Genomic DNA, 72,089 nt, shown 5'->3' with positions numbered 1-72,089 from the left:
TAAACTTGTTTTCAAAGAGATTGAAAGTTAATAGACAAAAACCAAAATAAAACCAACTCATAACTAAACTTCATTTCATCAAATATCACTTGAGATTGTTTCAAGGTCCAACGCCTTAAGGATTCTCTTCACTTTTCAAAATTTAAAACATTGTTTCAAGGTTCAGTGCCTTAAATGACTCTTTGTTCACAATTAAAATAAATCTTTCAAAAGCATAAAACCAATTTAATACACAAACATTCAGACTTAAAGACCTACGTAGGTCTGAATTCCTCATCACACCTGAGGATGTGTAGGAGCAAGGGCAGTCCCTTTGTCGACCCCAAAAAGAATAAAAAAATATAAAAAAGAAAAAAATAAATAATTTTGAAGTCACATTGTGCACACTCGACTAAAGATTGTCGTCCCTTGTGACGAGCGCGTGAGGTGCTAATACCTTCCCTATGCGTAAACAACTACCAAACCCTTATTTTCAAAATTCGCAAACCTTTTTTGGTTTTTCTAACGTTTTCCCTTAAATAAATGTTGGTGCCGACTCCACTCGTTTTCTCCCTAGGAGACGAACGTGTGTTCTATTTATTATGCTTTCACCATCCCTTCATGAGGTAGGTTGCAACAAGAACCCTAGGGCCTTCTCTTGCATCTCTAGCCCAATTTTCTTGGAGTCTTCTATCCAATTCCCTTGGGGGTAGGATTGCATCAAGAATGCTAGTAAATATTTGTTTTATAATTTAAAATTTATGAAAATATATTACTTATATTAATTTTGTTTTTATTAAATAAAATATTTTTTGTAGAATATGTTATGTAAAACTAGAATTTGTTACGTTTGTTTGTTTGTTTGTTTTATGCACGTTGGTTTCCAACGCTCACTAGGTGTGGTAGTTTTACTTTGAGTTTGTTATGTTGTTGCATAAGGGGGTCTATGCCGATATATATGTCTCCTCCTTCTTTAGCCAATAGACACAAGTAGAAAAACAATTTTGTGTTTTCCTCCAAATTTATTCTCTTCCTGTTCTTATAAAAAAAATACTTTTTTTGAGAGAAAGAGCATTGGTGTTTAGAAGGTTCGGGGATCCTTTTGCTACACATGATCAAAACCAACAAGTTTTCATATCTTAAGAGAGGAGCGCAATCAAATTCTCCTACCAGTGCAATTGGGGTGTTTTCTCTGTAAGGATAGTGTTTGTGCGCTTCAACTCAGGCTATTTAAAATTTCTCCTTTAAAATTATTTTCCTTTATGCTTATTGTATGTTATATTACATTGTTAACCCATGTTTTGTCATATTCTGAAGTTGTATTGCTATTGTTGTTCTTTTATTTAGTTCGAGGCTTTGCATCTTCTTCTCATTTATTTTATTTTATTTTCTAACATATATGTCTTTGCTCATTAGTCTTATCCTATAGACCAACACAAAATCCAAAAACTCAACTTATTATGCATGGTTGCTCGAACTATGAAAGAAGAATCCTAAAATGATAAGACTACACATAAAATTTAAAGTCAAAATTTTAACTGGTACCTTCTCTCTTATCTGAAAAAGAACCTGCAATATATGAATATATAATCTTTTTACATGATATTTTAAAATAAAAAGGAATATATTCCTCAAATTTCTAGCTTATGCATGTAAGAAGAATAATTTAAGTGTATTGTTATAGACAAGTTAGAAAAAGATATTTTGTGTCCACATGAACTTCATGTTTATCTAAAACATATAATAGTCAGAATTAGAAAAATAAAAATTTGAATAAAAAAGAAGCAAAACAAAGAATGGAGGATGAAGGGTAGAATTGGACAAACACTGTTAACTGAACAGGGAAAAAAGTCTTGAAAGAAACCTGGGAAGTGTATTTTTATCGATATAGATACTTACTCTGTTATATGTGGCGAGACGTATCTCACTCCCCTATCTTTTTGTGTTGTTTGTGTTTGGGATTATTGGCATTTGCAGGTAAAACTTAGTACCATGCTACGGATGATTCTCGAGGGACTTAAATATAATTTAGAATCATTTTGTTTTATGTTTTTTTATGAGTTGTAATACTCTGATAGGTAGTAAAATCGGGGATAGCCTTATGCATAAATTCTCTTTGGACTTATGTTTTAAATTACAATAAATTAGTTATAAATTTTTAAATGGCCTTTGGAGAGCCAATATGTTTAAATTATTAATATCTATATTTGTGTTGTCTATCTAAAGATTAAAAGTTTTGTGATACCTTTTATCTTATAAGAAAGATTTTTTTTAATCTTAAATATTATATTCTGCTTGCTTTATTTCTACAAATAAATTTATATTATTGGATCGAGTGGCCTCAGAATAATTAAAAGGGGGGTTGAATTAATTATTCCTAAACCTTTACTAATTAAAAAATTACTGTTCTAAGGCTTTTACTAAATTGTTAAGAGAATGAGGAGTAGAAGAGAAACTTAACAGAAAGTAAAAGCAGAAATTAAATGCACAACGGAAAGTAAAAGAGTAGGGAAGAAGGAAACAAACACACAAGAGTTTTTATATTGGTTCGGCAACAACCCGTGCCTACATCTAGTCCCCAAGCGACCTGCAGACCTTGAGATTTCTTTCAACCTTGTAAAAATCCTTTTACAAGCAAAGATCCACAAGGGATGTACCCTCCCTTGTTCTCTTTGAAACCCTAGTGGATGTACCCTCCACTAGAACTGATCCACAAGAGATGTACCCTTTCTTGTTCTCAGTCAAACCCAAGTAGATGTACCCTCTACTTGTACCACAAAGGATGTATCCTCCAATGTGTTAAGACAAAGATCTCAGGCGGTTAAACCTTTGATACTTTGTGAATGGGGATACAAAATAATTCTCAGGCGGTTAGTCCTTTGAACACTTTTGTATTAGGGAAAGGGAAGAATCAAAAGAATTCTCAGACTGTGTCGTTTTGAATTCTTTGACAAGGGAGAAGGGAGACACAAAAGAATTCAGGCGGTTAGTCCTTTGTTCTTTTGAAAAAGGGAGAAGAGAGACACAAAAAGAATTCAGGTGGTTAGTCCTTGGCGAATTCTTTTTGGCAAAGGGAGAAGAGATTGAAAAGATGAATAGCACAAGTTTTCAAGGTTTGGAAAACCAGAAAACTTCATAAAGCTTTTGGTACAAAGAAGAAGAAGAAGTTCAAAGAGATTCAAGGCTTGTAAAGGATTGTATGAAATAAGTGTTAAAGATTGAATGAATGAATAAAAATACAAAAGAAAGCCTTGCTTTTATAGACTCTTCATGTCTGATCAAGAAGACCTTTTAGAAGAGTTATAACTTTTAGAAAAACTTAAAACCAATTTGAAAAAGTCAAAAACCTTTTGAAGAGTTACATGTTTTGATTTTATTCAGAAACAATCATTGGTAATCGATTACCAAACCAGTGTAATCGATTACACAAAGCTTTTACGTGAAAGGATGTGACTCTTCACATTTGAATTTGAATTTCAACGTTCAAGGGCACTGGTAATCGATTACCAAAACATTGTAATCGATTACAGCTTTTTGAAATTAATTGGAACATTGTAAATTCAATTTGAAAACTTTTTCAAAACAATTTTGCTACTGGTAATCGATTACAGCAATCTGGTAATCGATTACCAGAGAGTAAAAACTCTTTGGTAAACATGTTTTTGAGAAAAATCATGTGCTACTAAGTTTTTGAGAAAAACTTTTCATACTTATCTTGATTAAGCCTTCTCTTGATTCTTGAATCTTAAGTCTTGAATCTTGATCTTGATTCTTGAGATCTTGAACCTTGAATCTTGATTCTTGACTCTAAACTTTCTTCTTGAGTCTTGAATTCTTCTTGATTCTTATCTTGAACTCTTGAATTGTTCTTGATTCACTTGAGTTGTTCTTTGATTGATCTTTGAGCTTTTTGTCATCACCTTTGTCATCATCTTTTGTTATCATCATTGTTATCATCAAAACACCTTTGAATCACCTTTGATTCACCATGAAGCTTTGCTTCTACATATATGGGGTAAAGGGTGTCACATTTACTAGTATCAGAGCAAGTCAGTTTATTCGTCCAATGTGTTGTGTTTTTGCAATGTTTTTGTGTGTACTCTATGACATTGTTTGCAATTGTTAAATTGTTTCCCTTATTTTGTCACACTTTAACCTGTGTATTCTTGCTTTCTTCTTGGTTATACAAGAAGTGGATGGCAGAGAGGAACGATCGTGCCATTGCTTATGCTCTTCGGGCTCTAACTCAGGTTATGGAGAATCATAATGGAGGAGGTGGAGTTGTTAGGTTTAACAAGCTAAATAGGTTCCAATGAAACAATTCACCTACACTTAGAAGGGATCATGATCCTTATCATGCATATAACTGGTTGCAAGAGATCGAGAAGATCTTTAGGGCTATGGCTTGCCCTGATTATCAGAAGGTGACTCTTGGTACATACATGCTCACTGAAGATGCTTAGTATTGGTAGGAGAATGCCCATCAATGCTGAGAATGAAAGACTCGATGCCAACACTGAAGATCAGATGAAAAAGCTATAACTAGCCCTAAGGAGGTGGTGGAATCTATTCGAGAAGAAGAAGGATCTACTGAGGATGTCTCAAGAGTTTTAAAGTGGGTTTGAGGGTTGGGTTTTCATTGAGTCACAGCTTTGAGTCCCAGTCTTTTCTTGTGTAAAAGAGGGTAGGTTTTAAATCTTATGATGTCATCATCTAGACTGATGGCAAAATCAGATAAAAAGGAAGACATTGTGGTGGACGGAAGTACCTTTGGAAGTTGGAGGAAGAAGCAAGGGAAATCGAAAGCCAAAAAACACAAGAACAAGTGAAAAAGTAAGGAAGCAAGAAGACAGTGAACAGTAATCCAAAATCAAACGTCCACTCCATTTAAAAGGGAGACAGACTATTCGGTAACTAGCGAGAGCTAAAGAGGTGCCCTAAAATTTTGCACCATAACGCTCCCCCACTCACGCACGAACCGCCACTCCAGTACATGCCCACTCCATGAATGACATGTATGTAAGAGTGTAGCGCATGCGCTGCACATGCTTGCTGCAGCAGACAGACGTAATGTTTATCTTCAATGCACTCTCCAACGGTCAGAAAAGGGCAGAGTTGTCAAATCTGACGACTTACCTTACTTGACACACCAAAGACATGTTCATCACAGATAACTTGACAGAAGCAGCCCGGACAACACTTGCCCAGGCTCTGGGGCTTGACAAGTCGTATCGACCTGCAATCCTTTTACACTCATCAAGGTTGCCACACCTGACACAGGACAACACTCATCCATACTTGGGGGCTTGACAAACTCGTCATCCTCTGCTTGTTAGGACTACTACCCCGGACATCAGACAAACTCCCTCAACACGGGACAAATTCCCTCGACACAAGAAACCTCTTTCAGCACTGGACAACCTCTTTCACCCGCAAGCTGATTCAAAGCTTGGGGGGCTTATATAATGTCCAGGACCCACAAAATCTATATGGCATTCTACTTGGCACTCATAGACACGTGTCAACCCTCCATGTCAGTCCTATTATAGGAGCGTGGACGCCTGGCCCTTAACAGCTGGACTCCCCAACAAACAGGTTATCTCCAACCTAACTAATATTCAAATGTATTTGAATATCTTATCTATTGGCAGGTATTTAATTATCTATAACGCCACATTATCTACAAGGTACGATTATTTTCTACCTTTTATCTATAAACAAATGTTTATCTCTAGCATTATCTATAAGCTCCCGACTATTATCTACAAGTCAGAAATTATCTACAAGACTACAACAGTCCCTACAAACAAGGACCAGTACCCTCACTCAAGTAATATAAATATAGGTTCCATCGAACCCTTCTACACGACTTGCCCACACACCCAGCACACGGCAACAAGCCTATGCCCCCCCTTCTCTCTTTTGCTCATACGAGCCTTATCAAGCATATGCTTGCTTTACTTTCCTTACATGTATTCTTACTTGAGTGTCAGATTCTTTTGTTTTGTAGGTCTCCCTCTTGTCAAAGGCACCTCTCCAAGCCAACATGTGAAGTTTGAGACCCCACTCAGGCACGTTCACCATGACGTGTCACGGTTCCGAATTTTGGTAAGAACAATAAGATTGCTAAATGAAAATTAATTTCAAGAAGGGAGAACTAATTATAACTTTGGCATGATGCGAATCAATATTGCAACATGCAAAATTGCATTTCCCCAAGAAGACATTGAATGTTTTGATATCATGAATAATGGTCTTGCCATAGATTTTTTTTATGTTTACGAGTTATTATGTAAGTCTATTATGTATATGAACATGTTTTGCAGGATGTTGAATATAAATTTCAATGGTTATAAAATACTCATTAAAATTATGAGTTGTAAACAAACCAACACTATCAAGATGGATTTTCTTAAGTTAAAAATTCCACAAACTCTTGGTTGCAAATTGACAACAAGCAAACATGTGACCATCTGTTTGATGCATCAATTTAACCATAAAATATCTAATTGGTCCACAAATATTATCTTGTACCCGTTCTAAAAATGTAAGGAATTCATCCTCAATTTTTCTGGTGATGGTCTTATTATTAACTTCTCTTGGAAATAAGTAGTACATGATAAATCATTGAACAAAAGATTCTCCTATATCTTTAATAGGTGATCACATGAATTTGTAACTAGTTTTTGCACCATAATAAACTCGGAATGACCCCACCGGTCATGCCAAACAAAAAAAATATTTTGTTTTGTAAACTTTTGGTTTACAATTGTATGTTTTTCAATTGTATTAATAAACTATTAAACATGTAGTACAAATTTAACATTCATGTCTTGTATTGTGTGAGTCATTTTCTTGATATTACTCACCATAAAAGGCACACCACATACCATATATACATATACATGTTTATAAACCAATGAAATCATTTAAGGAAAAACACTACAACTTTAATACATGTGAAAACTATAATAATTAGTCTCTATAATTCAATCATGCTCATTACATAACTTTAAAGAAATTTCCATAGTAAATGCAATGATAACCCAATGAATGCACTTATAAAGATGAAAATATACATGTATCACATTCAAAATAATTTAAATCTCATTTCCCGTTAAAAGCGTTTCATTTCATATATTAGTCTATAAACTAATTTAATAAAACCTTTAAGAAATGTGCATATTAAATCCATACACAAATACCTTATTGGTTTCTTGGATTTACAAATATTTTAAGTCAAATAATATGTCTTCCGACAACAATGTGTGTGTGTGTGTATGTATGTATATGAGGAATGCTAGCAACACTCTCTCTAAGACTCTATCGGATACTCTATTTGTTATTGGTTAAAATTTATTGAAAATCACTAATTTTGATAGATTTTATTTCGCAATTAATGTTTCTCTTTCCTGATTTATATTAAATGAGAAGCGAAACCTACCAAAATTGGTGATTTTCAAAAAATTCTAACCCATCACCTAGAGTATTCAAAAGAGAGTGCTAGAGAGAATGTCGCTACACACCCACACCTCTCCCCCCCCCCCCCCCCCACACACACTCACAATATATAACATGAATATATTTACCCACAATGATAATACTAATCAATATAAATATGACAAAAAAATCATAAACAATTGTCATGAAGAATTACAAATATGATATCTTTTGGTTCCTATTTTAAAATTATTAATTAACACACTAAGATACCATGTACAAACTAAGATAAATTAATATTCACAAATGAAAATTTTAAAAAACAATAAAATGTCACATTCTTCGAGAATAATAAAAATAAAAAAAATCTTTTGCCCCTTTTTTTTGACTATTTTCCCACTTATGGTGAGAAATAACCAATCATTTTCTATTCTCACTCTTCAAGAATGATAAATTCTTTCTTTTTCAATTTTGTATTACTATTTTTTTCACCTTTTGATTGTGAGAATAAGTCACTTTTAAAATTCATTATGTACTAAAAAACACACACTATGTACATGTATATGAAATCCCAATGAGGTTCCGATATCAATAATTATCTCTCAAAGTATCTTGACCAAATGTCAAATAATACAATTAAACTTCAGGAGGTACAACTTCTAGAGACAAATAATAAGAAAAATCAAGAAGAAAAATTCTATCCTTTTCACTTTTACATCACTTATGGTAAGAAAATTATTCTTAACATTTCTTTCTTTAATTAGATGTTCGGGACCTTTTATACAAGTATACTTTTAGATTTTCTTAATTTGATAGTGTCTTCAAGACATCTAAATAAATCTCATATTTACGTGAATAATATAACTATACATATCTATTGTTAGTAATAAAAGAACAACCAGCCGAGACACCTGTCACACTCTCGATTTTTTCACAATTTTATATTACTTCTACTTGCCAGGTCGGGCCTCCCTTCCTCTGTTTCTCTTTTCTGTGTTTTCTCAATTATTACTTCTGCTCTTTTATTTCCATTTTGAAATTCAAATTCAAATTTCAAAATTTTCAATTTCAGCTTCTCCTATACGTTTCTCTCTTTCTTTCCTTCTTTTTGTCTTCTCTCCACAGACAGCAAATCCAACTCATTCTCTCCATTTTTGTCTCTCCCTTTCATCATTTTCTCCTTCTTCTTCTTCTAAAAAAATCAAAATCCATTTTTCTCTTATCAAAATTTGTGAGTAAGTGCTGATTCTCATATTTATTTTGCCTTTGGTGTTCTATTTCATTTTTCTCTGTTAATAATTTTTACGAGGTGGTGTTTTGTTATGTGTGTTTGTAGTTTCACCAATACCAAGTGGTTGGGAGGGCTCTTCCCATGGAACCAGATCAGCACCCTAAGATCTACCGAATGAAGCTCTGGTCCATCAATAAGGTTCGCGCCAAGTCCAAGTTCTGGTAATGTTTTGTTCTTTTTTAACAGTTTTATTTTTCTGACATGTTTGATGTAATGTTTTGTGTTGTGTATTGTTTTCTTAGTTTCTAGCAATCAGATTTAATTGCCTCTATTTTTTAATTCTATGATTTAGGGATTGTTTGTATATAATTTTGAATTTGTTTTACTTTCAATTAGGTATTTTCTGAGGAAATTGAAAAAGGTGAAGAAGAGCAATGACCAAGTGTTTATTATCAACAAGGTACAATATCAATTTTTGAAGTATATTTCCTGTTTATTAATGTCGAGGTTGCTTTATGATTTCCTTACTTAGTGTTTTTTTTATGTTTGCCAAATGGCGATTATAATGCCTAGAAAGTTATTTTAGTTTTTTTGAGAAGTGAAGCTCATGACCTTTTAGAATTTTTCATTCGGTTATGGCTATCACGATGATGCATTTTTATTCTATTAATCCTTACAATAACTGGTTTCAATTTTCATTTTATTTAGGATTTTTGTAATAAGGTTGGAAATGTCTTGAGGCAAAGTGTTGCTTTCAGCACAAAAGCACTTGTTTCATCCATGCTTAATTACATTCGCTGCATGTTTTCAAGCAAGCTTTTCATTGGAGGTATTCGCTGTTGTTGGAAAAATAGTTGTGGATACAAACCACACACCTGATTGCCAATTTTCTTATGGTTTTATTGTTTTGGACTTTGTTATTTCAGGCCTTTCATATGGAGTTGATGATCAGTCTCTTAAGGATGTATTTTCTGACTTTGGAGATATGGTTGATAGTAAATTTGGCTCACTTTCATTGCTGTTACATGGTGTCCTATTTCAACCACCCGCCAGCCTCACTTTACCATATGTTCTTCAGTTTCCTTTGTTGTCATTATAATTTTTCCATGGCATTATAATCACAGCAAGCGTAGCATTTTATGTCATTCCTAAATAACTATAATTGTTTTTGTGCTGGTGTATTCAATGGAAAATTTCTTGGTTTTCTCATTTATATTGTTGCTTTTTTAAGTTCTTCATATTATGAACCAACCTCAATTTGACACTCTGTTTATTGTCGTCTATTTCATTGTTTTAATTGTATTAAGGCCTAACTTTAGCTTCTGCTTCACACGGTATGGCAAACATTCTGTGTTGTGTAATTGATTTCTTTGAGGTTAGTTCTATTTGGCAGAGTTCCAAGTCGTATTATGATATCTGAACTTTGAAGTTGTTTCCTATCCTTTTTAGCACGTGTAATTTTTAACATAGTATCAATGTTTTAATTTTCCATGTTAAGAGTTTTTACCGTCACTAGGTGCAATTTAGTTCTGTATTTAACTATTACATTTTGGTTAGGTTTGTTGATGAGATCTTCCATGATTTAAATGAAGAAGTAAGGGCTACGGCTGCAAGAGGCCATGGTCTTATGGCTCGTGTTAAACAGCTTGAGAGGTTGAAGTTCCTTCATTGGAGAAGGCTTTTTTTTCTCAAACTCATATTCCTCATTCTATACAAATGGATGTTAGATTTCTCTTTACAGAGTCCCATTGTAATCATTAGGTGTAATTGTCCCTTTTGCTAATTTAAACATACTTGCATATTGCATTTCAGGGATTGATTGGCATCCTAATCTACATTCTGAACAAAATCATGTGACTTGAGACTTACCTTGATTTATAATGGATTCATATGAAGAATTTCATGGTCCTCCTAGACTGTTCCTGCTGGATAAGTATGAGCTTATTCATGAGACATATGATTAGAAAATAATTATTATGTTATAGATTTTTCAAATTTCTTCTTTTTAGCTTTTGGCTTCTTTAAAGGTTTGATGTAGCTAGGGCTGGGGCATGTTTGAAGCATTATACTGATCCATCATTCTTTAAAATGGGACCAACTCCATCTGTACTTGCTACAATAGAAGTTCAAAGAGAAAAGTTAATAAATTTATTGTTTGGTGTTGTTCTAAGCATTATTATATATTTGTATATTTACTTATAAAAATGATTAGTGAAAGTCCAATTTAAATCAGTGTATAAATATGCTCTTGGACTACAAATTAGTTGGATTCATTTTATTTCAGCGGATTATAAATGGCTAATACTACTATTCAAAAGAAAACAAAATATAGAAACTTAGAATGCACTAAGATAACAATTAAAGATGATCCAATAGTAGTAATGAGATTCTGTGAGGATTTTAGAAAAAAATATATTCATTGTGTGTTCAAATTAGGAAAAGAATATATTTGAAGTATGCTGAAATATAGAAACTTAGAACAGCAATCACTCGAATGGGAAATATTGGCAAACTTTGCTTCTGCCATGTTAATCTCCCTTTTTTTTTTTCCTTTTTGATGCCTAACCAAAAGAACTTTATGTATACTAGATATGATCCACGTCTTCTGCTTCATGGACAACAAAACATAGAATTATACAAACCACATCGTTCAGTTTGTCATGTAGGTTTTTTTTTATTATTAAAAATTGACCAATAGATATTCATCAAACTTTTGAATATCTATACTAGAAATAGAACTAGCACAAAATTTTGATGCTACTAACCATGGAATTAAGAAATTGTATAATGTTGTTATTTTAATTTTGCCAAAAAAAATCTTCTATTTAATATCTACATAGTAGAGTTGATATCAATCATGGAAAAAATAATTTAAATTAAATTTGATTAAAATATTTAAATTAAAATATACTATTTTTTATCATATCTATAACTTGATATAAATTTATTAAATTATGTGTAGTTATGTACGAAAGAAACAATAATTTGAAATAAAATTTATATTTAAATTAATTGAAAATATATTATGTTATTTAATATATTCTTGATCAAATAAATTAGCCTATTTTATTTTTTCTTCAGTTTTATTTCTTAAATAAATTTTTATAATGAATAACTGCACCCAAAAAATTTGTAAAATGAAAAACATAAATAGTATGCATACACTTAAAAGAGTGGATGTATGCAACTAACAAAATTGAAGTGGATGTCAGAAAAAAGAAATATAAGATTTATGATAATAAAAAATAACAAAAGTGGATAAAAATAAGATTAATTTAGTCACTTTTTAAAAGAAATAATATATAATTATTATGGTTTAATAAAAAAGAAGATAAAATTTAAGTATAATATTAAATTCAATATTATTTAATTATTTTAACATCTATTAGTAATAGAAAAGTTATTTAAAATTCTATATTATTGACTATACTTGAATTCAACATCAAGCAATTTAAATGAGTTACTTAAATAATGTGTGTTATTTGTTATAAACTCCTTAACACCTAGGTTAGTAAATTTTATTCTTATGATAATAACCAATTCTTTTTGAAAAAAAAATATAAGTCAATTTTATATAAGAAAAGAATGTCCCTTTGATATTTGGTCTGTACCAGAAATGATCTATATACACCAATTATACAATCATTCATTACACCTTTTGGATTGTTTTTAACTATTAGGCCCAATCTCTCAATGCCACAATGTCAAATGTTGCAAAATTTATTGATAATAAAAATTATTTTCAAAAAGTTTGATACACTAGATTGATATGACTCAATAGTTTTTCCAATTAAGTGTCTATCTAACTGCATCAACTAATACAATAGTGATATATGACACCAACAACTCCAATCTAATCTAAAGTTTGGGGTCAAATAAAATTAAATTTGGAAAACTAAAATAGCAAGTAAATGTTTTGGTTTGCAGATAATCTGGATTGAATAGTGAACATTCCATTATGTAGCAAGGGCTTGAAGAAAGCTTTAGGAATGCAATTAATAAAAAGTTTAGAGGAATATAAACAACAGTAGAAAAGGAAAAGGAAAGGACAAAACTATAAGTGTTTTGGGTACTATTTAAGTATATAGCCTTGTCAAATGTTAGTGATTTGCACGCTCGATTTTTATATTCAGTGTGCATGTGTGTAAATTTTTAGCGCTATATACTTAAATTTCCATGTAGCCAAACTCACCTCCTAGGATAAGGCTTTTGATGTTATTGTTGTAGTGCATATCTCACTAAGGGTAGTCCAAAACACTCTTCAACACTTGCAACTTGAAATGAATATGTTCTCTATTGGTTGAAGAGAATAAATCCAAGTACTCTTAGCTTTTATTGGCATCAATCTATGTTAGTAGTTTGTTTATTTCAAAGTGGTGTGTTGTATGAAACTTCTATGAACATATTTTGCTCATGCTCCCAACCTAAACTATATTTTTTTGTTTTCCAATTAAAAAAGGCACCTTAAGGGGATGCTTTTTCACCTGAGTAATTAAGCACTATGTCATTCAAGTAGGTCATAACAAAGGGTCTGGAGCTACTAAATATTGGGACCTGTTAGGAAAGAAATACGCAAGGTTTTTTTTTCTTACACCCAACAAAAAAGAAGAAAAATCATATTCATTTCAGGTGGCAGGTGAGAGTAAGAGATTAAAAAGTTAATGAAGTCTTTTTGTTTTTTTTAATTATATTAGAGTCGTTTGACTTCAGTTTATCTCGGAACTTGAGCACTGAAAGTTATTGTTTCTGATTTTCATTTTCATTTTCAATTTTTTAGGCTAATTTTGAAGATGCATTGTCACCTTCCTGGGAAAATCTTATGAGAGGCCAAGTGAACTTAAACAATTGTTGAAACTCAGAGCCATGGTATCTCCCAACAACATATTTCATCGCTTCTAGTTTCGAAGTACAAGTGTGGTTGTTAATTCTTTAGGAAGAAGTCATGCAACGAGAGGTAATGTTTTTGTTTCTATACTTTGTTTTTGTTACCAATGTAACTATTACTTTTCTTTTCTGTTTGATCGCTATATTAATATTCTTTTCATGAGTATTGTATTCAAAATCATTGTCATTGTTGTTGCTTTTTTAAGTTCTCCATATTATTAACTCTTAATTTATATTTTTCACTTTGAGACAAATTTAATGTTAGGAATAAGAAATTGTTGCATGCCAATTTTCCTATTGGGTAAATCTTAATCAGCATCATGTATTATATGCTCTGTTGAACAACTGGGTTGTCTAGCTTTCTATAATAAAGGAAATAATAGCTAGAAAAGAACATGAAAAAAAATTAAAGAATCAATGGATAGTGTGTTAATATCCAAGAAATGTATTTGTCCATTATCCTAATATTAAAACATTTTGATTTGTTGACTCTCTCATTTGCATAAATCCCAAATGCTGAATTTTCCTTGAGGTTGGAACCAAACAATCAAGAAATAGTATGTTAATACTGTTGGGATCCCTCCTTAATTGGAGAGGTTCTAGAAAATTCTAGAGCTTTCTAGAAAAGTGTATAATTTTCTAGAACGTCTTGGAGAACTCTAGAGTAGTGTAGAATTCTCTAGAAGCTTGTGAAAGAATGTGGAAACCTTTAGAATATTCTGGAGATGTGTGGAACCTTCTGGAATCTTATGGAAGGATATGGAAGGGAGTAGAAGAGTGTAGAGACTCCTAGAATGTGTGGAGCATTCTAGATAATTAATCTCCACCCTATGATACAAGTAATCTCCACCATTCATTGTGGAGGTGGAGTAGTATAAATAAGGGTAGGAGCCTTCATTCCTAACTGATCCAAGTAGAGAGCCTCTCTGAGAGAGAAGATAAATAGCTTGGAAAGTCTCTATCCTCAAGATTGAGTAAGCCCCTCTAAGAGAGAAGATAAATAGCTTGAGAAGTCTCTATCCTCAAGCTTGAGTGAGCCACCGTAGAGTGAGTCGATCCCAAGACAAGAGTGAATCCACTCCTTGGAGTGAGAAAGCGAGAAAGTTAGAGAGCCTCTTTGAGAGAGAAGATAAATAGCTTGGGAAGACTCTATCCTCAAGTTTGAGTGAGCCACCATAGAGTGAGTCAATTTTGTAAACACATCCTTGTAACCCTACTATTCTTTTGTATAGTGGAAGAATCTCCATATTGGAGAATCATAATCGTGTGTTCTCATTACTACCTTTAATTACTTAGTGCCTATCTTAAACTTCACGAAGCGGGAAAATCTGAGTTTTCCCAACAAATACTAAGTCAAGAAATCAAGAGCTCACACTGTTATAAATTTACAACTAAATACTTTTGTCTTTTTCTTTACTTTGCATACAAACACTCAAGGTCAACTATACTTTTTACTATTTTCAATAATATTGAGCCAGTGTGGAAAACAAAGAATTGCTTATGCGAGAAGGACTCTGGTCTATCTTCTTCTCATTCAATAGCTCCATATGTTCTTGGATGCCAATCATGGGCGACTTCTGAATTTGAAGTCTAACGATTATCTATGTCCAAAAGTTTAAGCTTGAAAGTGGATGTTCTTCCACAACAATGCCACAAGAGCAAGGCATTTAGTTTTCAATTCCAAGAACAGGATGCATCTTCAACCAAATCCACTGATCAATCTTATCCTAAAGTTGGTACGACACAATTCGGTATTTGGGTTGAAACTTGCCTTTTTGTATACTCTGAATGTTTGTGTATATCAACTAGTGTTTGATCACTTATTTCTACTATCACTGTATATATTTCCTACCATAAAACTGTATTAGTAGTCTCAATGGTAATATAAAAGAAATGTAGTGCTACAGTTAGATAAAATGGAGTCATTCAGAGCATGGAAGAACAAAAGGTCCAAAGAAGAGAGACACATTGGAAGTTGAATTAATTGGAGGAATAAGAAGTTGAAAGTTAAGTTGTTCTACTATATATATATATATATATATATAAAATTCATCCTACATGCACCATGTCGATTGAAAGTACTACCTATTTTGCGAACATTAAGTAGATTGTCTACTTAACGATTTAAAGTAGAAACCTCTAAAAGAAATCATAGACTTAATGAAGTGTACATTGTTGAAAACTATGTAGTTTCCTCATGTACATGGTTAAAGATTGAAAATGGGACACTCATGGACATGGTTATGTGCATGCAGAGGTTGAAGGGTGTTTCCTCATGTTATCTTCTTTAATGTCTTTTTGTCTACAAATGACTTTTATATTCCTATGACCATTTCACTAGTGTTAGTTAATGCTCTTGGTATTGAACTTTCTATAGCTATTGGAGCTAGTAGACATGCTGCAATTAAATTTGTTATACGTCGGATAAGAGAATGTTGCTAAGATTAGTCTTTTGTTTTTAAATGAAATAGAAATTCACCGTGTTTATTATTATTGTTCTTATCTCTTGCAACGTTGAAATCTTCTTTTGGACTATGTTTAAGAACACCCTATATAGTAATTATAAAAAAAAAAAAAAGAATACCTCTATAGAGATTGAGATTGCAGTTGTTCTAAAATTAAGTACTATTCTAAATTGATACTTCTATTGTTAAGTATTAATTACAAAGTATAAAATATTTAAGAATTCTATATTATTGTTTTATAATATTTTTAGGCGATTAAAATAATACATTTAAATAAAATTCAATGTCAAATTTCCTAGATATATAGATAACTAATAATCTACGGAATGAAACCATCAATGCAAATGACCCCCACAATGAAAATCCAAACAAAGAAATCATGTGTGTTAACAAAAGATAAAGATATATTACAAAAATAATCCCTTGGTATAAGACTTTCTTAGGAAGTAATCTCGTTTCTTTGGACTTTTGGAATTACAACCTCTCTCCTTGCCCATAATAAGGTCATTTACTTTTCTTAAATATTTTAATAAATATAAGTAGAATTTTCAAATTGTGCCTTGTGGTTGAGGTGATTGATTTTTTTCTCATCTAATCTATTATTTAATAATTATAAATATAAGTAGATTAATCAAATTGTTTCATTATGATAGAATTGATTATTGAGTCTCATAATTAATTATTTATTTTTTTAAGAAAAATAATTATACATATAATCAAATTAATAAAATCGTACAAGCCAACTGAGTCACCATATCAACATGACGTTATATAATTGTCATGGTAGGATATTCTATTAAGTGTGAGATTGGTTGATTAGAATGAAATAGAAAGAAATGAAAAGAAAAAATTGTATTAAAGGAATAATAAAAGTGTGAGATTCACAAGAGAGTATACGACACACATACAAAAAACTCTTCCTTGCACATTAACAAATAACAAAAAAAACATTTTCTATTATTTTTGATAATAATAATAATCGAAATATTTTATTTGTTATTCATAAAAAACACATGGACACAAAGTTAAAAAATAGAAGAGAAGATTATCAAAGTTATAGCGTCATCGTTTCAGGAAAAAAATTGAATTCAATTTGAAAAACCCCGTTACAATTCCAATTTCAAAAGAATTTCAATTGAACAGGGTGTTTTCGATTTCAAAACACACTCACAGAAATTGTTAATAAAAGTTAGGTTTCCTAATTTCTTCTTCTTATTATCAGATTTTTGGTTTTGGATCCACACAATAATCATGGACAACATAATGAGCAAGCTCTTCAACCTCGATGTGTACCCTGAAATCAATGAGGATTTCTTCAACCTCTCGCTCTATGGTAGTGTCATCACACTTGTTTCCTCCATTCTCATGTTCTTGCTCTTTTACTCCGAGCTCCGTACGACACGTCTTCCGACATCATAGCAATGACAATTCAACCTCTTATTACTGATATACACAATTCAACCTCTTATCACTAATGTACACAAGTAATTTGAAATCATATTATAAATATTGCATACCAGTTTCTTTCATATATCCCTATTACTTACTTTTGATACAAAATACTATATTGCAAAGATATGCATCTCTGCATCAGTCAATGATAATGCTTTCATGCAAAGTGTAATGTAGCATGTAATATGAAGCATATCTTATATGCAATATTTATAATATGATTTTTTTTAGATTACATGAGTAATTTCCTTAAAAAAACACGAATAATTGGTTTATCTTTGTAAAGTAGTTTCATAATGATCTTTTAAATGTAAACACATTTAGTTCCCAAAAATATTTGTGAACATAATCAATTTTTTTCTATATTATTTAGATGTTTAATATATAAAAGTGATGTAAGCTCCATTGGAGCTTGTAGGTTTAGGATCTTCTTCATCAATGGATTGTTTCTTGGAAGATGAATGACAACGGAATGGAGAAAGGAAGAGAGAGAGGAGATGTCACTTCAAGGAGAAGATGAGTCTAGAAGAAGCTCACCACCAGAGGAGGCCATGGATAAGAGCTTGGAGGAAAAAGGAGATGAATGAAGGGAGAGGAAGAGAAGAGCACGAAATTTTGTGCTCTAAATGAGCTTTGAAATCTAAAGTTTAATATTCAAATGATCAAAGTTAAAAAAAATGCACACACATGACCTTTATTTATAGCCTAAATGTCACACAAAATTGGAGGAAAATTTGAATTTCAATTCAAATTTCACTTGAATTTGAAATTGAATTTGTGGAGACAAACTTTGAAGTCAAAATTTCACTAATTATGATTAGTGGATTTTAATTATGGTTCAGTCCACTAATCCAAGATCAATTCCAAGATTCTCCATTAAGTGTGCTTAGGTGTCATGAGGCATGTAAAGCATGAAGGACATGCACAAAGTGTGACTATATGATGTGGCAATGAGATGTAGTAAGCAAATGCTCACCTCCCCCTCTAAAATTTAATTGGATTGGGCTTCTACCAATTCAATTAAATTTATTTCCCAACACACATCAAATATTCACTTAGTGCATGTGAAATTACAAAACTACCCCTAATACAAAAACTAGTCTAGGTGCCCTAAAATACAATGGCTGAAAAATCCTATATTTCTATGGTACCCTACCTACATTATGGAGCCCTAAATACAAGATCCAAAAATAATGAAACTTTAATCTAATATTTACAAAGATAAGTGGGCTCGTACTTAGCCCATGGGCCCGAAATCTATCCTAAGGCTCATAAGAATTCTAGGGTCTTCTCTTGCATCTCTGGCCCAATCTACTTGGAGTTTTCTATCCAATGCCCTTGCGGGGTAGGATTGCATCAAAAAGTCATTCTAAAACATGCATAGAGATGAATGCAATCCATTCTTATGTGTTGATTCATTATACTTTTATCAAATTCATATTTTATTTATTCTAAAAATTTATATTGTCTACTAAAGTTTAGAGTAACAATTAATTATAATATAGATGACCTAAGATTATAATTTTATGACATTCAATTTAGTTACATTTAAAATTAGACAAAAAAAATATGTAAAAATATATTGTTACAAAATAATAATAATTTTTAGTAGGCTAGGATAAAGATCGGTCAAGTATATACAAAGTCGTGGATGGATACAAAAATTTGTCGAGGTCGAGTATAAGGGACAGGGGATGAAGACGATGTTGGGAAGCAAGAATGAGAAATAAAAACCTTTGTTTATTGTCATCGAGTATAAGTGCTTTCAACTCAACTTAACCATATTCAAAACCAGCCGCAAAAACTTTTCCAAAATGACACTCATTATACCATTAAGTGTGAAATTCAATGACTTTCAAGATGCTTATGAATGAATATAAGATCACGTGCAGCAGCTTGGTAACTTACTTAGCTATATATACTTAATTAATTCAGAAGCACCTTCATTTGTCAACTTTTTTTATTATCCGATATCTCAAATTAAGTTATTGGTTATGTCAGGATGTTCCAAGTAATATGTATTACTTTATGAAAGAGAAAAGATTCACTCATTTGATTATAGAAGACTGTCGAATGTCGCATTGTTTACAATGACCGACGAAAGACGACAAAAATTGGATGCGGATGGAAAGATTTTTCCAAAGCTCACAACTTCACACCTGCCATGGAAATAGTCTTTGAATTTCCTGATCCCAATGTCAACTATGTTTTGGTTTGACCATGTTTATAAATTTACTGTAATGTTGAAGTAACATTTGTAAATTGCACATTTATTTAGTTTTGAAGCTTTTGTGACACAGTATTTCTTCAATAATATGACTTTGTTATTTCCTTTTTGGAATATAATATCTGCTTTTCTTTTGCATCATTATCAAATTTAATTTGTACGTATTGATGATTCACTTTTTTTATCTTATATTACTTTTTAGCTCATTCACTTGCTTCTAAATTTAAGAAATAACAATATTATATAATACTATAACTATATAGTCCACACCTGCATTATAATTTATATTTTTCAGCTTATCCATGTAAATGAACATGTTACTAACTAGTTATAGTTGTGAATAGTATGATTAAAATTCTTTGCACGACTTTTCTCGTAAATATACCAATTATCGATACTCGTGAAAGAAAGACAATTGCACGTGTTAAATATAATACAAACATAGAAGAAAATAATATAAAAGTTTAGAAAGACTAATAATTATGTAAATTTTTTTCAAGAGGATAATAATTTATTTATGGATATAAAATATATTTAGAAATTATAAGACATAAATATAAATAAATTATAAAAAATAAAAAAAATATGAATAACCACAAATAAATTATACATAACACTAATTTTTCTTCTTCAAAAAGATGTAATAATTTAGTTAACAAATAATACCATGTAATAAAGAAAAATCTATCTTCAACCTATGGCCCAATAAATCCACCGTTTACTTGTAGAGTTTAATGTTTTTATACTAATAATATAAAATATAAAATAATCATCCAATTATAAAGATATATATAACCTTTTTCTCTTACTTTCATTATCATTTTTCAATTATCAATTACCTAAAAAAACTCATTTATCAATAATACAATTTTTAGTTTGTCTTTCGAAAAGGCTCAGTTTTTTTGTTTGCTCTTTTTTAGTTTTTACCAGAACCTTGTACTTATACGACACCGTTTCGTCCTTCTTGTATTTTAAACCCTATTCTCGAATCCGAGTAGTGTTGCGTCTCTGTATCTATCTTCTCTCGGAGCCGCTATTATCCCCAGACGCCACCGCCGCAGCACCAGGTGCTCTCTCTCTTTCTCTCTCTAATCGAATCCCTCACACAAAAACACATAACAAACTTCTCCATTATTTTCTTTCGGCAAATGTTAGTTTGTTATGATGCTAGTTTTGTTAACAGAGCGTGGATCGAACCCGCGACGTTTTTCCCTCTTTTCTTTTCTCCATTTAATTGAAACCGACGGAAGAAAAAATTTTATACTAATTTTTAATTCATTGACGGTATTGTATATTTGTTCTCGTTTTCGCTGCAGAAGAAGAAGAAGAGTGATGGCTGAGTACGACCTAACTCCGCGGATGGCGCCGAATCTCGACAGGCACCTTGTGTTCCCTCTCCTGGAGTTCCTGCAGGAGCGGCAGCTCTACGACGACGACCACATCCTGAAGGCGAAGATCGACCTTCTCAACAACACCAACATGGTTGACTACGCTATGGACATCCACAAGAGCCTCTACCACACCGAGGACGTCCCGAACGATATGGTCGACCGCCGCGCCGAGGTCGTTGCCCGCCTTAAGTCGCTCGAGGAGGCCGCCGCCCCCCTCGTCGCCTTCCTCCAGAACGAGGCTGCTGTGCAGGAGCTCCGAGCGGACAAGCAGTACAATCTCCAGATGCTCAACGACCGATATCAGGTTTAGGGTTTTACCGGATGGTTGGTTGAATGTTGTTTTTATACACAACAATTGACGTGGCTTTGATTGGTGGTGTGGTGTTTGCATAGTATTCATATTGGATTTACTATCTTTTTAGTTCCTGAACGTTTTTTGGCCGATTTTTAATCCCTGTTTTTTTTTTTTGCATCCTCCTTTTTAGGGACTGAAAGTTACAAAAAACCTAAAAATTGTTGATTTGTCTTGAAGGTTTTTGTTGAGCTGAGGACTAGTAAAAGGAATTCAGGAATAAAAACAAAAGTCCTAAAAAGTTTAGGGACTAGAATAGTAAACTCTAAAATTGTTGATTTGTTGTTTTTGGCAGCTTCGACGGGTAGGATAGGAGATACTAGATACGCCAAATGTGTTGAGTTGTGTTATTATACTAGTGAGAAAATGTTTCTTGCTAATAAGGATTTAAAGCTATTGATTTGTACCTTGGTGTAGGGTAATTAGACTAAGCTTTTTTCTTTAAATTTATAATAAAATCTTGCTTTTATGTTGAGTGAGATTGTATCTTGGTAATGTAATTGCAGCAACGTTTGGTTTAATGTTTGGCCTTCTTTAACTTGTGCTTGTCTTGGTAAACTCAGTTTGGGGATATGTTTGGTTTCCATCAAGTACGGTTTGCACACCTGTATTGGGCTTGAATCCAAGTTTTAATTGAAAGCAACATCAAGGTTGCTTTTGCAAACTCAGTTTACAAAATGAAGTTCATTTAAATTTTGCAAATTTCATCCAACCATGCACCACATTTTTATTTCTTAATTTTATTTGAGCATATTTTGCCCTTTTAGTTGTTGTTTGTTGCTGTTTTAGTGGTTTTAAAAGAATTATTCTACTTTTGGAAGTTTGAATTTTGTGGTATGAGTCCTGTCTGACTATGTAAACAATGATTCTGCTGAAACAGATTGGTCCTGCACAGATAGAAGCGTTGTACCAATATGCCAAATTCCAGTTTGAGTGTGGAAACTACTCTGGTGCTGCTGACTATCTTTATCAGTACAGAGCTTTGTGCACAAATAGTGAAAGGAGTTTGAGTGCATTGTGGGGGAAGCTGGCAGCTGAAATTTTGATGCAGAACTGGGACATCGCTCTTGAAGAGCTCAACCGCTTGAAGGAAATCATTGACTCAAAGGTTGTTCTTGTTTGTCAGTTGGTCTTTGGAGTAGATGCATGTTCTTGTTTGTTGTGCTTAAAATATTTAATATAGACTGGTGGTGAACTTTGTTGCAGAATTTTGCATCACCTTTGAACCAGGTGCAAAGCAGAATATGGCTGATGCATTGGAGTCTGTTCATCTTTTTTAATCATGACAATGGGAGAACACAAATAATTGATCTGTTCAATCAGGACAAGTATGCCTTACCAATCCTTTCTTAGGATATTTCACATGCTTTACTTTTATTGTTATTCTTGTCCTCGTCAAACTGGTCAACTGCTTCCTCTCTTTGGGTCGCTTTATTGTTGCATCTTCTAGGCTTAGTATTTGTAATGCTGCTTCATCTATAGATATGATGTAATTTTCAGGTATCTAAATGCTATCCAAACTAGTGCTCCACACCTTTTGCGATACTTGGCCACAGCATTCATTGTTAACAAGAGGAGGAGGCCTCAATTCAAAGATTTTATTAAAGTTATTCAACAGGAGCAGCATTCCTATAAGGACCCCATCACTGAGTTTTTGGCTTGTGTTTATGTTAACTATGACTTTGATGGGGCACAAAAGAAGATGAGGGAATGTGAAGAAGTAAGCTTGCTTTAATATATGTCAACTATAGGAGTGATATTACTTTTGTGGTTTATCCAGTTCTCCTTTATCTTATAATATATCTGTTCATGTTAGCTACTAGCGTAGCCCCGTAATGGGTTGTTTATATTATGCTTACCCTTTTTAAAAATGCAGGTCATACTTAATGATCCCTTCCTTGGTAAAAGAGTTGAAGAAAGCAACTTTTCAACTGTACCGCTAAGGGATGAGTTCCTTGAAAATGCTAGGCTATTTATCTTCGAGACATACTGTAGAATACACCAACGCATTGACATGGGGTATGCACCTTCTAATATAAAATGTTGTAGCTAAGCTCTCTTTGCCTATAGTTTTTCTGATATGCTACAATTTTGCACCTGTGGAAAATGCAATGTAGCCTGTGTCATTGATCTTTGTGTCAGTCTGTCAAAACATAAGGCTCAAAATAAGAGTTGTACATTTGATTTTGTGGCCTTAAAAGCTTTTACACACTAGCTCTTATCTGTATTTATCAATTTTAGTTTTTTTTTTCATTATATAATGCTGTATTTGTAAATGCTTCTCTTGTTGATATCCGGTGGTCTACTTTTCATGTAACACACCAAATGACATACCGAGGATTTTTTTAGTAAAAACCAAAACTTCTAATTTTTTCAGAGTGCTTGCTGAGAAGTTAAATTTGAATTATGAGGAGGCTGAGAGATGGATTGTTAATCTCATCCGGAGCTCAAAGCTTGATGCCAAAATTGACTCCGAAACTGGAGCAGTTATCATGGAACCTAATCATCTAAATGTGTAAGTTAACATTGATTATTGACTCAATAGATAAGGGCGTTTATAGCTTCCTACTGTATTGTACCATTCTGACTCACTATGTAGACCACATTCTTCTGTTTATGTTGTGTGTCATCATTTTCATGACCATTAATCTTATACTATATCTGCAGGTATGAGCAACTGATAGACCATACCAAGGCCCTTAACGGACGCACTTACAAGTTGGTTAGTCAACTTCTGGAACATGCACAAGCTCAAACAACACGATGATTGTGTAGGTAGATCAATGAGAGTATTTGTTTTATCTATCCGGATGCATCAAATTGTTTTTGGCTGTTTATTTTGGATTTAGAATTACATTCAAATTTATGGGCTGTATACCTCTTGGAGTAGTAGGGGTTCTCCTGTGTTACTTGTGGATCCAAACAAGTAGTATTGATAACGATTTTGCTTAAAATGTTTGCCATAAGCTTCCTCTCACTGACCATCGCAGGTGCAGGCATTCTGTTCTTCGTCATCTTTATTTTTAGGAATTTTTCACTCATTTTCCTTTCCATTTGTCTCTCAAATATAACTAGAGGTAACCATTAATTTAGTCCCTAAAGGATTACTCTCTCCTCCTAAGTGTTAAAGTGAGGAAAAATATATAATTAGTACTGGAAATCATGCTTACATAGTTTTCCTAGTATTGAATCGCTAGTAACGTGGCAGCATAATTTATTTTTATATAAAAAGAGGGTGATTTGTATTTTTTCAAAATTATCAAATGGGGGATAGATTTTGAAAAAACATCTATTTAGGAATAAATTGTAAATGGAATCACGACTTTGAACACAGGTACAACTTCTATGAGAAAATTAAAATAACGACTTTGAACACACAAGTACAACCTCTGAAATTTTTTCTTAAATAGTTATTTTATTTATTAAATATAAATATATTAATTTGTTTTTAAATAGCTATTGTTTCTTTTTTAAATAAAAATAGTTTATTTTGAATTTTGATTTTAAATAGTGAATTTTTAATTGAAAAAATATTAATTTTATTTTTGTTTTAAATAGCTATTGTTTATTTTTAAATAAAAATAGTTTATTTTTAAATAAAAATAGTTTATTTTGAATTATCTTTTTAAATAACTATTTTTTGAATTGTACTATTTTTGTTTTTAAATAGCTATTTGTTTTTTAAATAAAAATAGTTTATTTTGAAGATGTTTTTAAATAGTTATTTTTTAAAATTTTAAATATATTAAATTTTTTTTAAATAGCTATTTTTTTAAAAAAATAAAAAAGATTATTTTGAATTGTTTTTAAGTAGTTATTGTATTTTTTTCAATTTTAAATATATTATTTAGAATGTTGTTTTGAAATAGTTAATATATTTTAATAAAAAATAGATTATTTTCATTTTTGTTTTGAAAAAGCTATTGTTTTGTGTTTTTAAATATTTTTTTATTGTAAATATATTAATTTTATTTTTGTTTTTAAATAGATATTGTTTGATTTTTAAATAAAAATAGTTTATTTAGAATTATGTTTTTAAACAATTATATTTTTAATTGTAAGTATATTATTTAGAATGTTGTTTTGAAATAATTAATATATTTTAATAAAAATACATAATTTTCATTTTTGTTTTGAAAAAGTCATTATTTTATTTTTAATTATAAATATATTTATAATTATCATATATTTGTTTTTTATGTAATTAATTAATTATATTGTTTTTTAAGTTGCTTTTTAATAAAGAAGTTAATTCACTATATAAAATTAATTACAAATAAAATTTGAATATATATATATATATATATATATATATATATATATATATATATATATAAATAATTTTTTAACTTAATGAACAATTGTATTGTAATTGATTAAAGTATTGTTTGAATTTTAACATAAAATTGTATGGATGTCCAAATTTGCATATTATGATTAGAACAAGAGCTTTAGGTTGTGCTTTAGGCAGAGTTACACGAAGAACCTTGGGAAAAAAGATAATCGTGGCCATTGTTTAGAATGGAAAGGTATTTATGATTTTAAATAAATTATATTTCAATAAGTATTTGAATCTTATTTATTTTTTTAAAATTCTTTATGTGTTGATTTGATATTTTTTTTTTGTTTTGAAAATTTGTGTAGTGTTGGATTTATGAACATTTTTCATCTATTGTTGAGACTTTTATTGATGAAGACTGATGTGATCACTTGATACAGGTCACAGAGTTTGGATGATGCCACCTTCAGAGAGGGAAAATAAGTCAAGGTAGATGCCATAAGGATGTGAATGAATATCATGTAGATTTAATGATGCCAAAAAGGTTATTTGATGAACATGGATTGAATCAAGTCAAAAGAACAAGATCAAGTAAATCTAAGATAAAAACTTAGTAAGTTTGTTTAAAGAATCTCAATTTGATTGCTTTAGTTTGACATCAACATCTTTAGTATCAATCACTCTTTTATCAAAGACTAAATCAATTCAATTTTTTTTAACTGATAATTGATTACGAGATTGTGTAATCAATTACCAGAGAGTTTGTGATGATATTTTTGACTAATGACATAAAATTGTTTGAATTTTAATCTGTGTAATCGATTACCAGAATCTTATAATCGATTATCAGTAAAGAGATTTTAAAAAAATCTTTGAAAAGTCATGACTCTTCTGAAATATAACTGTGTAACCGATTATCAGAATCCTGTAATCGATTACCAGTGAGAAAATTTCAGAAAAACTTTTTGAAAAGACACATATCTTCAAACCATTTTGAAAAGGCACAATGAACCTATATATATGTGTGTCTGACTTCAAAAAGTAAGAGAGATATTAAAAAGAGAACTTAATTGTCAAATACTCTCTAAACAACTATTGGTCAAACACTTGCAAATCAATTGAGTATTCTTATAAGATCTTCAACTAGTATTATTATTAGTCGTCATTTACGATTAACTTTTGTGTTGAAAAGCTTTATGAAAATAATGTCTTTTCCCTAATTTATGGTTCTTTTTGTAGGTTTGTACATATTTTTAGGTTTAGTTTACTTTTTCTAAGTAGAATTGCCCATTATTGTGAATTAATGTGTTTACAACTTCAATTTCAGGTAAAAGGATGAAGAAGATAAAGGTCAGTAGCTGGTGTCTCGCTAAGCGAGACTTGCGTGCTTAGCGGGAATCATCCGCTAAGCGAGACACTTAGCCCGCTTAGTGAGTTGGGAGAATCTGAAGGAGAATCTGCCATGCATCCGCGCGCTTAGCGCGCCATCAGCTCGCTTAGCGAGTCGTTTGTCTCTTCTCGCGCTAAGCGTGCCTAGCTCGCTCAGCGGAATTTCACTAACTCGTGCTTAGCACGAAAATGGCGCTAAGCGAGCCTTCGAGGTCAGAAAGCCCTTTTAAAGGCTGAAGTTGGAAATGTAGCATATAGAGGAGCGTAGAGAGCAAAATAGAGGAGAAAAACAGAGCAAGGAAGCCAAAATCCTCAGCTTTCAAGAGGATTCTAGGTTTAGGAATAATTTCTAGGTTCCTAAAGGTGGAGGAGACATCCCCACCACTGTGTAATCTGTAATTTTCTTCAAAAACCTTCATCTTGTAGCTGAAAGGTGCTTCCTTGTGATGGAAGACTAAGTTTCTTTGCTGGGAATTTCTACTAAGCCTTGATGTAAATATTCTTTACTATCTATTTAATGTTGTGTTGATGTGTTCATTGCTTCTATCTGCATTTAATTCTTGCATGTTTTTGGTCTAATCACCCATTTGTGTGTAAAGTTAGGAGTTTTAGCATTGGAAAATGTTTTGAATTCTTAGAACTGGATAAAGCACGACTAGATAACTGTATTGTCTGGACACAGAGTGCAGGGACTTTAGTTTTTAATATGCTATGATCTTAATGCTGTTTGGTTAGGCTAAGTTCGACGAGGGATCCGAGAATGAAGTTTAATTAGAATTAGCCCATTCACACCAGACATCGGTATTTGGGATAATTGTCCTCAGCATAGAACACAGAAACAACATTAGATAGAGAAAAACCCTCAATTGTATCAAGTCACTTAGTAGAAAGGCCCAACATTTTAATCATCAGTTTATTTCTCGCATTTACTTAGTTAATTTTATAGTTATCTTTAGAATTGTAACTATATCCTGTTTTTATTTCTATTTCATGATGTTACACAAATGTCTACTTATTGAATGACGCTTTTCTGAATGAAACAAACTCCCTGTGGATACGATACTCGGTCTTATCATTTTATACTACTTGTGTGACTCAGTACACTTGCTGATAAATTTCACAGTTGTCCTAGAGGCGAAACAATTATCATCTCTAAAAGAGAGAAATTCTTCTGTACATTCTAAAAACATTGTTGTGATTAAGAGATTGTTTGTCTCTTGACTTGTGAGAATCCTGAACACAAGGGAGAGAGATCCCAAGGTGTGTTCAAAAGTTGTAAAGAGTTTACAAAGTTAGTGGAAAATCTCAAGTGGGTTGTTTGAGGACCGAACGTAGGCACGAGAAGTGGCTGAACCAGGATAAAACGAGTTTACATTCTTCTCTTTCCTTATCTGAGTTATTTTATTGTAGTTTACTTTGTCTTGCGCATTTAAAAGAACATTATTAAATTGATTGCTTCTTCTTCTTCTACATTCTGAGCCTATCATATATCATTTAAAAGGGGGTTAAAATTTGTTAGTGGAAAATTTGTAAGACTTAATTCACCTCCCTCTTAAGTTATCGAGGTCACTTGTCTAACAAAGGATTACCTTGATAAGTTCAAGATTGGTTTAGCAAGGAACCCAGAGAGAAGCTCTCACAAAATATTCGCAAAATGCCAAAAGTTCTTCTATTGAAAAAGAAATCCATACATATAGTGTATAAAAAAATAGAAATAGACATGGGCCTTCAAATTAGTTTGGGCCAAAAAATGACAACGGAAAAATAGAAATATAAAAAAGAACATATTTGGTATGAGCTTTCAAATTAATCTGGGCTTTCAGCAACAATTAATATTCTTAGTAGTTCCTGTGCCTCTGGACCTTCATCCTTCTCCACTTGGGCCTTGTTAAGTATGTCTGCTACCATTTGTTGGAGGTATCCATTGACTGTTTGGTCCTACTCCTGGTCATAGGTCTCTGTATTTGGGCAGTTTTAGGATTCCCATCATTCCCTCCTTCTTGGAAAGTATTTGCCCTCAAATCTTCAGAATCATCACCTGTCACATAGGGAGTCAAGTCAACATTAAAAGAAGAACTTACTCCATACTCACCTGGAATATCGATCTTGTAAGTTCGGACTTCCTTTGTTTAGGGAACCTTACCTTCCTTATGTGTACCCAAACCTAATCACCTGGTTCAAGTAACACTTCCTTCTTGTTCTTGTTGGCTTGCTTGACATAGCTTTCGTTCTTTTTTTCAATTTGAACCTTCACCTGCTCATGCAATCTTTTCACGTACTCAACTTTAGCTTGTGCATCCTTATGCTTAAAATCAGAAATGTTAGGCAATGGTAACAAATCAAGAGGAGTCAAGGGATTAAAACCATACACTACTTCGAATGGAGAGTGTTGTGTAGTGCTATGTATAGCCCTATTGTATGCAAATTCAATACAAGGCAGACATTCTTCCCAACTCTTTATATTCTTTTTAATCACAGCTCTAAGAAGAAAAGACAAAGTTCTGTTTACAACCTGAGTCTCTTGGGGATTGCTTTTGTAAGTTGGCCTGTTAGGCAATAAAGCTCATGGAAGAAGGTCAATTTGATGTTCTATGCCTCTTGAAGGCGATAGTCCATGAAGAATCTCCTTGGAAAACATATCTTTAAATTCCTGCATGCAAATTGGATTTGTTGATTTCTTTTTCTAAATTGTCTTTGAAAAAAATAGTTCCTAATTGTAATTATTATTGTAGGATCAATTTTATATGGCTTTAGGAGCTATGCAAAGCTTGCTAGAGCTCAGAGTTGTGCTAGAGGACATAAGTCATCATCAACTCAATGCAATGAGCTTTGCAATTGTTGGAGGAGGGCTTAACAATTGGGTGCAACTCAGACATAGAGACCTAGGAAGAGGCCTGACAAGGATGGTGGCAAGAAAGGTGGTAGGGGCGGTTGATTATTGTATTATTATCACATCGTTTGCTGTAGTATGTACAATTTTTATTGTTTTGACATATTTTTTTTAGTTCATGTTGTGGTTGAATTACTTTTATTTTGCATTCATCATCTGTTTAAACAACACACACCTAGTAGCGATAACGATCTCTTTAATTGATTCATAAAGCAAACATCAACACTGATAGAACAAACTTTTCTTAAAAAAAAGGAACGTATAATTTTTATAAAGCAAAAACATGACTACACAGATTTATCACACATCAGAGCAATGATTAGATAAGCAAATCTTGGTTTCCTTGGTTTGTGCAGGAGGACAAGGATTTCATCTAGAGATCGACTAAAAGTTGCATTTAACTTAATCAGGCCTTTGCTACTAAATTTTGAAAAAAGGCAAAACATTTTTCCCACATCATCGTTGTGTTTAAGCTCCACACACTTGTATTCAACACAACTATCACCCACATAAACAGGTTGATGGTAAAAAAGATGAAGTAAAATTATGCAACCTTCAATGACCATTTTCCTTAAAGAATCAAGCAAACAAAGCCTTGTGGTTTTCTTCTTTCCTCACATTATTTCTATACATTTTTTTTAGATTTCGCACTTAGTGGTAACAATGACCACATGCTTTTGTATTATACTTTCAACTTTCGATTTTTTAGTCAATTAAAAGTAAAGTTAGAGGTTTGATGTCCCCGTTGTTGGCCATGATGACGATGATTTTTCCTTCTTCCTTCCTCTTTATTCTTTTCTTCTCAAATTTCTCATGCCTAACCGATTTGATTTTGTATTTTTAATTGCCAAATTAAGTAATTGTGATGGTTTCCTCTTTGAGAAGAAACCACCAAAGGAACACAAAAAGGTAAAGCACTATGCTCTTTCTGTGAATACACATTATATAAATGATGAAATGTGTATATTTACTTTCAAATTTGATTTCTGGTAATTTGGTTCAAATCTATTAGAAGAATTTTGATCATTTGTGGTTAATTTTTAAATAAATAAGAGTTCTATGCTTTCATCGTTGATTGATGGTGATGAAGACAATTGTGTGGAATCAACTATGGCAAGAGTTGTTTTGTTCAGGATGGAGGAGAAGGTGTTCTGATGGTGATGGTGTATGTGTTTGTCTTTTACATATTTCAGAGACAACTACTTGTAGGAATGACTTGATAGATTTTAGAGGCAACTAGGCATGACAAATAATCCCATACTTCCAAATATTGTCCTAACTTTGATGAAAAATACCCACTTTGATCAATTATAGGTACGAGTACAAGTATTAACCAAATTGTTTAAGTGTGGATGAGGACGTGGATGAGTGTCAAATTATACCCGTACTCGTACTCGTCACTATTACATTTTTTTTTATAACTTTTTTGTCACAATATATATATATATATATATATATATATATATATATATATATATATATATATATATATATATACATAATATACATTAAAGATTTTATTTTTATAATTTTTTGAAAATATAAATCAATTAGCTTAATAGTTAAATAATTAAATAACAAAATTAAAAATATAAATTTAACTATAAATATAATTGAATTCTTAATTTTTTAACTTTAATTCTTTTGTTATTCATTATATTTATATGTTGTTTGAATTAAAATACAATTAAAAACTTAATATAAAATATATTTAAAATATATAAGAAAAGTAAACTTATAAAACAAAGTGTATATGGATTACCAGTGCACTCGATAAAATCCGACGAGGATGGATATTAAAAATTGAAACTTGCCTCTTTGATATCTGTTTCCACCTCGCCCCATTGTCATTCCTAAGGACAACTGTTTATAGGAATGACTAAACAGAAGAACAATTTTGTTTTAGTTTTTAATTTGAAACCAAAAGAAGAATTATGGGAAGGGGCCATTGAACAACTTGAAAAAGCCCAAACCTGCTTTTTACGTTTATTATGTAACAAACATTGGCTTGAAAATAATCCTCAAATGAACACATAAAATTAGTTTATTTGTTATTCATTTTAAATTTTTTATTATTTCTTTACATGATTAAATACGCCAATTGCAAAAAAAGAGATTATATTACAGCCAATCAGTCATTAATAACACATTGATTCTTTTTCTTTTATTTTTTCATGTTTTAAAAAATAATTGGGTTGATAGATAAGACTTTTTTTTTTTTATAAAATTATTATATTTTATGTAGTGGGTCAATCTGTATCTGTAAACATTAAATTTTATTCATTAATATTGTTTAGATTTCAATCTGTTTTATATGTTTTTTTATGAAAAATTGTTTTATATGTTGTGTTTATTTTGTTTTATATTTTTTAATTATTTTTTCATGTGTTTTCCGTGTGTGGGTAATAAAATTTTTTATTTTGATTTTCTTAATATTTTTCAAGGTAGGTTGCATAAAGGTAATACAATAATGAATTGAAAATTTGAAATTGATAAAATTAATAAATATTCTAAAATTTTAATTTGAATCACTTAACATATTTATATTTTATTATTATTTAAATGATAAATTAATTTTGACTTAATTATAATTAATAAGAGTTGTTAGAAAGTTTGAATTATGATCAATTCTATATTTACATCAAGAAATATTTTAAAATTTAAATTATTTAGCATAATCTTTATATTTTGAATCAAATAATTTTGCATTTAAAGTTATTATAAAATAATCTTATATAAGTTTAGAAGTCTATACTACATTTTACGGTTAAGGATCCAAATCTTTAATAATTTGTGTTATATAATTTGATTACAAATTTAAAATTTAATTAAAAATACAAAAAATGCATCACCAACAATAAGATATTTGAATTATTGATTATTTATTGTCATTTTGATAACGTTTAATATTGAAAATATTTGTTTTAAAAGTAAAATATAACTAAATATAAATCAAAATAAAAAAACTGAGTTTACTTTATTAAAAAAAATCGAATAAAAATAATTATTTTTATTAAAAACAATCCAATTTTAAAAGATATTTATAAATACATTAGGTGTAAGCGTTTCCAAAATTTTATTGATTTCTAAATTTTAGTCTAATTTTGTGTTAACTAATGTAGTAAATGTAGCATAGTTTATGATATTTTTGAATTTTTCATGTGAAAATTTAATAAACACCAACTCAATACATAATTTAAAAAATGACGATAATTTCTAATTTTTCGAAAAAAATAATAAAAAAGTTATAAAAAATATATTTAGAAATTTAATTTGATGTGTTAAAGAGAATCATTCTTTATTTTTAATTCGTTAGAATAAAAACTTTTAATTTTTTTAGCATTATAAACTGCAAAATTTTAATCTCTAAAAACTTTAAAATTGATTTATTCAATTTTAATTTAATATTAAAAGCTTTCTAATTCATTTTTATTTTCATAAAATAATTTTGACTTAATTGTATTTAGTATAAATTAATAGAAATTTTGAATTAGAACCAACTCTTCTATATTTATGAAAATAAATATTTTTGAAATTTAATTTATGGTATTAAAATTACTATTGATATCAATGGTATTAAAATAATGTATGTGGTGAGGGTAAGCAATGTCCCTCGCACTTGGCTCTTTGTTTTTCCCGCATGCATCTAAACCTATCTAGTAAAATTATGATTAAGAACTTATTAACTGTTAGATCGTCGTAAAATTTGAACATTAGGTTTGGAACACATTTTCTCACATCCCACTGTTGAAATTTGCAAAATAGTGTCTGTGGTGAGAGCAATTCCCCTTGCACGGGAACAATGAAATGGAGTTTTAATCCCTTCTCTTTCTCTTTAATCCTTAGAAACACTAGCAGAGCAACCAGAGGAAAAGCTTGGGAAATCTTGGGAAACAGCTAAAGATGCTGCTATCACTGTCAGACTACACACTTGAGCCCGCTTAAAGATAAAGGATGAGTTTATTGCAATTGGGATTAAAATGAACATAGGGATCCTTAGAGGATCAAATTTGAGTTTATTTTGGGATGCTTATTGTATTGTAATTCTTCCTGTATGATGATTATGTGAATTTGTTTGAGGGGTTTTACTCCCCATATTGTGAGAGATATTTTTATATAATTTGTTTGTATTTTGGATAAGATTTACTAGATTAGTGTGATAAATTATTATATTGGGATCATGAAATTGTGTATTGTAACATCCCATTTTTCATAGACTAATTTAAAAATAATTTTTATTTGTAAATAAATAGAGTTTTATGATAAATTTTTTATAATTAAATAAATAAAGAGAAATAAGTGTATTAAAATAATAGTTTGATAAAAAAATAAAAAGGGTATTTTATTTATTCATTTGATAGAGAATAAAATAGAGTTTGTTTTTATAAAATAATAAAAATAAATAAAATAATAGGTTTGAGTACCCTAGATATAAATAGCGATATGTTAGGTCAGACGATAGCTTTTACGACTGCTTATCCCCTCAATTTCGTTTTCCCTCTCCTCCTCCCCAAAACCCTTTCTTTTTCCCGCAGCCCACCAAACAAATATCAGAAAAATGACGATCTCAGACTTGTTCACCGTTGGATCGTCGTGAAATTTGAGCACCATGTTTGCAACCCAATTCCAAGCATTCTCACCATTGGGAATTGCAAAAGCATGTCGGATCTAAGAGAAATACCCTTCACACCGTAGCTTTCTCTTTTCCTGTAAAAACCCAAAACGATCTTAGTAAAACTACGATCCCGATTTTGTTAACCGTTGAATTTTCATGAAATTTTGATATGTAGTTCGAGATGTAACTCCGCACACCTTCACCGTTGAGATTTGCGAGATAATATTCTTGGAGAGAGAAAAAGGAATCACAAGAAGACAGTATAAGTGGAGGCTTCAATCCCTTCTCTGTCTCTCTGATGATTGGGAACTCTATCAGAGCAGTCGAAGGAAAAATTGGAGGAATCTCAGGAAACCGCTAGAGATGCCACTATCAATGTCGGAAGACACGTGAGCCCGCTTAGAGGTAAGGGATGGGTTATTTACAATTGGGAATTAAAGAAAACATGTGTAGGGATCCTTAGAGTATCAATTGGAATAGGTTTTGGGGTGTTTCTATAAATTTTGATTCTATCTTTATAATTATAACTGTGAATTCTATATGTTTGACGAACCAATTGATGTGAAATTGATGCGTTCTTATGTTGAGTGTAAATCCTAAAAAAATGAGTTCTTTTTATTAACGTGAACTATACTTTAAATAGTATTATTTTTAATGGCTTATTTTATATGAATTATTACCTTATTCTATATCTTCCCAAGATGACGATCAACATGTTATGCGTGTGTATATATATATATATATATATATATATATATATATATATATATATATATATATATATATATATATATATATATATATATATATATATATATATATATAATAAATTAAACACAGTTGTAAGGTTAATGCCTAGTAGTAATTTCTTTGATGTAATCTTAAATTAATTGTTATAGAAATTCTTTTATTAAAAATAATGTAGTTTTAATTACTATACTCATATACATATATATGTTTGGTGTCACACAAATATTATTATTGTGTGATGTGTATATGAGTTATGAGGTGTAATAAGTTATTATAATGACATTATAATATTATTATGAAGATTAAGTAGTACAAAGTTGAATGTGTCAATTTGTGAGATACATGTAAATATGAGATGTTAGACTGTGAGCATGATATTTGATTGTGAATAAGTGTGTGTGTTTGACACTTGATGTGATATTAATTATATTGTGAGCTATGAATTATACAATAACCCGACAAATGTTGATATTGAAAAAAATGTTTATGCGCAATGTTAAAGATAAAATGTAGGTTTCCTATTTAGGAACCAGTGTTAAAGAGAAAATGTAGGTTTTCTATTCAGGAACCAGTGTTAAATTGTAGCGCAATTTTGTTAAACGTATTTAAAACACGAGTGTGAGGTCGTGGGTATTGTATAATTCATGAGCAGTGTCTACTTGCAAAAAATGATTTTTAGGGGTTGGACCCGAATCAGGAGGGAGAGGCCCTGACAGACTCTTCGGAGTGTAGGCCTTAGGGGTCACCCAGTTTGAGTGCTTCTTTAAGCTTGTGTCGATCCCACATGGTTGGAACATTCTCGCAAAACAGCATGACCCTGACTGGTCTCCCTATGATTTTACTTAGTGAGAGTGACTTGACATACCCATTGTGTGGTGTCTCTTGTTATGTACTCTTAAGCGCCCCAGGGTGGTTTTTCATTGATATGGTACCACATTGCATATAGGCTTGAGTCTTAGCATAACTGTTGCATAACGCCTGCTAATTGTTCATTATGAAATTGATGTGTTATTATGTCTTGATCAGATTATGTGATTCATGTGCAATGTGATTGATGATTGAAAAGTGAATTTTAAATGACAAAATGATGGAATTACGTGAGTTATGTTTAAGTAAGTTGTCCCTCATTTATATGATATGTATATCTAGTTATATTTTTTCTCTATTAGTTAGGAATGTGATAACTCACTCCTTGTGTGTTGTTTGTGTTTGGATCCTGTGATGATCTTGAACTTTGTGTTCGGGGGAGCAGATGATTAGGTGAATTGCTTTAAGGAACCTTGTGATGAAGGACGTCGGGACAGAACGCTCTGGTAGGATGTGACATTGGGGTATAGGGTTTTATATTAATTGTATGAAGTCTTAGACGACCTTGTTTGAGTTAAGATGACTTTATTATTTATTTGAACAAGTTTGAATATGATGTAGAAGAAAGTGAATGTGAGCCTTTTACCCCTTTGAAAGACTTATTTTTAAAAATGTTTTAAAAATACTTTTAATTAATATTTGAATTTTTATTCCTTTGTTAGTATATATGTAAGGGGTAGAGGGTGTCACATTTATAATTGATAAATTGAATATGTGATGAATTATGAGATAACATGTTGCTTTGAGATTATAACATTGTTATTGAGATTGAGTATAAAAGCAAAGTTGAGCATGTGTTTATTTGCGAGATACACGTAAACATGTGATGATGGATAATGACATTGCGAGATGTTTAATTGTGGACATGAGATATGGTTGTGAATAAGTGTGTGGTTAATACTTGATGTGCAAATTACTTGTGTTGTGAGTTGTGAATTATACAATAACCCAACTGGTGTTTACCTTGAGAAAAATGTTTATGTGCGAGGTATTAAAACAAAAGTGTAGGGTTCCAAGTTAGGAACTTGAGGTGTTAAATTGTAGCTCAATGTGTTAAATATGTTTGAAAACAAGTGTGAGGTCGTGTGTATTGTATAATTCATGAGTAGTGTCTGCATGCAAATTTTTTTTAGGGGTTGGACCTGAATGAGGAAGGTGAGACCCTAATGGATTCTTTGGAGTCTAGGCCTTGGGGGTAAATACACTTGGTTTGAATGCTTCTTTAAGCCTATGTTGATCCCATATGGTTGGAACATTCTCGCAAAACAGAGTGACCCTGATTGGTCACCTTATGATTTTACTTAGTGAGAGTGGCCTGACATATCCATTGTGTGGTGTGTCTTGTTATATACTTCTAAGTGTCCTGGTGTTGTTTATCATTGACATGGTGTCACATTGCATATACTTGAGTCTTAGTAAACGCTTGTGAATTGTTTATTATGAAATTGATGAGTGTTGTTACGTCTTGAATCGAGTGTGTGATTTATGTGTAACGTGATTGGAGATTGAAAAATGAATTTTAAATGATAAAGAGGTGAAGTGACGTGGATTGTATTAAGTTAAGCTATGTTATAAATACTTCTATAATTTATATTGATTATGTATTTGTTTATTTGTATTTTATTTATAAATATGATAACTCACTGTTGGATTTCCCCTGCGGTTACTTTTTGTTCCACTTTTTCTTCGTACAAATATATTCAAGGGAAATCCGGTTTTTCAGAAAGCACACCAGATCGTAAAGTATTTAAAAATTAAAATGGATGAATCTGAGTATCGAACACAGGGAACTAATGTTAGCCTGAGTTAAGTTCAGAAATGAAGCATTGCTGAGAGAACATGTATGATTGATAATTTCAAACTGAATTTAAACTAAACCTTTATGCTAAAAACTATAAGATGCAGGGTAAGTAAAAGTGACAGCACTAGGTACAAATGTTGGGTCTTTCTAACAAACAAGCTGATGCATATAAATATATTTCTCTAATCAATCATGCTCTTGTGTTCTATCCTGTAGCCTAATTTACTAAACTTCGATCCCTCGTTAGACCGAATCAATCCAAGCTTCGTCCTCAGATCCCTCTTGTTGGACTAGACCCAATTTAGACAACCCTCTTAGGTTTAGACTAACTTAAACTGAGTTTCGTCCGCAGATCCCTCTTGTAAGACTAGGCCTAGACTAAACAACATTATTGTAACAACATAATTAAAACCAAAAGTTAATCCGCAGATCCCTCTTGTAAGACTAAGTTCGATCCTACTTCAATTAAGTTCTAAGGCAATAATACATTTCCCAATGCTAAAGTCACCTAACTATGCACACAAATGGATGATCAGACCAAAAGCATACAAACATTAAGCATTGAAGGAAGCATTGGACACAGAAAACATAATCAATTAGATATTAAGTATTTACATCAGTTGTTCATTAGAAATCCCCAACTAGGGTGTTTAGCCAGCCATTATAGAAGAAACCCTAACAATAATAATAAGCTTACAAAACCTAGGTATCTTTGCAAAAACTGCTCCTCTTGTTGCCTCCGGAGCTTTTTTTCCCAAAATAGGCATTGTGGTATGCTCTGGAATATGTGCAAATCATCTGCTTACCCTAATTCTGCACAAAACAGGCTTTAAATAGGCTCTGAATTCGCAACGTTGCGCTTAGCGCCACCCTCGCGCTTAGCGTGAGTAAGTGGGTTTGAGCTTAGCGCCAATTGTGCGCTGAGCCTGGCTGAAGACAACTGCTGCGCTTAGCGCACTGATCTCGCGCTTAGTGTGCGACCTTGATATTGATGTCCTGCCGGATTCTTCTATCGCGCTAAGCACGCTGAAGCTGTGCTTAGCGGTGGATGTGCGCTTAGCCCAATGATGAGCTAAGCTCAACTGTAACTTTTGGCACTTCATGACTTAGCCTCTTTTTCACTTGAAATTGCTCATATCTCATCATTAAATCCAATGGACATATTCTAGAGACAGCTTTATCCACAAAACAAAATTTATTTACAAAAATCACTACAAAATAACCATAAATTGGGGAACTATACAAGTTTTGAAAAATGTTTTGTATACAAAAGTTAGTCATATAAGACGACTAACAAACTCCCCCAAATTTACAGTTTTGCTTGTCCTCAAGCAAAGAAAGAAAAACTCACTTGTCCTCAAGTGACACAGACAGTGGTCAATCAAAAGAAAATGGTGTCTGATTCATAAAGGAATTCAACCATATGAGCTGAATATCATGGAATGCTTAAATCAATCACTTCTCCCAAGCATGCAGCTTTCCAAAGAAAGGAGCATAAGCATTAGAGTCACAGCTGAAATAAGCTAGTAAGCATGACAAAAATCAAGGAAGGATCATCAACCAAAACCTCACAGCCATTGTTTCACTCAAGCTTAAGTGTTTAGGCTTATTCCATCATAAACAACCAACACAAGTTCCAACCTTTGCATTTCATCTCATATCATACAATAATGAACACACAAAGTTGAATCCGAAGGACTTTCTAGGCTTGTAATGGGGTTAGGCTACCAACAAATCATGGTTTTTCTAGGATTCAAAAGCTTAGGCTCTAGGAGAGCATTCATCCATAGAATAACTTTCACTTTTTCATTCATTCCTAACCCATACTCGCCCTTTATTTAGGCACTTAGCTTTCATTCATTATTTTGCAGCATACACACTTATTAATTTCATTTGTACTTACAGTTTTTTTTTGCACACATAAAACATTATATACATAAACAGTGTGTGTATACTATTTTCTTTGACCATTTCAATTCTTACCCAGTGCCTCTCCTATATTTGGGACAAATTTACCTTGATAATAACTCCCCCAAATTTGGGACAAATTTGCTTTGAGCCTAGCTTCTGTGGATGATGCAACTGAATAGGCTCCAGGTTCAATCAATCAATAAATTCATTCAGCTCAAACTGGGTGCAAGGGATAATTCATTCAAACATATGGTCAACTTTTTGGCTAAGTGGCTATTCATAATCAAACATGGCCTTCATCATCCTCAAATTCATGCATCCAGTCCATACTTCAGAGATTGACACAAAAATCAGTACTAAATGATAGTCATTTCTCTCAAAATTTAAGGATCACACTCTCACCGGGATACGGTTAATGCATTCCTTCACAATCAATCTGACAACCAACTAACATTTTCAGACATACTTCCAATCACATGCTCATTCTCTTCTAATGACTGCAAACTTGATCAAAACAATCATCTAATCATCCCAATCCATTCAATTCATACATTTGCTCAATCAAATCATTTTCAAACACTCATTTCATACCAAACAAGCCACTACATACAAAGTTCAACCAATTCACTATTCAATCAAGCTTTTTGTACAAGCAAACAAACAACTACACTATTGAAATTTAAATGCTGAAATTTAAAGAACTAAAACATAAAAGCTGAAATTTAAATGACATAAATCATAAAATAATTGAAAATAAACTAAAGTGTTCAGAATGCAAAAATTTAAACGTCCTGCTCCTCCTGTGGCTGGTCTTCATTAAGATCCAGTGATGGAGCTGCTGATGAATCTTGTATAAGCTGCTCAGGCTCCGCCATTGGTGCAGCATCCTCAGGTATATGTGCAGGGGTTAGAGATGGCTATGGAGTCTGATCTAGAGTATTCTCCTCCTCTGCAGCTGTTGGTGCTAGTGCTGGTGGCTCCTCAGTCATAGGCTCCTGGGCTGCAGAGGCTCCACCCCCTTCAGAAGAAGAGGTTTGGTCTCCTGGCCAGGCCACATGAGCCTCAAACTCCTCCATGCTCGTAGTGGAGGGCAATCCCAAGCCCGGAAGGCTCTGCATGATAATGGACTGCCCCCTGTGGATGCTCTGGAGCATGGAGTGCAGCATCTGCGGTGTAAAAATAAAATCTGATGGTCCTGCAGATATATGAGCTGGAAGTGGAATCTGTATCGGTGTATGAGGAATAACTACAATTTGAGTGGATGAAAAAGGGGGTATTGAAGAAGAAGAAGGTGCTGGTGCCTTTGGTGGTGCAGAAGTAGAAGGGGCCTCAGATCTCTTACTCCTAGCCTTCCTGGGTCCTCTGAAAGTTACTGTTGGATCATCAAGATTCCAACAGTTCTTCTTAATATATGCCAAATTAATGGCAGGACTCAGGCTCCCCAGGGACCTCAAATCTAACTGAACTCCCCTATCCTTACATAAAGCTGTGATCAAGGCAGGGAATCCTAGTCTGGATGTGTCATGCTGTGCTATGAGGTAGATATGGTGGGAGATGAGGTACCCCACATTCATGTCCATCTTCATGATGATGCCATAAATGGGTTTAGCTCTGTCAAGAGTGACATCAGAAGTGTGGGAAGTGGGAATAAGGTTTGAAAAGGAAAGAACGCTCCAAGTTCGAGCAAGCATGGCCATGTTCTTCCTCAGAATCTTCAAAGGCTACCCATCAGCATTAAGCTCGAATCCCCTCCCTGGGATACAGAGCTTAGCAGCTAACTCCTGAGGATCAGGCCTCGGGAGTGCAAATCTAGAGTAAGCACAAAGGGTTTCCCCCTCTTCCACTACAACATGGGTCTTCAAAAATGTGTTAAGAGTATCCTCATCAAACTTAATCAAATGACCTCTCACCCTCACCTGCTTAGGTGATTTGTCCTCGGGGTCATAGAGGTTTGCATAGAATTCTTTTACAATGGCAACATCAATATTGCCGTCTAGAAAGTCAGTCAACTCCTCATCCCAATGGCGTCTCTCGAGTTCCTCCTCGAACTCATCAAACTCTGTATAGTAGACTACCACATTCCTTTCTGGTAAAAGCTTACGAGGCACCACAATGTCAGTGTATCTCTCCCAAGATACACTTATAAATACTTCTATAATTTATATTGATTATGTATTTGTTTATTTGTATTTTATTTATAAATATGATAACTCACTGTTGGATTTCCCCTACGGTTACTTTTTGTTCCACTTTTTCTTCGTACAAATATATTCAAGGGAAATCCAATTTTCCAGAAAGCGCACCGAATCGTCAAGTATTTAAAAATTAAAACGAATGAATCTGAGTATCGAACACAGGGAATTAATGTTAGCCTGAGTTAAGTTCAGAAATGAAGCATTGTTGAGAGAACATGTCTGATTGATAATTTCAAACAGAATTTAAACTAAACCTTTATGCTAAAAACTATAAGATGCAGGGTAAGTAAAAGTGACAGCAGTAGGTAGAAATGTTGGGTCTTTCTAACAAACAAGTTGATGCATATAAATATATTTCTCTAATCAATCATGCTCTTGTGTTCTATGTTGTAGCCTAAATTACTAAACCTCGATCCCTCGTCAGACCGAATCAATCCAAGCTTCGTCCTCAGATCCCTCTTGTTGACAAGGCCCAATTTAGACGACCCTCTTAAGTTTAGACTAACTTAAACTGAGTTTCGTCCGCAAATACCTCCTGTAAGACTAGACTCAGCTCAAGCAGCTTACGAAAGTTTAGCCTAATTTAGCCTAAGCTTCGTTTGCAGATCCCTCTTGTAAGACTAGGTCTAGACTAAACAGCATTATTGTAACAACATAATTAAAACCAAAACTTAATCCGCAGATCCCTCTTGTAAGACTAAGTTCGATCTTGCTTCAATCAAGTTCTAAGGCAACAATACATTTCCTAATGCTAAAGTCACCTAACTATGCACACAAATGGATGATCAGACCAAAAGCATACAAACATTAAGCATTGAAGGAAGCATTGGACACAGAAAACATAATCAATTAGATATTAAGTATTTACATCAGTTGTTCATTAGAAATCCCCGACTAGGGTGTTTAGCGAGCCATTACAAAAGAAACCCTAACAATAATAATAAGCTTACAAAACCTAGGTATCTCTGCAAAAGTTACTCCTCTTGCTGCCTCCAGAGCTCTTTTCCCGAAATAGGCACTGTGGTGTGCTCTAAAATCTGTGCAAATCATTTGCTTACTCTAATTTTGCACAAAACAGGCTAAATAGGCTCTGAATTCGCAACGTTGAGCTTAGCGCGAGTAAGTGGGTTTGAGCTTAGCGCCAGTTGTGCGTTGAGCCTGATTGAAGACAACTGCTGTGCTTAGCGCACTGATCTCGCGCTTAGCGCGCGACCTTGATATTGATGACCTGACAGATTCTTTTGTCGCGCTAAGCACGCTGAAGCTGCACGTAGCGGTGGATGTGCGCTTAGCCCACTGATGAGCTAAGCTCAACTGTAACTTTTGACACTTCATGACTTAGCCTCTTTTTCACCTGAAATTGCACATGTCTTATCATTAAATCCAATGGACATATTCTAGAGACAACTTTATCCATAAAACAAAAATTTATTTACAAAAATCACTAAAAAATAACCATAAATTGGGGAACTATACAAGTTTTGGAAAATGTTTTCTATACAAAAGTTAGTTGTATAAGACGACTAACACTCACTCCTTTTGTGTTGTTTGTGTTTGGATCCTGTGATGATCTCGAACCTTGTGTTCGTGGGAGTAGATGAGTAAGTGGATGACTTTAAAGAACCGCGTGCTAGAGAATGCTGAGACACAATGCTCTGATAGGATGTGACGTTGGAGCATGAGTTTGTAGTTCAATTGCATGATATTATTTTACTTTATTTCATTCTACTGCAGAACAAGATTTCTTTTGTAAACTTTGACGGCCTTGTTCTGAGCCGGATATGTTTTTATTAAGATTTATGTGGTAATAGTAAAGCGAATGTGATCCTTTTACTCACATGACTCTTTTGTGCTTAAAATAAAATCATTTTAGTTAATTCGACATTTTAAATGTTTTTCTTATTTATATGTATGTCGGGGTAGACGGTGTCACAATTATAATTGAAAAAAAGTAAATTACAATGATTAAAAATAAACAAAATATCCTATAAGGATAAAAATTGAAAAACACAAACTTGGGACTAAAATTAGAAAATGAACTTACATGGATCAAAAACAAATTCTAACTTAGAGGGACCATAAACATATTTAAGTCTTCTTTTTATTGAATTTAGACTTAAGTATGTTTTTAGTCCTTGTAAGTTTGTACTTTTTCATTTTTTGTCTCTGTAATTTCATTTTTCTAATTTTAGTCCTTGTAAGTTGACATTATTTCAATTTTGTGTTAAGTCTAGATGGTCAATTATACTCTACCTGGACGATCCATCCATACCCTTAGTTTTGATGATTACAAAGATATAGATTATTGAATGACTAATGATTTATTCTTAAGTGGAACAAGACTTACTACATATGAGCAAACACGATAATAAGCATTTATACTATGCTCTTATTAGTTGTCGTCCATTCACACTCAGAAACTTGTGTTTTTTTATTAAGAATTACATTCAGCATCCAACACGTTGTTATAAACTAACATTCACTCATTTGTGAAAACTAGTGTCCATACACAATGTTCCTTTATTCACATCCAATGGACTTATTCACTTGCACAAATTATTTTATATCATGTACAAAGTGACGTCCAATCATGTATTTGATTCATGTTAGCTATAAAGGGAATTGTGCACACTTATCTTTAGTAAATTTAGTTTGTCTCTTATTTTGAATTGATAACATTTGAATTTCAAGTATAAAAGGACAAAATAGAAGATAATAGAAGAAATACGAAGAAATATTCTTGTAAGTTGTTTTTGTTGTGTTGGAAGGAGTACATGTTGTTGTTTGTACTTTATTCCTTCTCTTTCCACAATAATGCGACACATTACAATGTCTCTAGCTGTGAGAAACCAGCCATATCAAGGCAAGCGAAAATCCCATAATGGATCTTTTCTCTGAAGTCTATAAAAGGCGACTCAAGCTCTGTTGTTCAACACAAGAAAATGAAGAGAAAAACTAGCAAGAGAATTTGAAGTGATATTTTTGTCAAGTCATTGGATGATACATTTTTGTGGTTAAGATTGTTTATTCTTTGCTTTGCAAATCCATTTCATTGTATTCGAGCTTAAGTATTTATCCACTCTATTGAATGTTTTGAATCTATGTATTCAGTTCAAAACTTGTTGCTTGTGAAAGCCAGGAGTGACCACTTAGTGTTAAATAATACTTTGGTATTCTTATATTCATGGGAAGTCTAAGAGGTATGCCAAAAGTGACTTAGAGAATACTATTGTAATTAAGAGTGACAAGATAAAATACTTGTTTGAAATTAGATTTTGATTCATAGAACCCTTTAGTGATTTGTAAAGGAGAATTGAACATAGTTCTATTTGAGTGAACAATATAAACTTAAGTGTTTCTACTTCACTCCAAAGGTATTTGATTAGTATTCTCTTGTGCTTATTTGGAAACACTTTTCAACACAAGTTTGCACTTGAAAACCGTTGTGAAAACTCTGCTTTATCATCATTGTACAACTATATGTTTTGGAGCATGGTGTTCTTTGGTTCGGGATTATTTCATCGCACTTGATTGGATTAACGGGTTGTCGTATCTTGGGAGAAGAATGCATGAATATTAATTTATTCCACCAGTGCAGTGAGGTGTTTTCTCTCTAAGGATAGCACATAGCACACTTCAACCTAGGTTCTTTTAAACTTGTCTACTATTAAATTTTATACTTTGTATTAGTTGATTATTATAAACTTTGTATGGGTTATGATTCTATTTGAACTTATTCTAGTGCTATACTTATTGTTTATGACTTCCTAATTATTTATCTAACAATTGGTTGTTAGTCTAGTAGTGACTAGTTGTCTTAGTGAAATCTCATCTTGAAGGGTGATGACTTGACGTAACCCAAGGCTGGAATGAATTAGTGTAAAAATATTTGTACACTCTTCTTTCTTCTTCCTTTACCTTGTTTTTGCACATATATGATATTTGTCTTTGTTTAATCACTAAACCAGAAAACCTTTTCTAACTAACGCTTAAACTAAACTTGTTTTCATCAATAAAAGCTTTAAACGGTAAAAGAACATATTTTCAGAACTAGTTGCATTTTCATTCTGAGCAACTTGAATTTCTATTCTGAACTCAGAAGAGTTCTTCATTCTTGATTCTGAACTAACATTAGTAACCCTTTTTTTTCAAAGGAAGCATAAAAATTTTTAAAACCCCAATTCAACCTCTCTTCTTGTGGTATTTTTGTCACTTTAGTTTTATTGTTGTATTGTTTAGTGTCCACAAAATACACCTGACAACTTACATGGCACTTTTAGACAGGGACTTGTAGCTACACATTATCTACAAGGTACAATTATCTACTAGCTTTTATCTATAAGCTAAAATTTATCTCCAACATTATCTACAAGCTACCGACTATTATCTATAAGCTGAAAATTATTTGCAAAGGCTATAACAGCCCCTACAAACAAGGACTTGTAGCTACGCTCTGTTGGATCAAGTGGCCTCGGAATAATTAAGAAGGGGGGATTGAATTAATTATTAGTGAACCTTTACTAATTATAAAAAAAACTTATCCTTCTTAAAGTTACTAGATTCAATTAGGCTTTTACTACTAAGTTAAGAAAGTAAATAACAGAAATAGAAACTTAACCAAAAGTAAAAGCGATAATTAAAAGTGCACAGCGGAAATTAAAGAGTGTAGGGAAGAAGAAGACAAACACAAGAGTTTTATACTGGTTCGACAATAACCCGTGCCTACATCCAGTCCCCAAGCGACCTGCGGTCCTTGAGATTTCTTTTCAACCTTGTAAAAACCTTTACAAGCAAAGATCCACAAGGGATGTACCCTCCCTTGTTATCTTTGAACAACCAAGTGGATGTACCCTCCACTTGAACTGATCCACAAGAGATGTACCCTCTCTTGTTCTCAGTTACAACAACCCAAGTAGATGTACCCTCTACTTGTACCACAAAGGATGTACCCTCCAATGTGTTGACAAAGTTCTTAGGCGGTTAGTCCTTTGAAACTTTGTGAAGGGGAAACAAAAGATATCTCAGGCGGTTAGTCCTTTGAAATCGTTTGTTTAAGGGAAAGGGAAGAATAAAAAGAATTCTTAGACTGTGTCGTTTTGAATTCTTTGAAAAGGGAGAAGGGAGACACAAAAGAATTCAGACGGTTAGTCCTTTGTTCTTTTGGAAAAGGGAGAAGAGAGACACAAAAAGAATTCAGGCGGTTAGTCCTTGTCGAATTCTTTTTGGCAAAGTGAGAAGAGAGACACAAAAGAATTCAGACAGTTAGTCCTTCGTTCTTTTGTCAAAGGGAGAAGAGAGACAAAAAAAGAATTCAGGCGATTAGTTCTTGGCGAATTCTTTTTGGCAAAGGGAGAAGAGAATAAAAAGATATAGCACACTTTTGTTTTCTGTAAAATAACAAAGTTTGGAAACCAGAAAACTCAGAAAAATTTTGACAAAGGAAAAAGAAGAAGAAGTTCAAAGAGATTCAAAGGTTGTAAAAGAATATCTGAAAAAAGTTATATCAAGTGTATAAAATGCAAGTCAAGGTCTTGCTTTTATAGACTCTTCATGTTTGGTCAAGAAAACCATTGGAAGAGTTATAACCTTGAGAAAATCTTGAGAAAACCATTGGAAGAGTTACATCTCTTGATTTTTATTCAAAACTTGTCACTGGTAATCAATTGCCAAAACCATGTAATCGATTACACAAAGCATTTTATGAAAAGATGTGACTCTTCACAATTGAATTTGAATTTCAACGTTTAGATACACTGGTAATCGATTACCAATATATTGTAATCGATTACACCATTTAAAAAACAATTGGAACGTTGCAAATTCAATTAAAAGCTTTTGAAATCAAACTTTGCCACTGGTAATCAATTACAGGAAACTGGTAATCGATTACCAGAGAGTAAAAACTCTGGTAACTAAGAAAATTTTGAGAAAAAATCTTTTGAAAAACAAACTGTGCTATGTTTGTTTTTTGAAAAATCTTTTCACTACTTCCCTTGTGAAGTCTTCTTGATTTCTTCTCTTGAATCTTGAATTAATCTTCTCTTGAATCTTGAAATCAAACTTCTCTTGATTCTTGAATCTTCTTGATTTCTTCTCATGAAATTTGAAATTTATCTTGATCTTGAACTTGTTGGCTGAATCTTGAAATCATTCTTTGGACTTTTTGTCATCATCTTTGTCATCATCAAAACTACTTGAATCAACTTGATTCATCATCATGAAGCTTGCTTCTACACGCTCCACTCCTATAAATACCAAGTTCCATCGAACTCTCAACATATCCAACACACTCCAGCACACGGACAACACGCCTATGCATATCTCTTTATCGCTCACTCAAGTTTACATTCAAGCATATACTTGCTTTATCTTCTAACTCATATACTTACTTGAACGTCAGAGTCCTTTGTTTTGTAGGTCCTTCCTTTTGTCCTCTCGACAAAGGCCCCTCTCAAAGCCAACGTGTGAAGTCCAGGAGCCCACTTTGGCCATATCCACCTTGACTTGTCCTAGCTCTGGATTTTGGTAAGTACACTTGCCAATGGAGGCTATGATTCTGCATAGGAATTTGCAAAAAAAAAATAAAATCCAACAGAAGCATGCAACAATAGTAGATGTATATGAAAAGCATATTGTAAAAGATGGCAGAATATCTTGTTCCAAATGTGAAATAACACGATCTGGTTTTCAGTTATTAAAAGTGCCAAAAATGGAAATAAAAAAGACAAGAAAAATTATCACAATTGAAGCACATTACACACTGACTTGCTTCAGACACCCAACAATTGAAACAATTTGTTTAAATAATCAGAGCCACAGTAAAGGGGTGATGCAGTGAAGCCAACAATTATGGATGACTAAAGTGAGTAGCATTGGCTATATACATAGGGGAGGCTAACAATATTGATGCTGAAAGTATGTGAATAACAGTGTTATCTAATGACATCGGATTAACTCTTGGATGGAAAAGGGAATAATGAAGATGAGATAATGTACATAGCTAGTTTAGAGCCAAAAAGATTATCTCATAGCAACTTTCTGGATGCTTTAGTTAATTTGAACTGAGAATCTCATGCAACCACTCTAACATTCCCATTACATGTTGGTATCAAAAGAATTAAGCATCTAAACTGTATCGAAAGACCACCTCACTGCAAGAACCAAGGATCAATGTTTATGTCCAATTCATATTTTAATGAGGGCATTGGTGAGGTATTAGTAATTTATTATACTATCTATGTTGGTGACTGCTCACATTCATTAATTGCTTCAGCTTCATTTCAATGCTGTAAACCCCTCTAAGTTTCTACAAGTAACAACAATTAAGGTTTGGGAGTCATGAAACTGATGACAAGCAATGCTTGATGACAAGTGAAATTGACTCAACTGCATTCTCCAACAACTAAACATTATGACTCGAAAACTGCACAAGCCTCTATAACCATCGCAGAGTTGCATAGGATCATTTGGCCTTGAGTTCCTATTTGACCATCAAAATAAGCAATTTCCCACATAGTGTACATACCTGGTTGAATTCCTAGACCTTTTAATTTCTGGAATAATGCAATTTCCTTATCAATATGTTTGTTTTTGCATAAACTGTCTAATAAGGACGTGCAAGTGATTACATTAGCTGGTTAGCTTCTATTGTACATCTCATCAATAAGAGATTCTCCCTTATTTGCATAAAGCATCAATACGAGAATTGTACGTCAGTGTATGATAAATCATATTTGTTTGTAGCATTTCTTTAAAGAATATTCTTGCCCTTGCCCACCCCCACCCTATTTTGCATAATCCATCAATCATGAGATTATTGCTGCAAAGATTAGGAGTAACTTGCAAAAGATTTTTGGCGAACAAATAATCCCTGGTCCATGCCATTCTGAAGGTCAATTAACATTACTTCTGGCCACAACGTACTTGTGGAAGAAAGTGGTTGGAAGTTCTATCTTGCTCCATGAAGATGAACTAACTGAAAATACAACACCCTTCTCGTTTACCTTTGTCAATGTAGACAAGTAATCTAGATATTCTAAACTTGTTTGGAATTAATTTACAAAAAGAAGTTCCAATGCACCCATCCCCTTGTCCAGACCGTTTGCATTGGATAACATAGAGCAGGGTGTAGAAATTGAATACAGAACCAGGGGGTTTATAATACTCCTACACCATGCTCAACCAATTGAGTTAGACTCTCTTGGTATTCAATTATTTGTATTTTAGTGAAGAGGGGTTGATGATATTTTGGGGTTACTGCAGTGCTGGGATTCAGCTTGATCATCATGCCCTAAACAGTTGGAACCCTGATGGAACTTTGCTTGCAGCTGGCACAGCTATTCACCTTGAGGACAAAGTGAATGTTTAAGAGGGGAGTATTGTTAGGTAGAAGTTAGTTAGCAGTTAGTTATGATAGATTAATTAGTTACCCATTAGTTAGATAGGAGTTATCAATAAAAAGAGGGGGTTGTCTTTGGATTTGGGAAGTCTTTGAGAGAGAATCAGGTGTCTCAAATACCTGGAGTGTAAGACTGTTTTTCTATCAATAAAGATGATTTCGGTTTATAATCAGATCCAGTTTCTATCATAAATCAAATAGAAGATAACAAATCAACATAGTATATGATGTGACTATTGAAGAAAATTTCATGATGCTGATATGCCAATCAAATAACGTGCTTTTCAGAATTTACATATTATAAATAGATAAATAGATGTTTAGTTTTCTAAAATGTGTGTGCGCACACACACATCCATTTATATGGTATTTGGGGTTCAAAGTCTAAGAAGGGAAGGGTATGTAACCACTTATTTTCAAATAACTGACCCCAAACCATGTACTGTGACATTGACATAGCCCTGTGTTTTTCCCTTATGTCTCGTTTAAAGACATAGGTTTTTCCATTTTTTGGTACATAACCCTGAACTCAATTCAATCTTATTGGTGTACATATAGCAGTCAGCGGTCTTACCTGACTCAAGCAAGATTGCCTCCCGAAATGCTCAGCCAATTGATTCAAATACAAATTAGCATAGTCAGAAATTGCAATGTGAAACTGACTGCGATTGTATAATATTTATACAGATGCTTTCATGGTAACATTGTCAAACTCCAATGATTTGCTTTATCATAAAATATTATTGTGCACGAATAGGTTTATTTAATATTCAAATCAAATGTCTTCATTACAATCCATAGTTATTTTGCAAATCAGCTGCAAACTTAGATAGATAAATGAAAAATACAAGAGATAAAGATGTATAACGTTTTAGATATGTATTATGTACCCAATTGTAAAAAGTAACATTTTCTCATCTCCAAAACAAGGAAGAAAATCTTCTTCAAAACAAATATATAGATAAGGGTCAGAAAATTCACTTCTTACATGTATGTGAAGATTTGTAAGATGTGAAGGATCAAACAGGAAATAAACTTAGTTTTCCCCTCCATACTTCTGATGACTTGAGCAAATCATGCCTTGAACCAGATAGCACATCTTATAATGATAACAAAACCTATTTGCACTCTAGCATCTTTGTTGATAACTTGCACTGTTTTCATTGGTGCTACTAGTTGCACCATAATAAGAAGAGCCAAAGAAAATGCCTTCCTTGTGAGGCTCATTCTGATTGGAGCATATATCCAGAATTCCTGTTCTTTGCTTTGGTGTGCTAATAGACCTCATCTTTGCTTTGCTGGATTCAGTAACAGCCATGTAAGTGGGAAAAACTAGAGAATTTGACATGGAACTCTCATCCCCATTTAAGCTTCTTTTTACAAGAGAAAATGATTTCCTTGGGATTGAAGTTTGTGTACTCAACCCTTCTTGAAATTCTTTTTTTGTTGTTATCAAGTTTGAAGTAAGAGTTGGTTTATAAACCAAATCCCAATCACGTGTTTCTTGATGTAGCCAATCTCCAAGTGTGTGGCAGCTCTCTCTTCCGAAGTCCTTGTTGTGTACAGATTCTTCCAACATTTGGTTATTTTTTGTCTCCTAAAAAAGATAAATGCATGACTACTATTAAATTCGCGCGTTATAATACTGTCCTAGGAAAAAATAAGAAAAAAATACAGTGAAATTCAGGGGAAAAAAAATACCAAGTTTTACTGGCTAGTAGCAATGTTTGAAAAGGTAGGTTCATTTTTCAAATAACTTGACCTTTTTTTATCTTCTCTTTAATTTGTTTTTTTTCTCTCTCTCCCCATTTTTTCTAATGTGTATAAATGTTGACAAATGCTATCAAATCAAACTGAGGTTAGTGTTACCCTTTGTGAAGAAGAGTACTGTTTCATGCGCTCTCTTTTGACCATGGCCTCTTGTTTTCTAAACCATATAGCTTCAATGTCTTCTCTTGAGAGCAAGCTACAATCCCATGTTCTTTGACCATGGCATTCAGACTGCACCAAAATTCTTAAGTGGATTAGACAAGGGAATTGTTCAAACTCAATGGAGACTTTTGTTTATTGGCTTATGATATCAAAAGTAAAAAAATTCAACCTAACTAACATTTGCACCAAAGTCAAATGAATTGGAAGGAAATCCTCAAATTTGGGGGAGGGAATGAGGACATCTACTAAACTAGCAATTGAACCACTAACACAGAAGTAAGCAATTGAAAACAATGTTTCATTAATTTCATGAACCATTTCCTCATTCTTTTTGGTTATGTTTCTCATAATTATAATTTCTCTTCTGTTTGAATGTTATATACTAACCTTCAGTTCCTTCTCTTCTATCTTTTTCTTCTGCTTTGGACTTTGCTGGATCTGTTCAGCAGTATTATGGCTGCTTCTTTCCTGAATTCCCACCTGATTTCTTACATTGGAGGGAAAATTCTGCAAAATGTTGTTTGACACTTGACGTCTCACAGCTTGACCCCGAATTATGGCTTGAAGTCTTATAACTCCTTTCAATGCTCTTAATGCTTTCCTAGCCTGTTACGTTCCCAGTTTCAAGTTTAAGTTCAAATGAGTTTAGAATTGTTTAAATGAATATGCTCTGAAATCTTTGGTGAGTCCACATAGATTACGTTGATTTGAATGAATACATTTGTGAATAGAGAATCAAATTGATCAAAACTGAAACTCAAAACACAAATTCTCAGTGGAAAAAGAAAAATACAAATGAGGACCAATTAAAAAATCAACATTACAACATCTCTTTATATGATTTAACAGGATATTTAGTTGCAAATTTCGAAAGTTATAAAACCAATCTTCAATAGAATTCACTACAAAGCTAGCAATGAATATGGAAGCAAAAGACAAATTAATTCTAATTACTAGACACAAGACACAATTACCCTTTTTCATTCAGTTCACCCATCTCCTCTTCCTGCCTAAATGGACAATTATGTTACTAAAAGGAATACAAACGAACATTTTATCTAATTTCGGGATGGGTTTACTCATAATTACTGTCCCTTGTTTGTTTATTTTGTCTATGCAAATCTCTTGCAAACTACAAGTTAAAATTTCAAACATATTGAAAATTTAGTGCTTAACACAAGATGAAGAAACAGGTTTTGAGGAAGCTCACAAGATGTGCACGGTACGTGCTTTGAATCTTGATGGCAGCTAAACTTTTGTCTCCCTTGGAAAGATATGAGTAAGAGCGAGAAGTGCCAGTGAGCTTGACAACCTCAGCAGCAGCATGTGCAGCAGCAACTGCAGCCTCAGCAGCTGCTGCAGTTGCAATAGCGACGGTTAAAGCATGCTTTCTCTGCTCTTCACTTGCTTCAATCAGTGTCCTATTTGGAGCTGTAATTGTAGGATACTGTTTCTGCTTAATCCTTCCAAAACTCCACCCCCATCTGTTTGGCTTCTGTGATTACACGAAGGAAAATGTTAACCAAAATGAGTACTTTACAATTGTTAGATGATTGATAGTTAAGTTGGTAAAATACAAAAGCATGCATTCTTGGACCCTTACTTTGTTGTCCTTTGACTCAGAAGTGAATAGCCTTTTTACCCATCCAAACCAGCTCTTCCTCTTTGCCATGAAGATTTATGACATCATCCAAACCAAATTCTTCACATAACATTTCTAGTCCTCAAGCACATCCTATATTTTATAGAAGAAAGAGGGGGGAAAGCCAAGAGTCAAATTTAGAGGATTTAATATACATATTTCACAAGTCTTAATAAATAATTAAGATTCTCTAGTCATCTCCAGTCTATTTTTTTAATTTGCTCACCTAGCTGTTCTATAACTATTCATTTGTCAACATAAAAGAAACCTACCCCAATAAGGACCAACAATGCCACTCATAAACTCTTATTTTCGGTAACTACATATCATTTAATGGCTCAATAGGAAAGAAATAATACTGAACAGTAGATATATTTTAAATATATAAAAGAAAAAGAAAGAAAAAAAATGCATAAAGTGCACTCAAGAATATGTTTCAACTTTCAAGCATAGTCATATCAGTACTAAAAGTTAGGCCACTTCAGGAAACTAAGGATGTGTTTGGTTTGCATTTTTATTTTTTATTTTCATTTATTTTCAAAAGATTAGAATTCTGAAAACATATTTGATTTGACTTTTTGTTTTCTGCTTTCAAGAAATAAAAATACGGAAAATACGTTTTCAAAAGGAAATGTATTTTTAGATTTGCTTAAAATTATATTCCTTGTCATCGCGTTTTCATTTTATCCAAAATGAGATTTTTGGTTTCAACTGAAAACGAGATTTGATTGTTTTCAATTTTTGATTCGTTTGAGAAAATATTTTCAAAAATCCAACCAAACGCATTTTCATCACCATTTTCTATTTTCAGTGAAAATAAAAACAGAAAACAGTCAAACCAAACATCTCCAAACCTTTTTCATAAAGCAAGCACGCGACACTGTGTGATTTATGTTGCATGAAGAAACAGGAAGGCCTAGTTATCCAAGGCAGAGAGAATAGTGATTGTAAGGCGACGACATCTCAGTGACATCCATACCCTATGATATTAAAACTTTTAAGTAAGTTGATGATTCCCCAAGTGAGATTCTTTGTCCTTTTGGGTGGGGTGTGCCTCAAAATTCGTTGCTTGGTATCAATGTGCTTTCCCACTGAGCACCATATGTATATATATTATAGAGAAAATTATAATTGCAGCAGATAGCTTTTTTCTTTTTCAAATTACACATACCACCACTCTTCTATGTTTGAAAACATGAGAAATGCTAACTGGACTATCTTATTGGTTGAAATTTATTAAAAATTCCATATTATAGATTGCACCTCTCATTTAATGACTCCTTATTTTATAGTTTTTAATAAGTTTCACTCAAGGAAGAGTGTATGTATGAAAACACCCCTTATATATTACACTAACACCTCTACAAAGGAGGTTAATATAAGGTTAAAAAAATAGGTAATATCAATGTAATTTCACAAAATCTCGTGTATATATATATATATATATATATATATGATTAGTGTAATGTGAGAGGGACTACTGCATTGGGAAAGCCACAACGAAGACTCTTGTAATGATGTGGCTAATGAAGTTAGCCTCCTTGGATGACTTGTGGTTACTCAAAACGCAAACTTCATTCAACTCCATGGGCCGTGGGGTCTCACTTCTCTTGCAAATGTCAATTCTATCGAATGCTACGGTCCATTTCAAATGTTTGGTTTCCTCAAAGTTAGTAAAATGACCATTTGGTTTTCTACCTTCTATTCCCTCCGGAAGGGGCAGAGGAACTGACTCTGGCAGTTAGAACTGAAAATGACACGGGACAATTTGGGTTGCTAAATAAATAAAAGTATTATTTATATATAATGTCACTTTATGATAAAATATCACTATAAACTAATGAACAATGCTATAACCTTGAAGTTAGGTAGTCTTTCATTAGTAAAGAAAACTTGCTTTTCAAATTAATATAGTTATATAATAGGTGTAATTACTCAGTAATTGAAGGCACAAAGTGACCTAATAGAAAAGAAAAGCTTAGATTATTTATTCGATCTTTATAGTTATCTTTATTTAATGCTTTAATTTTTATATGGAAAAAATTGATGTTTCAATTCATATTCATATATGTAAAAGTCAAGTTTTGATTTCTAGCACTAACACTGGAGAAGAATATTTGGTGAGATAAAACCAATACAAATTTTTTTAGCAGTGATAACCACTAAAGAAAAAGAGGAATGCTTTTTTTTTTTTTTTTTTTTTTTTAAGATAAGTCTACCCGTCTTCATTCAAATTAGTTGAGTTCAAAACTGATTTTCGGATATTGAACATCTTTTATAAAATAGCAAAAATAATTCAATGCTCAAACATCAATGTGATACACATATTTTAAGGACTTGGATTAGTATTAATTGAATTAAAAGTTAGATAATCCTTACCCAAAACCTTTTTCAATGAAAAGGAATACGCTGTCTATTTTTTTTCTCACATAAAGAAAATTATTATGCTCCCAACCAAATCAAGCATGAAAACATAGATACTTTCATAAATGTTTTTTTTTTCTTCTTTAAAACGTGTGGTCCTTATGGCCAACACGAGTTCCCATTACTAATTATTTATTTAATGAAAACAAGCCATCGATCTGTGTTTAATCACGTATCACCTTTATTTTTCGGCCACATTTTAATTAATTATTTATCATAGTTTAAGTGTGAGTTGTGACATAAAAGCCTCACTAGCTTTATGCGTAAACATGGAATTCTTTTTTTGTAACTCAAACATTGAAGTTTCTTTGCACAATGCTTATCAATTCATATAATTCATATCCATAATGAGCTAGCTCTGACAATCTGAATAATATGGAGCACTACTATTTGGAGTTTTGTAAGCTTTCCACTTTCAATCATAGGCTTGGATATCATAACTGATGCTTTCGGTTGAGGGGGCATTATCTATTCGCAATTAATTTGTGGAAAGGGGTTAAATTCTTCATGTGTAATTTCAGAAAATAATAGCACGTGAGAGTGACCTATCATATGTATACAATGACGAATTCATCAATTATCATGCAATGCAGCATAGAGTTAATGGCACATATCAACATATTCGAATCACTATGGCATGGCATTCGTTTAACATAGAAATAGTAAATTTGGTTAAGACGTTATTGGAGTCTGAAAAATGTTGCTGCATAGAAAATATTGGTATATTACATGCATTATGCATATTTCGACTTTTCAAAAATTTGTGACATATACTTTATTTTTCTGTGCAAAATTGGTCCCAAATGTACTTGATGTGAGCACGTTTTTGACTTCAGGATTGAGAATTTAAAATGGTGGTCCATGACTTCAAATAAAAGTCATGAATGTACAGAATTTTAATAATTTTTTTTCTTTTCCACGAGTTATCTAAAAAAATGAGAAAAAGTGACTTTCGTGTTGTTTCGTTGTCCCAACAAGGTATTTATCATAAGAAAAAGTCCAGCAAATTTTGCTTTATCTATGTTATCTGCTGAGTTGTGCGTTTCTTTGTACTGGGACAGGGCAAACACGTTAACTGAACCAGAAAAGCAAATCTCTCATTAATGTGGCTTCGTTCATAGTTAAATTTCATGAATTATATATATCCTTTTCTAATACCAATAATATATATCTAGTAACTTACTCAACTTATTTTGGACTATTATTGCAAGTAAAATTCATTGAATCTCTAAATTATATTCTTTGCTTGCTCAAGATCATTTGGCCATCACGTACTTTATACATGTCTTAGTTTAATAAAACATTGCTTTTGCCTTATTCTCTCAGGCCTGATATTAGTATAGATCATAGCAATGAACTTTGCTTCAGCTCTCATAATGAAAGTATGCAATAAAAAAAATATCAAAGTATATGGGTCAACCAATCATATCTTCTTTAGTCAAAAGAAAAATGACAACATAAGTATGTTGGATAATAAAATCAATGGCCATACATTCTAGCAACTTCTCTGGCTCTTAGGAGTGGAATTGTAAAATATGGAGGGAAATTAAAAAATAAAAGACAAAAAAAAGAGAGAAGTATGTGAGAGTAATAAAAATAAAATCTCATGATATATCCATTATCCATTCATACGGATTTGGATTCCTTGCACTTGGATTTTCTTCATGCATTTGGAACCGTTGCATAAGACGACTCATTTTATTTCAACAAATCGAACTTAAAATACGCATTTGGGATTTGAGTCGTTAAAAATTTATCTAATAATTCTAATTTGCTGACTGAAAATTGCTTAAAATTTGAATGCAGGGAATCCAGTCTCTTCTTAACGTTTGGGATATAGCTTAGATCCACTCATTTCAGTTGTTTTTGTTAAAGAAAGTTGTTTGAGAATTTTTTTCACCTTGTTTGCGAATGTTAGCTGAAATTTAGAAAAAAGTTTTTTGTTTTAAAAAAAAAATTATTTTTAATCTGAAAATTTGCAGTTTATGATTATTTTCTGAAAGTTTTTCTTTCAACTGTTTTCATACTCTTTTACAATGCAAAAGCTTATTACTTTTTTCATTCAAACAAAATTAATATCTTCCAACCACTTTTTAGCAAACTTAACCAAATAAAAATTTATTTTCATTATAATTATTATAACAGTAATCCACTATACATATAATCAATTATTGAAATAATTAAATTTTTGCAATTGTTAAGTTTAAAAATAAAAACCAATTATAAGTTTTTTAAAATTTAGTTTTAATTTTTTATTTTAAAATAAATTTATTTTGAAAGTTTCATATTCTATTAAAATTATTTTAACAGTGTTTGTGTGGTGGTGGATGATGATGACAACGGTGATGACAGTGATGTGACAATGTTAATGGTGGTGGGCTCATGCCAATGTTGATGGTGGTGGTTTGTAGTGGTGATGCCGATGACGATAACAATAGTGATGGTGGCGACAATGCTATTGGTCATGGTGAAGAGGTTAGTAATGATGATAGTAGTGACTACAAAAATGGTCAATGTCAAATTATATTTTTAATTTAACTCATTTATATAAATGAATTTATATTTTGGACTTGATCAATAAGTTATTGGTTCAAATGAAACTAAATTTGGATCCTTAAAACTAGAATTAAAACCTTGTAGATGGAAAAATACATGGCTGGGACATTTAAAGTGACCAATAAGTTTTCTCACATAAATTAGTCAATGACATAGTCACTAGATATTTTACACTAACAACTTGGTTGAAAAATGTAAACATAAAAGTTTAAATATATTTTTCGTTCCTACAATTCAATGTTTTTCCATTTTTGTCCTTGTATTTTTTTTGTTTTAGTTCTTATAAAATGTGTTTGTTTTATTTTTCATTCTTAAAGAGTTTTAGATAACAACTTGATTTTAACAATGAAAAAAGTGTTATCTAAAGCATTTTGAGGACGAAAAACAAAATATACACATTTTACAAGAACTAAAATGAAAATAAAATTTTGTAATGAGAAAAATGAAAAAAAAATACTAAATTACATAGATGGAAAAAATATTTAAACCTAAGTCTAAACTTATTTATATATTTAAATAAATAGGTATAATTGTTGGAATTTGTTATTCTAATAATTAATGTGGGCTAATATTATACGATAATTATATTAGCTATTTATCATTAGTGGGTTTTATTTTATATGATTAAATTAAGTGAGCCCGTTAGACAACTAAATAAGATGATATGGACTTAAATGAATAGATGTTAGTTGATGCAATCCTACCCCGCAAGGGCATTGGATAGAAAACTCCAAGTAGATTGGGCCAGAGATGCAAGAGAAGGCCCTAGGGTTCTTATGAGCCTTAGGGTAGATTTCGGGCCCAAGGGCTAAGTACGAGCCCACTTATCTTTGTAAATATTAGATTAAGGTTTCATTATTTTTGGGCCTTGTATTTAGGGCTCCATAATGTAGGTAGGATACCCTAGAAATATATGATTTTTCAGCCCTTGTATTTAAGGGCACCTAGACTAGTTTTTGTATTAGGGGTAGTTTTGTAATTTCACATGCACTAAGTGGATATTTGATGTGTGTGGTTGGAAATAAATTTAATTGAATTGGTAGAAGCCAAATCCAATTAAATTTTAGAGGGGGAGGTGAGCATTTGCTTACTACACCCCATTGCCACATCTTATAGTCACACTTTGTGCATGTCCTTCATGCTTTTCATGCCTCATGACACATAAGCACACTTAGTGGAGAATCTTGGAATTGATCTTGGATTAGTGGGCTGAACCATAACTAAAATTCACTAATCATAATTAGTGAAATTTTGGCTCCAAAGTTTGGCTCCACAAATTCAATTTCAAATTCAAGTGAAATTTGAATTTCCCTCCAATTTTGTGTGACACTTAGGCTATAAATAGAGGTCATGTGTGTGCATTTTTTTCAACTTTGATCATTTGAATATTAAACTTCAGATTTCAAAGCTCATTTAGAACACAAAATTTCGTGCTCTTCTCTCCCTCTCCCTTCATTCATCTCCTTCTTCCTCCAAGCTCTTATCCATGGCCTCCTATGGTGGTGAGCTTCTTCTAGACTCATCTTCTCCTTGAAGTGGTGTCTCCTCTCTCTCTTCCTTTCTCCATTCCGCTGCCATTCATCTTCCAAGAAACAAAGGAATCCATTGATGAAAAGATCCCAGGCCTACAAGCTCCAATGGAGCTTACATCATGTGGTATCAAGAGCATCTTCATCTAGGTGATGTTCTTTTGCTTCCTCTATCTTTTTGTTCGGTGAATTCTCTTTAATTCCTTGTTCTTCATCTTATTCTCCATGTATATCCTCCATTGTCTTGTGGTTTGGTGCTGTTTAGAGTAGATTCAAAAAAAAAAAAAAAATAAACCGATTAAATCTTAGATCTACACTTGTTCTTGCATTTCTATGGTTCAAATTTTGTAGATCTACTCTTGAATCTTGTTTTTGTGTTGATTTTAGGTTCTATCATTTTTCATTCATAATATTCTTGTGCTGAACCTTAGATATAAATGTTCTTCCAAAATATAGATTAAAAAAAAACACAAAAATCTAAGTGTAAATCACTTAATCCATGTTGTCTTAGAGTCATGTTTAGTCATAGTAATTGTCACATTATGTTCTAAGTTTGTGTTGAATTTTATTTTGTTGATTGAATTCTAGATACATTTGTTCATGTATTCTTGTCATTCTTAGCCTATCTTTTGAATTTTGAGTCTAATTCATGCATGTTATTTAGTTCATAACATGTTCTAAATCTATTCCTAGAAGTAGTCTTGTTCTTAAACTTTTTTTTTTTGTTTTCTAAGTTTCCTACATGATGCCTATGATGAAGTTGAGTTGTGGTGCTGAGTTGTGGCTGGATTTGTGAATCAAAATAAGTCTTAAGCTCTGTTGAATTGTGTTATTCAAGATAACTGAGCATAAGCAAACACAAATTGTAACTATTCAAGCCTTAAGCAACATAAACACTACTCTTGATTTCTAGGTTGAAATCGCTGGTGCTGGCAGCTTGAACATACGAACTTGTACAAATTACTGGGAATTGGTCACTACGTTTTTTGAGCTGAAAGTTTTACTGAATTTTTTAGACATCTGGAAAAAAATTATAAAAAAAGAACCAAGCGATTTGGATTAAAGGAAAAAATAAGAAAAATCTCACAAGTTGGCAGAAAAATCAGTGTCCAAGAAAAAAAAGGAAAAGTGAAAGGAAAGTGTGCTTGTTGTTTTGGCTTAAAATTTGTTCTATAATTGGTGCCTATTTTATACCAATCCTAGTTCTGAAATTTCAATTGAAAATTATTGTGAAAACAAGTGCCAAAACTAGAGGTTTCTTGAGTCTTTTTTTTTAGAGTTTTTCTACTCTACTCTAGAGCCATTCTAGGTTTCTCTTTGAGTCCTAGCTTGCTTTTTTGTGCTTTTCATTGCTTTAATTGTTGAATAATCCTTGGAAATTTGTCTTGTTAAAACTCTATTGGTTTAGCTTTCATTTCATTTTTTTTGGTCTTTCGTTATTGTTTGTCTCTTTGTTTCCTTGCTTGTGAGTTGCCATATAGGGAATTGGAAAGGAGGATTTGATGCAAGCTCCATTGGAGCTTGTAGGCCTAGGATCTTCTTCATCAATGGATTCCTTTGCTTCTTGGAAGATGAATGGCAGCGGAATGGAGAAAGGAAAAGAGAGAGGAGACGCCACTTCAAGGAGAAGATGAGTCTAGAAGAAGCTCACCACCATAGGAGGCCATGGATAAGAGCTTGGAGGAAGAAGGAGATGAATGAAGGGAGAGGGAGAGAAGAGCACGAAATTTTATGCTCTAAATGAGCTTTGAGATCTGAAGTTTAATATTCAAATGATCAAAGTTCCAAAAAAATGCAAACACATGACCTCTATTTATAGCCTAAGTGTCACACAAAATTGGAGAGAAATTCAAATTTCACTTGAATTTGAAATTGAATTTGTGGAGCCAAACTTTGGAGCCAAAATTTCACTAATTATGATTAGTGAATTTTAGTTATGGTTCAGCCCACTAATCCAAGATCAATTCCAAGATTCTCCACTAAGTGTGCTTAGGTGTCATGAGGCATGAAAAGCATGAAGGACATGCACAAAGTGTGACTATATGATGTGGCAATGGGGTGTAGTAAGCAAATGCTCACCTGCCCCTCTAAATTTAATTGGATTGGGCTTCTACCAATTCAATTAAATTTATTTCCAACCACACACATCAAATATCCACTTAATGCATGTGAAATTACAAAACTACCCCTAATACAAAAACTAGTCTAGGTGCCCTAAAATACAAGGGTTGAAAAATCCTATATTTCTAGGGTACCCTACCTACATTATGGAGCCCTAAATACAAGGCCCAAAATTAATGAAACCTTAATCTAATATGTACCAAGATAAGTGGGCTCATACTTAGCCCATGGGCCCAAAATCTACCCTAAGGCTCATGAGAACCCTAGGGCCTTCTCTTGCATTTTTGGCCCAATCTTCTTGGAGTCTTCTATCCAATGCCCTTGGGGGGTAGGATTGCATCATTCCCTCCCCCTTGAAAAGGATTTGACCTCAAATCCAGAGGTTCTTGAAACTCATGGATTCTTTCCTCAACACCTGTAAAAAGAATGAAAACATATGTATTAGTGATGTTGGGTATGTTAGAGTATGGTAAGGACTGAAAACCCCTTTCCTGGTCATCTTCCCATGAGAGAATATAGTTCCTCACCAACTCAATGAGTGGTGCTACAAGTATAGAAAAATATGGGACAAACTTTTTGTAAAAGTTTGTTAAGATATTGAAGCCCCAAATTTCCCTTATACTTGGTGGAGTAGACCACTCAGGAATGACCTTTATTCTCTTAGGGTTCATGGAAAGCCCTTGATCACTATTTAAAAAGTTAAGGAAAGTAATGGAATAATACATACCTTTTTCTTTATTTTCATGTTGATTATTCCTAAAAAGAATTACGACAAACCTAAGGTGTCCCACATGAGCACCTAGGTTTGCATTGAAACAAAAAATAAGAACAAACCTACCTAATGAGTCCCTATGTACACAAATCATGAAGATGTTGGGTGCATGAGTAATTTTACAAAAGAGTGTTGCACCACTCAACACATTCATTATACCACCTATCATAGGGATTTGGTGCTTAATAATACCTATTTTAGGCACAAACAAAGCACAAGGATTTAAGCTCTTGCGAACCAAACCCTCATCCAACAACTCCTTTACTTGAGGAATAACCTCAAGTTCAAGAGGTAAGGCGGTGCTAAGGGATGTTTCCCTTGATAGGAGAAGGTAGAAAGATTGTTTAAGAAGGAGTGCTATTTTAATATCACATTTTGTTGCAAAATGATTTTCCTTGTTAACAATCTTCTTGGAGGAATCCTTTTCCTCCTTTTCCTTCCCCTTGGCCTTTGAACACAAGGCCTTACTATCCTTCTTTTTCTTTTGTTTTTCTAGTTTTTCTTCCTCATCCCTCTTATCTTTCATAGTTAGTTGATCTTTGGCCACCTGTGAAGGTGTTTGAGGATGCCACACAAATTTAGTGCCAAGATGGGTGAGGGTAATTTCATTAGTTAGGCCATTGTAAATGATCTTCCTATCAAATTGCCATGGCCTTCCTAAAAGAATATGTCCTGCCTCCATGGGAACTATATCACAATTAACTTCATCCTTATATGTCCCAATGCAGAAAGGTACCTTCACTTGTTGGTTAACTATCATTTCCCCTTGCTCATTGAGCCATTGAAGTTTATAAGGTTTTGGGTGGGGAATGATAGTGAGGTTCAACTTGGAAACTAATCTTGTGCTACACCAATTGCAACAAGATCCACTATCCACAATGAGAGAACAAGTTTTATCTAAAATTTTGCATCTTGTATGAAAGATGTTCTCTCTTTGAGATTGAGATAGATCACAAGATTGACCTCCAAGGAGCCTTCTAACCATTAAGAGCTCACCTTCTTCATGGGGGTAGACTTCCTCACTAGACTCTTCACCCCTTACTTTATCTTCACTTCCACTAGAGGAAGGGCAAGAAGTAGTCTCCTCTTGACTACTATAAATGTCTTGACCCCTCATGATCATGGTTTTCTTTGTGGGGCATTGAGAGGCAATGTGACCTCTCCCAAGACATTTGAAGCATTTAATGTTGCTAGTCCTTTCTTGGGAACTAGTCTTAGGGGTGTATTTCTCTATGGTCTTACCCTTATCTTCCTTGGGTTTTGAAGGTGCAGCCCCTAAAATTCCATGGGTTTGGTCCTTCCTTGGATAAGAGTGAGAGCCATAAGATTTTGAAGAGGGCTTTCTTTTAAGTTGTTGCTCCACTCTTATACAAAGTTGGACTAGCTCATCTAGGTCCCTATATGGAAGGAGTTCAACCTTGTCCCTCACTTCCATATTAAGCCCACTAAGGAACCTAGCTATGCTTGTTCTTTCCTCCTCCCTAAGTCCAGCTCTTAAAAGGAGTAATTCCATTTGTTGTCTATATTCTTCAACACTTATACTCCCTTGTCTAAGCCTTTGGAGCTTGTCCATAAGCTCTCTTTCATAGTTGAAGGGAATGTGCCTCTTCCTAAGGGCACTCTTAAGATCATTCCAATACTCTACTGGAGGATCCCCATGAATCCTTCGTTCTTTAACAAGGGAAGTCCACCAATAGAGGGCATACCCTTGAAAGCTAAGGGTAGCCAATGGAACTTTTCTCTCTTCGCTAATATGATGGCAAGCAAAGAGTTGTTCAACCTTCATTTCCCAATCTAAGTAGGCCTTAACATTATCTTTTCCGTGGAAATATGGGAGGCTAATGTTAACCTCTTGAGGCCTTCTATCCTTTTCTCTTCTTTGGGAGTGATGTTTAGTATGTGAACTATGTCGCCCTCTATAATAGTCGCTAAGTTCTTCACTTAAACTCTTGCAAGAGTCATGACTACTATAGGAGGCATGTTTTTCTCTTTTCATTTCTTTCATTATCTTTCTTCTTTCTTCCTCTCTTATTTTCTCTCTTTCATCTTGACTTATTTCTTCCACTCTTTTTTTACCTTTTTCTTTTCTCTCTTGTTTTTCTTTCCACAACTTAAGGGATCTCAACTCATCTAATATCTTATACAAGGGGTCCTTAGGAGTAGAACCCTCACCATTAACACTAGATGAAGAATGAAGACTCATGTTGGTTCCTAAGTTATGGTTCTTTCTTGTTGGAGGTTTGAAAACAAAAGGTAAAAGAAACTATGGTTGAAACTAGCCAAAATAAACACTAAAAGAGGTGTGAAAGATAAGGTAAAAACTAATTGGTAAAAGGCAAGCTATCTAGGCGGTTTGACAATGGAGGGTAAAAGAAATAAGCTATGAAAATAAGCAAGAAATTAAAGTGCAAGAAATGCAAACTAGGCGGATCCTAAGAGTGTTTGGATGACCTCATTTAAGGTTCCCAACAAAACACTCACTATCCTAAGGGGAAATTGCCTAAAATTATTACACAAAAATGGAAGTAGGGTGACCTAGCGGAGGCTCCCAACTTACTTCCAATGAAAGGCCTTTTTGTTACAAAATTTGAAAGCAAAGCAAATTGCCAATTACAAAATTACAAAGAAAAAAGTCCTCAATTGTGGTGGCTATTCTCTCTTTAGTGTTTCACTCAATTTGGAGTGCTTCTTAGTCCAATAGCTCTTAAGGTGGTTGGCCCCTTGCTTCTTGACTCAAATTCTTCAAGATATGGCACCAATCCTCCTTTCCAATTCCCTATATGGTAACTCACAAACAAGGAAACAAAGGGACAAGCAATAACCAAAGACAAAAAAAAATGAAATGAAAGATAAACCAATAGAGTTTTAACAAGACAAATTTTCAAGGATTATTCAACAATTAAAGCAATGAAAAGCACAAAAAAGCAAGCTAGGACTCAAAGAGAAACCTAGAATGGCTCTAGAGTAGAGTAGAGTAGAAAAACTAAAAAAAAAAAGACTCAAGAAACCCCTAGTTTTGGCACTTGTTTTCACAATAATTTTCAATTTAAATTTCAGAACTAGGATTGGTATAAAATAGGCACCAATTATAGAACAAATTTTTGAGCCAAAACAACAAGCACACTTCCCTTTCACCTTTTTTTTCCTGGACACTGATTTTTCTGCTAACTTGTGTGATTTTTCTTATTTTTTCCTTTAATCCAAATCGCTTGGTTCTTTTTTTATAATTTTTGTCCAGATGTCTAGAAAATTCAGTAAAAAGTTCAGCTCAAAACTCGTAGTTACCAATTCCCAGTAATTTATACAATTTTGTATGTTCAAGCTGCCAGCACCAGCGATTTCAACCTAGAAATCAAGAGTAGTGTTTATGTTGCTTAAGGCTTGGATAGTTACAATTTGTGTTTGCTTATGCTCAATTATCTTGAATAACACAATTCAAGAGAGCTTAAGACTTATTTGATTCACAAATCCAGCCACAACTCAGCACCACAACTCAACTTCATCATAGGCATCACGTAGGAAACTTAGAAAACAAAAAAAAAGTTCAAGAACAAGACTACTTCTAGGAATTGATTTAAAACATGTTATGAACTAAATAACATGCATGAATTAGACTCAAAATTAAAAAGATAGGCTAAGAATGACAAGAATACATGAACAAATGTATCTAGAATTCAATCAACAAAATAAAAATTCAACACAAACTTAGAACATAATGTGACAATTACTATGACTAAACATGACTCTAAGACAACATGGATTAAGTGATTTACACTTAGATTTTTGTGTTTTTTTTTTCTAATCAATATTTTGGAAGAAAATTTAGATCTAAGGTTCAGCATAAGAATATTATGAATGAAAAATGATAGAATCTAAAATCAACACAAAAACAAGATTCAAGAGTAGATCTACAAAATTTGAACCATAGAAATGCAAGAACAAGTGTAGATCTAAGATTTAATTGGTTTTTTTTTTTTGAATCTACTCTAAACAGCACCAAACCACAAGAAAATGGAGGATATACATGGAGAATAACATGAAGAACAAGGAATTAAAGAGAATTCACCGAACAAAAAGATAGAGGAAGCAAAAGAACATCACCTAGATGAAGATGCTCTGATACCACTTGATGCAAGCTCCATTGGAGCTTGTAGGCCTAGGATCTTCTTCATCAATGGATTCCTTTGCTTCTTGGAAGATGAATGGCAGCGGAATGGAGAAAGGAAAAGAGAGAGGAGACGCCACTTCAAGGAGAAGATGAGTCTAGAAGAAGCTCACCACCATAGGAGGCCATGGATAAGAGCTTGGAGGAAGAAGGAGATGAATGAAGGGAGAGGGAGAGAAGAGCACGAAATTTTGTGCTCTAAATGAGCTTTGAGATCTGAAGTTTAATATTCAAATGATCAAAGTTCCAAAAAAATGCACACACATGACCTCTATTTATAGCCTAAGTGTCACACAAAATTGGAGGGAAATTCAAATTTCACTTGAATTTGAAATTGAATTTGTGGAGCCAAACTTTGGAGCCAAAATTTCACTAATTATGATTAGTGAATTTTAGTTATGGTTCAGCCCACTAATCCAAGATCAATTCCAAGATTCTCCACTAAGTGTGCTTAGGTGTCATGAGGCATGAAAAGCATGAAGGACATGCACAAAGTGTGACTATATGATGTGGCAATGGGGTGTAGTAAGCAAATGCTCACCTCCCCCTCTAAAATTTAATTGGATTGGGCTTCTACCAATTCAATTAAATTTATTTCCAACCACACACATCAAATATCCACTTAGTGCATGTGAAATTACAAAACTACCCCTAATACAAAAACTAGTCTAGGTGCCCTAAAATACAAGGGCTGAAAAATCCTATATTTCTAGGGTACCCTACCTACATTATGGAGCCCTAAATACAAGGCCCAAAATTAATGAAACCTTAATCTAATATGTACCAAGATAAGTGGGCTCATACTTAGCCCATGGGCCCGAAATCTACCCTAAGGCTCATGAGAACCCTAGGGCCTTCTCTTGCATTTTTGGCCCAATCTTCTTGGAGTCTTCTATCCAATGCCCTTGGAGGGTAGGATTGCATCAGGGTTGGTGCCATATCTTGAAGAATTTGAGTCAAGAAGCAAGGGGCCAACCACCTTAAGAGCTATTGGACTAAGAAGCACTCCAAATTGAGTGAAACACTAAAGAGAGAATAGCCACCATAATTGAGGACTTTTTTCTTTGTAATTTTGTAACTGCCAATTTGCTTTGCTTTCAAATTTGGTAACAAAAAGGCCTTTCATTGGAAGTGTGTTGGGAGCCTCCAATAGGTTACCAAACTTCCATTTGTGTGTAATAATTTTAGGCAATTTCCCCTTAGGATAGTGAGTGTTTTGTTGGGAACCTTAAATGAGGTCATCCAAACACTCTTAGGATCCGCCTAGTTTGCATTTCTTGCACTTTAATTTCTTGCTTATTTTCATAGCTTATTTCCTTTACCCTCCATTGTCAAACCGCCTAGATAGCTTGCCTTTTACCAATTAGTATTTACCTTATCTTTCACAGCTCTTTTAGTGTTTATTTTGGCTAGTTTCAACCATAGTTTATTTTACCTTTTGTTTTCAAACCCCCAACAAGAAAGAACCATAACTTAGGAACCAACATGAGTCTTCATTCTTCATCTAGTGTTAATGGTGAGGGTTCTACTCTTAAGGAACCCTTGTATAAGATATTAGATGAGTTGAGATCCCTTAAGTTGTGGAAAGAAAAACAAGAGAGAAAAGAAAAAGGTAAAAAAAGAGTGGAAGAAATAAGTCAAGATGAAAGAGAGAAAATAAGAGAGGAAGAAAGAAGAAAAATAAGGAAAGAAATGAAAAGAGAAAAACATGTCTCCTATAGTAGTCATAACTCTTGCAAGAGCCTAAGTGAAGAACTTCGTGACTATTATGAAGGAAGGCATAGGTCACATCTTAGACCTCACTCCCATAGGAGAGAAAATGAAAGAAAGCCTCAAGAGGTTAACATTAAACTCCCATACTTCCATGGGAAGGACAATGTAGAGGCTAATTTAGATTGGGAAATAAGGGTAGAGCAACAACTTAAAAGGAAGTCTACTTCAAAATCTTATGGCTCTCACTCTTATCCAAAGAAAGACCAAGGTCAAGGAATCTTAGGGGTGAGACATTCTAAGCCCAAAGATGATAAGGGGAAGACAATAGAAAAGAAACCCCTTAAGGCTAGTATGCAAGAGAAGACTAGCTCCATGAAGTGCTTTAAATGTCTTGGAAGAGGACACATTACTTCTCAATGCCCCACCAAGAAAACCATGATTATAAGGGGCCAAGAAATTTATAGTAGCTAAGATGAGGCTACTACTTCACCTTCTTCTAGTAAAAGTGAAGAAGCAAAAGGGGAAGAATCTAGTGAAGAGATCTACCCCCAAGAAGAAGGACAACCTTTAATGGTTAAGGAGGAGTGTAAGGAGGTAAGTGTCTCCTCCAAGAGGTTAGCTAAGAAGGAAAGACATTTTGAAATAAAGACAAATATTAAAGAAATTTCCCTTCTTAGACAACCTCCACATTTTCTCCTTTGTAAAGAGACACTTGTTAGCATTGCCACACCTCTTAGGCTTGAGTTTATTCCTCAAGTAAAGGAGTTGTTGGATGAGGGTTTGGTTCGCAAGAGATTAAATCCTTGTGCTTTGTTGGTGCCCAAAATAGGTATTATTAGGCACCAAATCCCTAAAATAGGTGGTGTGATGAATGCTTTGGGTGGTGCAACACTCTTTTGTAAAATCACTCGTGCACCCAACATCTTCATGATTTGTGTACATAGGGACTCATTAGGTAGGTTTGTTCTTATTTTTAGTACAAACTTAGGCACTCATATGGGACACCTTAGGTTTGTCATACTTTTTGGTAGGAATAATCAACATGAAAATACAGAAAAAGGTATGTTCTATTGCTTTACTTTTCTTAATTTTTTAAATTGTGATCAAGGGGTTCCCATGAACCCTAAGAGAATAAAGGTCATTCCTGAGTGGCCCGCTCCACCAAGTGTAAGAAAAATTTGGGGCTTCCAAGACTTAACAAACTTTTACAAAAGGTTTGCCCCATATTTTTCTATACTTGTAGCACCACTCATTGAGTTGGTGAGGAACCATGTTCCTTCATGGGAAGATGCCCAGGAAATGAGTTTTCAGACCTTACCTTACTTCAACATACTAAACACCACTAATACATATGTTTTTGTTCTTTTTACAGGTGTTGAGGAAAAAAGCCCAGAGTTTCAAAAACCTCGGGATTTGAGGTCAAATCCTTTTCAAGGGGAAGGGAATGATGCAATCCTACCCTGCAAGGGCATTGGATAGAAAACTCCAAGTAGATTGGGCCAGAGATGCAAGAGAAGGCCCTAGGGTTCTTATGAGTCTTAGGGTAGATTTCGGGCCCATGGGCTAAGTACGAGCCCACTTATCTTTGTAAATATTAGATTAAGGTTTCATTATTTTTGGGCCTTGTATTTAGGGCTCCATAATGTAGGTAGGGCACCCTAGAAATATAGGATTTTTCAGCCCTTGAATTTTAGGGCACCTAGACTAGTTTTTGTATTAGGGGTAGTTTTGTAATTTCACATGCACTAAGTGGATATTTGATGTGTGTGGTTGGAAATAAATTTAATTGAATTGGTAGAAGCCAAATCCAATTAAATTTTAGAGGGGGAGGTGAGCATTTGCTTACTACACCCCATTGCCACATCTTATAGTCACACTTTGTGCATGTCCTTCATTCTTTTCATACCTCATGACACCTAAGCACACTTAGTGGAAAATCTTGGAATTGATCTTGGATTAGTGGGCTGAACCATAACTAAAATTCACTAATCATAATTAGTGAAATTTTGGCTCCACAAATTCAATTTCAAATTCAAGTGAAATTTGAATTTCCCTCCAATTTTGTGTGACACTTAGGCTATAAATAGAGGTCATGTGTGTGCATTTTTTTCAACTTTGATCATTTGAATATTAAACTTCAGATTTCAAAGCTTATTTAGAGCACAAAATTTCGTGCTCTTCTCTCCCTCTCCCTTCATTCATCTCCTTCTTCCTCCAAGCTCTTATCCATGGCCTCCTATGGTGGTGAGCTTCTTCTAGACTCATCTTCTCCTTGAAGTGGTGTCTCCTCTCTCTCTTCCTTTCTCCATTCTGCTGCCATTCATCTTGCAATATGGACTTAAATGAATAGATGTTAGTGTTGGCCCATTAGAGGATAATGAGAACTCTATTAGGTTAACACGTTATAAGAAGACTATGGTCCCCAATATATCGAACCGTCACATATAGTTTCTCTTCTCCCCCATATAAAGAGTTACGAAGGTCCTATTAAGGAATAAAGAAGTTTTGGTTGAGGAAGAACCATGAAGCCGCATGTTACCTACGGATGCAGATTTTGCTGCGTTTGCTTGATCAATCATTATGGATTCATGTATTCTTAAAAGTCTTCTTGATAATCTAACGTAATGTGTTCCTGGTGGTTATTGGTATTTTATAAGGATCCCCTAAAATTCCAACAAGTGGTACCAAAGCCACCATTACGGTTAAATTATTGAGATTT

General features: G+C 33.2%; 3 protein-coding genes and 1 long non-coding RNA gene across 5 annotated transcripts; 3 read left to right on the top strand and 1 right to left on the bottom strand.

The window, feature by feature from the left end:
- The first annotated feature begins 8,767 nt into the window (after nt 1-8,767).
- On the top strand, nt 8,768-10,459 carry LOC100800228 (60S ribosomal protein L18a). The gene is made up of 4 exons (XM_014762807.3): nt 8,768-8,871; nt 9,047-9,110; nt 9,359-9,479; nt 9,577-10,459. The coding sequence occupies exons 1-4, from the start codon at nt 8,792-8,794 to the stop codon at nt 9,747-9,749; spliced, it is 438 nt and encodes a 145-aa protein (XP_014618293.1). The 5' UTR covers nt 8,768-8,791; the 3' UTR covers nt 9,750-10,459.
- A 10,127-nt stretch (nt 10,460-20,586) lies between these two features.
- LOC100788418 (eukaryotic translation initiation factor 3 subunit E) lies at nt 20,587-24,375 on the top strand. Its single transcript, XM_003535844.4, has 8 exons — nt 20,587-20,745; nt 20,995-21,373; nt 22,302-22,529; nt 22,628-22,749; nt 22,922-23,141; nt 23,298-23,440; nt 23,799-23,936; nt 24,089-24,375. The coding sequence occupies exons 2-8, from the start codon at nt 21,011-21,013 to the stop codon at nt 24,186-24,188; spliced, it is 1,314 nt and encodes a 437-aa protein (XP_003535892.1). The 5' UTR covers nt 20,587-20,745; nt 20,995-21,010; the 3' UTR covers nt 24,189-24,375.
- Nucleotides 24,376-25,785: 1,410 nt separating this feature from the next.
- On the top strand, nt 25,786-27,624 carry LOC121172942 (uncharacterized). Its single transcript, XR_005886877.1, has 2 exons — nt 25,786-26,189; nt 27,028-27,624. It is a non-coding gene; the product is annotated as an uncharacterized lncRNA (long non-coding RNA).
- Nucleotides 27,625-51,098: 23,474 nt separating this feature from the next.
- LOC100800767 (protein IQ-DOMAIN 14) lies at nt 51,099-55,081 on the bottom strand. Of its 2 annotated transcripts, XM_041006131.1 has the most exons (6): nt 54,945-55,081; nt 54,052-54,183; nt 53,659-53,943; nt 52,836-53,054; nt 52,386-52,517; nt 51,099-52,113 (listed from the first exon to the last, which is right to left on the bottom strand). In XM_041006131.1, the coding sequence occupies exons 2-6, from the start codon at nt 54,118-54,120 to the stop codon at nt 51,646-51,648; spliced, it is 1,173 nt and encodes a 390-aa protein (XP_040862065.1). In that variant the 5' UTR covers nt 54,121-54,183; nt 54,945-55,081; the 3' UTR covers nt 51,099-51,645. The 2 variants fall into 2 exon arrangements, with proteins under 2 accessions (XP_040862065.1, XP_006588959.1); XM_006588896.4 differs by lacking the exon at nt 54,945-55,081 and having other exon boundaries at nt 54,052-54,344.
- Between the last annotated feature and the right edge of the window lie 17,008 nt (nt 55,082-72,089).

This window comes from Glycine max, chromosome 10 (assembly GCF_000004515.6).
Source record: "Glycine max cultivar Williams 82 chromosome 10, Glycine_max_v4.0, whole genome shotgun sequence".
In the NCBI taxonomy this organism is placed as follows: Eukaryota; Viridiplantae; Streptophyta; class Magnoliopsida; order Fabales; family Fabaceae; genus Glycine; species Glycine max.
Note: the sequence above shows the minus strand (reverse complement) of the source record. Positions and strands in the feature narration are given on the sequence as shown.

Excerpts from the sequence above, each read along its gene's own strand:
- LOC100800228 (XM_014762807.3), top strand. The coding sequence starts at position 8,792 with ATGGAACCAGATCAGCACCCTAAGATCTACCGAATGAAGCTCTGGTCC. Across the intron at positions 9,111-9,358 it reads AAGTGTTTATTATCAACAAG|GATTTTTGTAATAAGGTTGG; the intron begins GTACAATATCAA and ends CATTTTATTTAG. Across the intron at positions 9,480-9,576 it reads AAGCAAGCTTTTCATTGGAG|GCCTTTCATATGGAGTTGAT; the intron begins GTATTCGCTGTT and ends TTGTTATTTCAG.
- LOC100788418 (XM_003535844.4), top strand. The coding sequence starts at position 21,011 with ATGGCTGAGTACGACCTAACTCCGCGGATGGCGCCGAATCTCGACAGG. Across the intron at positions 22,530-22,627 it reads AGGAAATCATTGACTCAAAG|AATTTTGCATCACCTTTGAA; the intron begins GTTGTTCTTGTT and ends ACTTTGTTGCAG. Across the intron at positions 23,937-24,088 it reads GAACCTAATCATCTAAATGT|GTATGAGCAACTGATAGACC; the intron begins GTAAGTTAACAT and ends CTATATCTGCAG.
- LOC100800767 (XM_041006131.1), bottom strand. The coding sequence starts at position 54,120 with ATGGCAAAGAGGAAGAGCTGGTTTGGATGGGTAAAAAGGCTATTCACT. Across the intron at positions 52,518-52,835 it reads TAGAAGAGAAGGAACTGAAG|TCTGAATGCCATGGTCAAAG; the intron begins GTTAGTATATAA and ends ATTTTGGTGCAG. Across the intron at positions 52,114-52,385 it reads AGTACTCTTCTTCACAAAGG|GAGACAAAAAATAACCAAAT; the intron begins GTAACACTAACC and ends TATCTTTTTTAG.